A 52,181-nucleotide genomic window follows, 5' to 3' on the forward strand; every position below is an offset into this window, starting at 1 on the left:
TGACTCCGACAGATCATTTCGTATAAAAACTTTGGTTGCAAAACACCAATGCAAGAATGCTTTCTGACGAGTTAGCCTTGCTTTCTCAGACATTGGCATAGGAATACCAGCTTGAATGTTGGTAGGAATATCAGCTTAGACGCTGAGGATTCATCTGTTGTTTAAAAACGACTTTCTTTTAGCAAAACTTGACTACTTTTGACAAATAAACTTGTTTAGTTACATATTCAGTTCGTTAGAGGGCCCGAAGCTTTAACTTTTGATGTCATATTGAAGTATACAGTATTCGGCTTGTCAGCTCAGCCTGTCCCACATTTTCATCGTTGACAAGTGAATCCTGGTCCGGACTTCTATTCAAACGTAAACAATAACATAACAATGCATTTTGCATGAGCAGACACAGTGTCGACACGTGTTTCAACCTTTTTTTCGAAAGTAGAATAAGAAACCCTGGTTGAAATTAGGAACAAAAATACAGAACAGCAAGAACAATTGTAAAGAAATTTTCGATGCATGCAACAGCAAGGAGGAGATGGCGGAGGCTTCCTTTCTGGACAACGCCCTCTCGAGTTTCAATGAAGAACGTTCTGTGCATTGGCATGGCAAACTCAAGCTGCACCATCTCACGGAACTCTCGGTGTTCACGATGTTTTTTATTTGGGAGGGGGGTTGACAAATAAATAGAGTAAATAACAACATAGCTGAAACGTTAAGATGTGTTTAAATAGATAAAACATGAAATGCAAAGTGAAAGTCGTGCACACTCTGCCCAGACAAATACATTCAAGTATGTACGAATATTTTGAATTTCAAATATTGGTTATCAAGTGATTACTCCTCTAGTACCAAAAGTTGCACAGTGACCCATGATTTTGATTTCTTGATTTGGTAAGAATATGGATTCTCCTGAGGAAAGTTTGAGCTAAAAATGATAAAATATTTCATTTTTGAGGCTTATATTACCTTAATTTGTTCAGTGCAATCAAGTTTACTCAAATATTTAGTTCGCTACTGAAAGTCCAGTATAAAATCAAAACACAATCATGTATTTCCAATTAATTCTATTGGCACATTATAAAAATTATTCAAAACAATACTGAAATTGGGGTGGGATGGGGTGGGGTAGGGTGGGGTCGGAGGTGTATTGACACCTTCTTTCTCTTGCTCACAGAAATATACACACTGAAGAATTAGACTAGCATTCAAGAGACTATAACATTTTTACAACATGATATCATGAAGGAAGCAATTATTCATCAAGATTCAAATAATCTTTGAGTTTGCATGTATTTTATTTCTGCTCCATTAAAATACTGAATGTCGCCAACAAGAAACATTGGGAACTGTCATCGTTGGAAAGTTTGTCCAAATGCAGCAATGCTACAATAGATATATTCACAATAAAAGGTCTTACAGAGCTGTGTAGCATGCATAAGATTTCGTTGATACAAAGCTCTAAAACTGTCAATAATAAAATGTATTCACAAAAGCATTTCAATTATATAAAGTGAGACTATAATTATCTTATATCTATTATATTTATTCTCTTATTTACAAACATAAATGTACAAACAAAGATACCAATATAGCAAAATAGTTTCTCAACAAATCTTCGAGTCATACAAATATTACATAGAAAATGTCAATTTACACAAAATTATAGTGTTCCAAAGATCTTTAAATTCAGATCTGAATGATATATGGAAGACATCATTAAGTGTGTAGAAATCACATTATTCAAAATTTTCATACAGTCATGTCTAAAGGGCAAGTACTAACTTTTGATATTTTTCACTACTTTTGTTTTAAATGTCAACCATAATTTCTAATGTGCAGCGTCTGGGAAACTGTTATCCAATTGGTGGGCTGAATCTTACCCTTATAATTGAATAAATCAAAAAGACTCCTTAAGTTGCTGTGAATAGTGACAATCAACCAATCACAAATAACCTTTCGACCCTACTGCATATCAGCAGTAATTTCTTGTTCTACTCCCAAAAACATGTTGATGTACATAGTATTCAGCTATTAGACTTAACCTGTGTATGTGTTGACTGCGTTGTTATCGTTGACATAAAAATAAAAATAATGTAGCTAGATGCCTTAGAACTACATTCTTATGGGGCCTTCCTATAGCTTTGTAAAACAACTGGATACACTGGAATTGCATGCTTACGGGGCCCTCAAATGGTTTTGAAAAGCCTTGGAACTTAGGGGGCCCTTTCACAGTTTTGTAGAGCAATGGGATGCCTTGCCAGTTTCTTAGGGGGCCTCCAATAGTTTTATAAAACCTTGGAGCTACTTTCCTAACAGGCTCTCCCATAGCTTCGTATGGTAATTGGATGCCTTGGAACTACTTTCTTGGGGGGGGGGGGGGGGGGGGGGGCTCTCCCATAGCTTTGTAAAGCAAGAGGATGCCTTGGAACTACTTTCTTGGGGGGAGGGGGCGGCTCTCCCATAGCTTTGTACAGCAATTGGATGCCTTGGAACTACTTTCTTGGGGGGGGGGGGACGGCTCTCCCATAGCTTTGTAAAGCAATTCCAAGAGGATGCCTGGAACTACTTTCATAGGGGGCTCTCCCATGGTTTTGGAGAACAATGAGGTGCCTTGGAACCACTTTCTTTTGGGACTCTTCCGAACGTTTGTCAACTGCAACCAGACCCCTATGATCGTGTTGATTTATTAAAATTAGTTGATTTGAACCCAGTATTCTCCAGTCTTGCCATAATGACTATGAAGATCAACAGATTAATCATGACTAATGAGATGAACAGATTAAGATAGATCTTCAATTGTTTTTCGCTAAATCATTCCATATTGCATAAGAGTTACAGTTAACTGCCACCTCTTGAACTTTCATGAGGGCTAAATTTGAATGATTTTGAATGAAATGAGTTGAAAGTTGAAAATCTCTTGAAATTACAGAAATAGATTATCAATGCAACAGTGTAATTAATTTTAATAAAGTATTTAGTTACTTGATAAATTCTGGGATATTAATATTTTATTTTTCTCAAAAAACACTGATTTTGTCTTGCACAACAGTAAACATCAGTTTTTGGTTGCATAATTTATCACATCATGATCTGTTCACAAAATAAATCCAACAAATGGAAACAATTCACCTGAAATCAGTCTGCCAATAATTCATCATCCAAATTAATATCAACATCTGAAATATCATCTACGTTGAGATTCTCTAGCTCTAAATCCAGAGAGTCCTCAAAATCGTATGTCTTTGTAGTTGCTATGGTATCTTCCTCTTCCCTTTCCCTGACTTTCTCTAAATGTGACTGTTGACTGTCTTCTTGTACCTCATTCCTGACCACCTTCTCATTTTCTCTGTTCAGTACCTCACTCCTCAACTCAAAATCATTTTCTGTCTTCTTTACCTCTTTCCCAGATGCCAAATCACTTTCCATGTCTTTTACCTCATTCCTGAACACCACATCACCACATTCTGTGTCCTGTTACACACAACAAAGGTTAAAATCAAATGAATGCTTGGAGATCATATTTTGTCAACATATTAAATTTTGGGTACTTTTATCAATATGAAATATGTATGACAAAGCAAATTCCTATTTATAAATACAATATATCTGATTATGTTTTGTCATGTGACATACCATTTAAAATAAAAAATTTCTTAAAATCTGCAGGTATTTGATCGTCATTTGACAAAAACATGGAAAGATGTTGAGAAAAAATAGCTTACAATTGTGGCGGTCCCATCTTGGATAGCAGCTTCAAGTTCCTGCAGAACATTGCGTTCACAGATTCTCTGTTAAAAGGAAATAAAATCACATTTTTTTTCTACTTTGTATTTAGGGATTGATTGTAACAACAAGGTCACACAATTGGCTGTTATAATGCTCAGTAAACTTGATTCATAATCTTCATTCATAACATCAGGTTTGGGCCAAACCATTGTGGTGAAAGGGGTAACAGAATGATATTCACATGTACCATCTTCTTTATTAAAGGATCAAAAGACAATGAAATTTCACTTCCAAAAGAACTTGACACAATCTTGCGGGATTGAGTAACTCAATGTAACATACTGTTAATGTTTCAAGGATGTGCAAATTTTGAACAGTTCTGTGATTGCTCCTACTTTACATCACATAAATAAGACAAATCCTGACCAGAAAATAAACTGTGTAAGAATTCTTGAATTGATATCTTTCCTACAGAGAGATCTGCTTAGTAAAGATCCATCAGTCGTAACTTTTGATGGATTTCCCAGTAATTTTTGTTCTGTTTGTCAAATTTAGTTTCTTGTGCTACTAACAAAGTTATGTCACAATGTCTGGTGTTAAACTTGTCAACAACAGTTTTTGTTTTTTGTTCTCAACTGAATTCTATTCGAAACTAGACTGCCTTTGTCAACAATGAGGTTGCCATGGACACAAGGAATTGTGTTTGCAAAGATAATTCTTTGTCTCTGTACATACTTTAGGAACAAGAAGAAGAAAGTGCATTTGTTTTCAAAAGTACAATGGAAACATTTATCAAAAATTACAGCCATTTTCTTTTCATAATCATATTTACCGGTTGTTGCAGATATGTGGATGCTGGATACGTCTTCTGTGTTTCATATAAATACTTCTCACCATAATATGCTTCTTTCAAGCCAACAAATAAATTTTCATACTGCACTGGATCAGCCAAAGCATTGGCTTTCTTCTTGTCTGTCCTGCCCAGACACTCTTTCCACAACTCAACTATTCTAATAGCATCAGAATTGAAAATCACATATCAGTTTCAATAGTGCTGGGCTTCAGATCTTCAAATGCAAAATATTTATATGGTTGTGTGACTTGATTCAAAATTAATATATATGAACTACAGGCAGCAGAATTCTGACAGACTTGATTCAAAATTAATATTTATGAACTACAGGCAGCAGAATTCTGACAGACTTGATTCAAAATTAATATTTATGAACTACAGCAGAATTCTGACAAAGTTAAGAATAACATCATAATGCGGGTGACACTTTAAGTTCATTTTAGAAGGAATTAAGGCCAAAAAAAAGAAATGTTTCTGGTCAGGCCTTTCTTTACAAAATGGTGCTGCGATGTGAATTTTAAAATTTTTTTTTCCCTCAAGGGAGGGAGGAGGGTTTGTTTTACAGTTTTATCAATATAGTCACATATATACTGTTCATGCAGTCACTGATCATGCGCCTCAAAGAATTTTTTTTCTCTTCAGCCGTTTTGGTTTGGTATCATAGCAATCAGTACGTAGTTTGCCGGGGCCACCGGCCACAAAACAGGAAAAAAAAGGGTGATGCGCTGTTGTTCAAGTGACGCGCACGCTGACCAGAAACATTTCTTTTTTTTTTGGCCTAAGGTTGAGTAAGTTAAAGGGAAAGACTGAGTATAGGTAATGACAGGACACAAAACTTACTGAGCCATTTTACTGGGCATGAAACTCCTAGCAAAGAAGGCAGCCTCTGGAATCCGATTTGTTTTGATCAAAAGCTCTATGCATTCTTCAACTCTGTAATATTTAGAAATACACAACTCAACGGGTATAGTTCAAAAATTTCACACCCTGACAGTAGAAAGAGTGTAGTTAATATCAGTTTTCATACACACACAAATTCATAAAACACTTATGTTGTTACACAAAGATACATGATCAGAATTAGGTTTACAAACTAAAATAGGAACATGTTGCATAAACTGATATGCTGCACTGTCTTAATTGTAATACCTACCTTCCTAAAAGGAAATTGGAAACGAATGCAACATTGCTTTGTTTTCCTGTGTCTGCTGTCTTTGCAACTTTTTCCACCATTTTGGCATCACCAGAGCATGTTGCCAATAGCAACAAGGCACCATAGTCTTGTGCATTATGTAGACATTCAGAAGCTAGTTTGAATTCACACTTTGAAGTGGCCAGTTCTGCCAACTGCTTCCATTTCTCTTCACTCTATCAAACAATAAAACAAATCCTTTATCTTTAATGCTGCTATACACAGTCAGCATGTGATAGTGCTATCAAATGTTCACACAGAGCATTTGTAAAACACTACATTTTCCAATTTTTCATGTAGACTTTTAAAGATACATAATAATAAGTTTATTTAAAGTATGGGGATTTATGTCCCAGTATATCTTACAATTAAATGTTGTGCTTGTCCTTACGACTACCACAAGTACCAGTCTATGAAGCACTCAAATCCTGGTATTATACAAATGACCCTGTATTATAAAACAACTGCTCCCTGAAAGTATTTAACCCATTCCCCCCAAAGTCCCAGTAACAAGGTCTACATTAACCATTGATAACAATAGGTTTGGGTCAAACCATTGTAGTGAAAGGGTGAAAGGTTAACAATAGGTTTGGGTCAAACCATTGATAACAATAGGTTTGGGTCAAACCATTGTAGTGAAAGGGTGAAAGGATAAATTTGACAGTAAATGTATTTTGCATTAACTTTGTTTGAAATTTAGAAAGATTTAACAAAGAAAGTTTCATCTTCTCTGACACAGCACAGGAAACATTAAAAAGAATAAATGTGGTAAAGAACAAACAGATTAAAACTGTCAAATAATAAACCTTTCACCTCTGTCTCCATGGCAACTTGATGTGCTGTTTTGATGTTTCCCAACTGAATCGCCAAATCAAATTTATGATCTGCGTCGATGGTCACAGCCATGGCCTGTGGTTTGAAACCCTGTCAACAAATTAAATACAGCAATATTTCAAATTACACAGTTTGACATTCTCTGCTTATTTCTCAAAAATCTGCAGACAGTAACTTTCAGTTGTACAGCTCGATAAAACTTATTGGTGATAACATCACAGGTCCATCATTAATATGCAAAAATAAATATTTTGTCACAAAGTTTCGAAGAGACTTTCAGAAATGGCTTGTACAGGAAGGGACAATTGGTACTATCCAGTGTGATACCATGGATATTATTATTGTAACTCTAAAATTACATATCATAGGATCTGACCTGCATGCAACAATAAAGACATGTATATAGCCACAAATTTGACAGCACTTCTGTGGGCAGCAACATGTTTTGTGCACATTGCTATATTTAGTAACAAACCTATAACCATAATCAGCACTGTGTTTGGAAAGTTCGTTAAGAGAACTGGCTGTAATAAAGGTGATGGCCAAAATGATTTGCATATTGGGGCATAGCCGGTGAACACTGGGCCCAACTTTCCTTATTCTTAAGGAGCCCTCCCATACAAAGCTTTATGAAATAAGTGTACCCCTTATGATTATATAGATTTGTAATATGGTCATCATGCCCATATGGATGCTAAAACTTCACATTTTCCAAAAGTGTGAATCTTACCGGTGAAATATGTTAACTGCCATGGTGTTGATAAATTTATGCGAAATTCAAGAGAAATAAACCATACCTGTTTTTCCAGGAATTGTAATATGGTCGTCTTGCCAATATGGATGCTAAAACTTCACATTTCAAAAAAAGTGTGAACCTTACCAGTGAAGAAAAATAAGAGAAATAGACCATACCTGTTTTTCCAGGAAGTGTGCAACTCTTGTCCTCTGTTCCCTTGGAATTGTGGGTAAAACTTTATCAGCAGTTTCAAAATCTCTTCTCATAACAGCTGTTTGGTATTCTAACACTGACAGTAGCAATTCATAACTGACAACATTGAGTTCTTTGTCGCCAAGATACAGACGATTATCACGGGGTATGTAACCTAGTAAAGACATCACTCTGAAAATTGCAAATTTATTAATAAACAAGTCTTTAATTTGAAGTAACAGTAATATCAGTGATCAAAATTAAAAAGATATACAGAGTTGCAAAATTAAGACATTAACACACTGTTAGAGATCTGGCAACTTATGAAGTAGTTTCCAAAAACAGAAATTCAACAATTTATTTAAAGGAAAGATGGATTATGGGAACAAAAAAACTTGTCAGTCTTGCATTGTTCAAGTAAGTCAAATCACAAAATTGAAATATCAAATTTTAGTTCAACCCTTTGTTTCTGTGAGAAAGTTTGACCCTGACTTCTGTGGAAAAAATTGAATGCATGGGTCAATCCTGTTTTGACATTATGCGCAATTGTTCATCAAAAAGGAATGAAATGCTTTCTCTGATATTTATGAAACAATTAACTGTACATTTCTTACGCCACTTACATAACAAAATACATTTCCATGACAACAGCATATGTTTGCACCACTGTTTCAATTTCTACAAGGTTACACAAATATCAGCAGTTTGTCCAAAAATAACAAACACCTCATCGATTTCTCTGATGATAAAGAAATTGTGAAATAAACGGAAAAGTTTTCCAATCACTGAAACTTAATCTTACCTGTCAAGATGTGATATTGTGACAATTTCACCACCAACGTAATAATTCAATCTGTTGACAGAATTTGTATAAATGAAGCAATCTCCAACCCAGAGACCAGTTTTCACACATTCTTGAATTTCACCAACAACCTGAAAATAGTTCATGACAATTTAATAAATAGCACATATTCAGTGATGACACATTTTTACAATGCCTTCATGAATGTATCTGAAGTATAAATAAAGGTCTATGATCTACAATTTTCTGATTCAAAGGATATGGATGAAAGTATGTATATTATCAGAGTCTATACTTACATCAAAAGCATCTTCAATGCCATCTTCAGTGACACCTTCCTTTGTTTCTTGTGCTTTGCTAACAGCTTCAGTACTGTATTTCAGAATGAAAAATGAATCCTCCGTGGTGATACACACCAACTCTCCACTATCAGACCAGAATATCTGATGACAAAGTTAAAGACAATTTAATGAATCAGGATTACTCAAGGAATTTTACAATGGTCAAGATGATCAGTGTTCAGAAAAGAATTATTGGGATCTAATGATAAAGTATAACTTTATTCAGAATTTATTTAAATAATGCAATACTCACAGCTTTTGGAGTTATTTCAATTCTTCTAATTAAGTCATCTGTATTGGTCCACTCATAGAAAGCCAAGCCTTCTGAAGTACTAACACCAAGTAACGGTCCACCGTAAATACCTATTGAGGGAACACATAGTAAATAAGTATGGAGGGAAAACACTGTAAATACCTATGGAGGGAAAATTATTGATTGCAAAATGTACTTATCATAAGATCAGATTTCTCTTTTCTTATGAATATAAGAAAATATAAGAAATGCTGACAGGTAAAATTCAATGGTAATGATTGAAATATAATGTGCTTATTTACTGTATGTTGTGCAATATTTTACGGGTAAATAAAAAAAATTTTCTGCAGATAATTATTCTTATCATGTTGTTCGCAAAAAGTAAATACAGTACTCCAATGTGACAGTGTCATGACACAACATGACTTGACATGACATGACTTGACATGACATGACTTGATGACATGTAATTGACATGAAAAGACTTGACTGGACATGATATGACTTTACTTGACATGTCATGACACAACATGACATGACACAGCATCACTTGACTTGATGAATTGACTTGACTAGACATGACATGACATGACATGACTTGACATGACATGACATGACATGTCATGACACAACATGACATGACACAGCATCACTTGACTTGATGAATTGACTTGACTAGACATGACATGACATGACATGACTTGACATGACATGACATGACATGATTTGACATAATATGAATTCACCTAAGGTAGCGATAAGGCTATTTTTGCATCAATTCTTTTCTCAGAGTTAATGTCAAGTTTCAAGTGTTAGAATCAAGATATTTAGTTCAAATTTTCAGGATAACTCCCTTAGTTAATACTTTCTCCAAAAAATATAAAAATTGTATATTTGTAGCCATGATTTTGAAATATGACACCAATCAATATTAAAATTTAATTTTTCATATTTTTTTACATATTTGAATTTAATAATAATTGGATAGTATTAATATTACCAAATTAGTTATAAATATGTTGACACTATTAATTGTAGATTTGTACGGCAGGATTTGTAAATAAAATTTTTTTTATGATTTTACATGGGTTTATCATATCAAAAAATTATTAAAAATTCTTTCAAATTTCAAAATGTGATTTTTCAAAAAGTACTTCAAATACAGAAAAATGTGCCGTGCAAATCTTATCTGTAAACTTGTTAATAGGCTGTAAAAATTCCATGTCCATATCTCATTTCAAAGGTTGGATTAAATTGGTATAAATTATGTAGGAAAACTGTTATTCTGTCAAAATGTTGAAAACAAGCCATATTTGCATCCCTCTTTTGAAGTCACAGAGCAGTTTTTTTGGTTAATCTCACTTTTGACACCTCTTTGACACTCAAAGAATCTAAAAATGCATTTACAATAGCAGTCACGCATTCTGAATGCAAGCACGGTCTTGTCAAACTTTCCTGAAAAACAGTAAAAAATGACTTTCCCTTTTCAAACATTTTTTTAAAAGCTAGGGGACCTCTACCATAGTTAATACACTAAGGACTCCCCAACTTCCTCTTATTTGGTCAGTTTTTCAGAAGTTTCAACGGGCTATAACTCTGCAATGCCTATGACCCCAAATGTCTAGTTTTTTTTATTCCACAGAGAATGTTGACTACTTTCATGTTTTAATAGTTTTATTGAAGTTTATAACTGACGCTCTAGCCTTTACCGCTACCTTAACATGAACTGACATGACCTGAACTGACTTAATGACATGACATGAATTGACTTGACATGATATATCATGAATTGACATGACATGACCTAATATGACATGACCTGACATATCATGAAAGATTAACTTACTATCAGCACGGAATGTTGGTTTGAAACTCTTCACTTCTTTAAAGTTTCTGTAGATTTTGACTTCGTACTTTGTTCTGGTTGCATAGCTACAATGAAAATTTGGCCAATGAGTAGAATACTGGTAATTCATACAGCTACTTAACATCAGTGAAATGGATACTTCGATAGTGTACATAATCATGGACAGAAAAGTTGACAGGGAATGGCAGTTTTACACCATTTAATCATGCTTCATAAAATATCTTGCATACAACACTCAAACATTTTTAATTATTTGTTCTTGATCCAATCAGATCATAAATAGAAAGTTAACTATGCATTTGCAATTACCTCTCCATACTGAATTGTACATGGAGGAGCAAAGTCAAACTGCATGCCCAGGAAAATGAAATGTTTGTATCAACGGCTGGCAATAAATCTCTGGCTTGCTAGAATGCTATTCTGTCCATTTTGATTTGGAGATACAAGATGAACACCCATCTTTTTCTGTTTTATAATTCAGATCAGCCAAACTTGAAGTCTGGTCTGTGATGAACAAAGATATTGGTACTGATACAAACTCTTAAATAAAATATCCCACAATTAGATCCGACAAAATCTCCAGGACAGAGTTTAGATTTTTAGTCCCCACGGACACCGTCCGGGGGGACTTATAGGTTTGGTCATGTCCGTGCGTCCGTCCGTCCGTCCGTGCGTGCGTCCTCGTGCGTCCGTGCGTCCGTCCGTCCGTTCACGCAGATATCTCAGAGACGCCTGGAGCGATTTCGTTCAAACTTGGTACAAGGATAGTACCCTACCTCATACAGATGCACGTCGATTTGTTTCACAATGCGATCAAATTTGGCGGTGTTAGAGGACTTTTTAGTTTTCACCTCCATAGACTCCCATGTATAAGGCAGTCAGTCCATAGACTCCCATGTATAAGGCCGTCCATAGACTCCCATGTATAAGGCCGTCCATAGACTCCCATGTATAAGGCCGTCCATAGACTCCCATGTATAAGGCAGTCCATAGACTCCCATGTATAAGGAAGTCCATAGACTCCCATGTATAAGGCAGTCCATAGACTCCCATGTATAAGGCAGTCCATAGACTCCCATGTATAAGGCAGTCTATAGACTCCCATGTATAAGGCAGTCCATAGACTCCCATGTATAAGGAAGTCCATAGACTCCCATGTATAAGGCAGTCCATAGACTCCCATGTATAAGGCCGTCCATAGACTCCCATGTATAAGGCCGTCCATAGACTCCCATGTATAAGGCAGTCCATAGACTCCCATGTATAAGGCAGTCCATAGACTCCCATGTATAAGGAAGTCCATAGACTCCCATGTATAAGGCAGTCCATAGACTCCCATGTATAAGGCAGTCCATAGACTCCCATGTATAAGGCGGTCTATAGACTCCCATGTATAAGGAAGTCCATAGACTCCCATGTATAAGGAAGTCCATAGACTCCCATGTACAAGGCAGTCCATAGACTCCCATGTATAAGGCAGATCTCCATAGACTCCCATGTATAAGGCCAAGAAAAATAACAATTTAGTTTCTCATAGTATTCATATTGCAAAAAGGATGCAGTGACACAGTTTTTAGTCCCCACAGATAAAGTCCAGGGGGCTCATAGATTGGGTCATGTCAGTCCGTGAGTCCATCCATGTGAGTCCATCCGTTCACGCAGATATCTCAGACACTTTGACAAATGTCACGTGACCTTGGTGACCTTTGACCTCGAATATACATATTTGTCCATAACTCAGTAACCACAAGTGCTAAAACTTTCATATATGGTATGATGGGACACCCTATGACGCCACATATTGTACCTCATTAATTATGTGCATATCTAATTTTGAGAGAGCCAATAGAGCTAGAGGTCTGATTTTTGGTATATATGGATAACTTAGCAATACAATTTTTTTTTAAAAATGTCACGTGATCTTGGTGACCTTTGACCTCAAATATACATATTTGTCCATAACTCAGTAATCACTAATGCTACACCCTTCATATTTGGTATGATGGGACAGCTTATGACGCCACATATTGTTCCTCATTAATTATGTGCATATCTAATTTTGAGCGAGCCAATAGAGCCAGAGGTCTGATTTTTGGTTTGTAGGGATAACTTAGCAATACAATTTTTTTGACAAAATGTCACGTGACCTCAATGACCCTTGACCTCAAATATACATATTTGTGCATAACTCAGTAACCACAAGTGCTACACTCTTCATATTTGGTATGAAGGGACACCTTATGACGCCACATATTGTACCTCATTAATTATGTTCATATCTAATTTTGAGCGAGCCGATAGAGCTAGAGGTCTGATTTTTGGTATATGGATAACTTAGCAATACAATTTTTTTGACAAAATGTCATGTGACCTTGGTGACCTTTGACCTCAAATATACATATTTGTCCATAACTCAGTAACCACAAGTGCTAGACCCTTCATATTTGGTATGATGGGACAGCTTATGACGCCACATATTGTTCCTCATTAATTATGCGCATATCTAACTTTGAGCGAGCCAATAGAGCTAGAGGTATGATTTTTGGTATGTAGGGATAACTTAGCAATACAATTTTTTGACAAAATGTCATGTGACCTCGGTGACCTTTGACCTCAAATATACATATTTGTCCATAACTCAGGAACCATTAATGCTACACCCTTCATATTTGGTATGATGGGACACCTTATGACGCCACATATTGTACCTCATTAATTATGTGCATATCTAATTTTGAGCAAGCCAATAGAGGTAAAGTACGATTTTTAGTATATAGGGATAGACTATAGGATAGAAATTTTTTGACAAAATGTCATGTGACCTCTATAACCTTTTACCTACAATACACGATAATGTCAATAAATAAGTAACCACAAGTGCTATGTCCTTTATATTGAGTAGGATGGAAGACCTTATGACAACACATGCTTAACCTCGTTAATTATGCCCATATATAATTGTGGCCAAGCCAATAGAGCTGGAGGTCTGAATTTTGGCATATATGGATTAATTAGCAATACAATGTTTTTTTTCAAAATGTCACGTGACCTTGATGACCTTTGACCTTCAATATGCATATATATGCATATCTCAGTAACCACAAGTTCTTTACGCTTTGATTTTGATAGGATAATAGACCTTAAGATGTCACATCTTGTACCTCATTTATTATGCACATATGTATTTCTTGGCTGGCCAATACAACTAGAGGTCTGATCTTTTTTCCTGATTTAGAACCATAACTTATACATGCCTCTTGTTTCAAATTGGGAACAATGACATAGACGTATGTGTCCATAGATCTGAACATATACACTCCAGTGATACTTCTAATGACCTCATTTCCCTGCCCATCAAGACTAATACTCCTATTACAAGTGGGGACTATGTCATTGACAATGACTTGTTGTATAAAGCTTCATCTCACACAATACTTAACAATACACAACAGAAGGATATACCTGTAATCAAAAGATGTAACTTAATCATTAGAATCCTGTGCCCAGACAAATTCATTATAAAAATGTAGACATTCTATGATAAAAATCTTGAGGTATGACTTACTCATTAGAATCCTGTGCCCAGACAAATTCTTGTGCTGATCCAAATGCTTTATTTCTAAGTGCCATGGCTGTGTAGATAATGTACTCACCATCACCACAGACAACAACAAACCTGAAAAACAATATTTTCATCTAATAAATTTGATGAGATACCTTGATGATCCACAACTTTGGTTATAATGTAAACTAGTAAGAATTGCCATGAATTTGTGTGAAAATAAACTATTCTAGAAAATCATGGGTGATATACTCACCTTCCATTGGGATTATGTGCAATTGTTTGTGGATAGATTTCACAGCTTCCCATGTCTTTCACAGCTAATGGCAAACGTTCTCCATCTTTGGTCTCAAGACCTGTCAACGTGTAAAATACTCTTACATTACGTATGACAGAAGCAGCAATGTTGATGTTATATGCAGTAAATTGTATAATTATCAGGTAATAGTTATAATCAAGTAGAAATGAGAGTTTCATACTATAACTTAAAAAATACAAATAAATATAATAAATAAATAAATCAATAAGTAAATAAATAAATGAATAAATAAAATTTCGCATCAAGAATAGACACATACCTTGGATAGATTTGAGGTTAGCCTGCTGTATTTCAGAGTGTTTGGCCCAGATAATTTTACCACTGCTATCCATGGACATTGGCAACTCTTCTGAACCAAGCTGTGATAGTGATAGTGATAGTGATTTCTGACTCAGCTCAAGTACACTGGAAACAAACTCTTAATTATTATCAAATATCAATGCATGTCAAAATTTCCATTCAACCCAAATCAAATTTGCTGATATTTTTACTCATTTTCCCAGAATAAAACAACCAAATGAACTTATCATTATCCTTTAATAGACCTAGTCAGTAATTAGGCAGTAACAGACCTAATCAATAATTTAGCAGTAAATGGACAAAAGTGTGTTCTTTTATTCCATGAATAAAGATTTAAATGTGGAAAGTGATAGTCTACACAGTTAGCAATACTTCTTATTTGACCTGCACACCCCCGATTTCCTGTAAAGAGGTCCACACTCAACATTGATAACAATGGCTTTTGGACCAATTCATGGTGGAGAAAGGGTTAATAATGTTTACCGTTTCATTTTTACAGGTTCAGTAATCTACTACAGGTAGGCATATTGACTTGTCACCAGGGATTTTGAAATTAACAATTACAATCACTGCCTGCATTGTTTAAATAATGGTAAATACCTGTTTTATAGTATATTACTAACTATTGTGGATACTGACTTTTAATATAACAAGTCATCGTTGACGACACAGTCCCCACTTGTTAATGGGTACTTTGATTACAGGTCCTCAGAGAGGGTAGAGTCCTCTTCATTAGGTCTGTGATAAAAATACTTTGATACAGATGGCGCTCAATGGCCAAGAATGAGTTGCTTGGTGATGAAAACATAAAACCAATGTAGACCACTATCCTAAAGGTCATTAAATGAGTCAACTAGGAATTAATCGTCAGGATGTTGCCAAACATTGTTGCACACTATCCTAACACTAACAGATTATCACCGGTACCATATTTCATAAAGTTTGATGCAGTATTTACAACACTATGAGATCAACATCTGTATCAAGTTTCATCAAATTTGACGTTGTATTTGTGGATATATCACTCTAATTAGGAAAGTTCATTACATATGCAATTACAAATTAATTAAAATGACACTGATAAATGTCTTTTTCACTGTTAAAGCAATGTGAGCTTAACATCTGTACAAAGTTTCATGAAATTTGATGCAGTATTTCTTGACATATCAGCCTAATTACAAAATCTCAATAATTGACATGATACTGCTACATGACATGAAACAAATTGACGAGCATATGTATGAAATAGGTCAATGTCCTTGTACCAACTTTGAATGATACTGGTGGAAATATGTCTGAGTTATGGCTCTGTACATGAGAAAATTGTAACAAAATTGCCGCCACGCAGCGATATTTGATCTTACTGTTTAAAAAATCAACACGTATATGTATGACATATAAGTCAATGTCCATGTACCAACTTTGAATAAATTCAGGTGAGACTTGCCAAAGTTATGGCTCTCAGCATGAAAAAAACCATGACAAAATTGCCACCATGGGGCCATAGCGGACCATATCGTGAAACAAATCGACGTACATATATATAATATAAGTCAATGTCCTTGTACCAACTTTGAATAAATTCGCTTGATACATTGGTCAACGTCCTACTTTGAATAAAATTGGTTGAAACATGTCTGAGTTATTGTGTTGTACATGAAAAAATCGTAACAAAATGGCGGCCTGGCAGCCATATTGGATCGTATCACAAAACAAATCCACGTGCATATGTATGGCATAGGTGCAGTCCTTGTACCAACTTGAATAAAATCGGTTGAGATATGCTTGAGTTATGGCTCTGTACATGAAAAAATCGTAACAAAATGGCTGCCTGGCGGCCATATTGGATTGTATCACAAAACAAATCGATGTGCATATGTATGACAAAGGTCAATGTCCTTGTACCAACTTTGAATAAAATCGGTTGAGATATGCCTGTTTTATGGCTTTGTACATGAAAAAATCAAAACAAAATGGCCGCACAGCAGCCATATTGGATTGTGTCACAAAACAAATTGACGTGCATATGTATGACATTAGTCAATGTCCTTGTACCAACTTTGAATAAATTCGCTTGATACATGCCTGAGTTATGGTTCAGGACATGAGTAAAAAAATGGCCACACAGCGGCCATATTGGATCGTATCACAAAACAAATCAATACGCATATGTATGACATAGGTCAATGTCCTTGTACCAATTTTGAATAAAATCGGTTGAGATATGCCTGTTTTATGGCTTTGTACATGAAAAAATCAAAACAAAATGGCCAGACAGCAGCCATATTGGATTGTATCACAAAACAAATTGACGTGCATATGTATGACATTAGTCAATGTCCTTGTACCAACTTTGAAAAAATTCGCTTGATACATGTCTGAGTTATGGTTCCGCACATGGAAAAAACCGTAACAAAATGGCCACATGGAGGCCATATTTGATCGTATCACAAAACAAATCAATGTCCTTGTACCAACTTTGAATAAAATTGGTTGAAACATGTCTGAGTTATGGCTCTGTACATGAAAAAATCGTAATAAAATGGCTGCCTGGCAGCCATATTGGATCGTATCACAAAACAAATTGACGTGCATCTGTATGAAGTAATCCTTGTACCAAGTTTGAATGAAATCGCTCCAGGCATCTCTGAGATATCTGCGTGAACGGGTGAACGGATGGACGGACTGACAGACGCACGCACGCACAGACATGACCAAACCTATAAGTCCCCCTTGACGGTGTCTGTGGGGACTAACAAAATATAACATAGCATAACATAGCATAACACGACATAAAATATAACAATATCATTGTTGACTTTGGACTTTGTAAACTGATCTTTCTTTTAAACCTTGTTAAGTCAGATTCTATATCAGAGTTCATGATAGAGTAAGAGTTGGAAATTTAACATTGGATGAAGAGTCTGATATGTTTTACAATAGAGGATGAATATGAAATTTTACATTGGACGAAGTGTCTGATATGTTTTACAATAGAGGATGAATATGAGATTTTACATTGGACGAAGTGTCTGATATGTTTTACAATCGAGGATGAATATGCAATTTTACATAGGACGAAGAGTCTGATATGTTTTACAATAGAGGATGAATATGAGATTTTACATTGGACGAAGTGTCTGATATGTTTTACAATCGAGGATGAATATGCAATTTTACATAGGACGAAGAGTCTGATATGTTTTACAATAGAGGATGAATATGAAATTTTACATGGGACAAAGAGTCTGATATGTTTTACAATAGAGGATGAATATGAAATTTTACACTGGATGAAGAGTCTGATATGTTTTACAATAGAGGATGAATATGAAATTTTACATTGGATGAAGAGTCTGATATGTTTTACAATAGAGGATGAATATGAAATTTTACATTGGATGAAGAGTCTGATATGTTTTACAATAGAGGATGAATATGAATTTTACATTGGACGAAGAGTCTGATGTTTTACAATAGAGGATGAATATGAAATTTTACATTGGACGAAGAGTCTGATATGTTTTACAATAGAGGACGAATATGAAATTTTACATTGGATGAAGAGTCTGATATGTTTTACAATAGAGGATGAATATGAAATTTACATTGGACGAAGAGTCTGATATGTTTTACAATAGAGGATGAATATGAAATTTTACATTGGATGAAGAGTCTGATATGTTTTACAATAGAGGATGAATATGAAATTTTACACTGGATGAAGAGTCTGATATGTTTTACAATAGAGGATGAATATGATATTTTGAAATTTATACTTTCAACATGACAGATCCTTCGTCAAATCCCATGGCAACCATATTAGTTCCTTGTAAGACGGCTATGTACCACGCCCTTGCCAATCCATAGTTCAGTGTCTTCTCATGACGATAAGTATTTGCATGCCACACACGAACATTATCTATGGGTTAAAGGTCAAACATGTGCCATGGAAACAATGTAAAATTTTATCAAACACAACTTTTTATATTAAATCTTTGGTAACATATCATTTAAAAAATATTTACGTATTTATGAAGCCACGCTAGCATATATTCTTTACCAACTTAAAGTCACCAACTTAAAGTCATTACAAATGTCCATAAATCCATACATAGATAAAACTAGTGTGTGAATCATGTTTACTTATTGAATGTCAGAGGCACTGTGTTACTAGTTGTTTTTAGCACTCACTTCAAGTCCATATGAAAAGCAACAAACCAACAAGTGATGTAAGATTTGTTCAAAAGAGAATGCCATTTACTTCATGACAGATGTCATGTTAAAATCTGTAATTGTAGAATACAGTTGTCATGCCAGTATGTCATACAGGTCAATTATCTCACAAAGTTATACTCTTACCATCTTCTCCACCGCTAAGAATTATGGGTATATCTGGATGGAAGCACACTGCAGTTACATTGTGAGTGTGCCCTCGCAGAGTTTGAACACAGGTTTTGTTTTGATAATCCCAAATTTTAACCAGATTGTCATCACCACCAGATATCAGATATGGCTTTTCACCGCCTTTGTAATAATCCACAGCATTCACACCACTCTCATGGCCATTCAAACTAAAATTAGCCGTGGGAGAACCAAGCTGCCACACCTACAGAAAACACATTGAAATTCATCTTAAATTCAGAAAAACTATTTGTTGACAAGCTTTTGTTTCATATGGCATTGCCATCAACAATTAAATTTCACTGGATAATGATGATGTCATATAATGGTAACCATGGCAACACTCCAGCAGCAAGATTCACTTTTATACTGGTATTTAGGGATCCACTTGCATTTATGTCACTTTTGAAACAAGTATTACCTGAATTTAGTTGCCATGGAATGAGTGAAACGACAGACTGACCTTAATACTGGTATCCAGGGATCCACTGGCAAACGTGTTATTGTCTTTTGGATTGATTACAATCTGCATAATGTAGTGAAAGTGACCTTCACAGACTTGTTCACATCGCCACATCTTTTCCCAATTCCATAGTTTGATCAACATATCATCTGGGAATAAAAAAAACACGTAAAAACATCTATCAGGGAATGATGTGAAGTTCAACCTATGCCTGGCACATTTATCCACACAGAAGACAACATCATATTGTATGGCATCTCATCTGTACATCAATATATACAAATATCAAACTTTGGAAAAGATTTCAGAACAAAATTTATGAACCCTAGGTATAAAATATTGTTGTTTAATATTTTCATGAATTCATATAAACTATCTGATCATAATTTATGTTGACATGATCTTCCCTTATTTACATCTAGAAATACTTGCTTACCACTGCTGGATATGATGAAAGGTTGCGTTGGATGAACAACAATAGAACGAATGAAATCAGAGTGTGCTTCAAATGACTTGATGAGTTCCTTTGTGTTGTAATTGTAAACCCTGAGTCCCATGTCATCCTGTAAACATATGTATACAGATGAAAATAAATAAATAAATAAATACAGAAAGAAATATTAACCCTTTAAGTGCTAAAGTCAATTTTTGTTGCCTTTACAAAATATAACCCAGTCAATTTTTTTACATTTGCCAACACCAAACAAGCAAAAACATTCCAACTCACAAATGAATAAAACAACCAATTAAATTAATACATATCAGTAACAAATAAAAAGCAGCCAATTGAAAACCAACAAATAAATAGATAAAACTGAAGGTATAAATAACAAATATTGAGTGGTTTTCAATATGATAAATAATGTACGTCTCAAAGTTTAATTAGAGTAAGTTTCCGACTTTATTTACTTTTTTCTTTTAATGTTGGCAATATGACAAGATGAACTGTGGTTACAAGAACAGTGATTGCAAATACTGTGTACAAATAGTACAACATGAAAATCAGAAGTGTGTAAATATCTTGTACAAATAAGACAGTGTGAAAGTAAAAGTTGAAAGTAAATAAAAATGCTTTATTGGTTTGCTGATAACAGTGATAAATAATGGTACAGTAGTATAGCTGAAAACTTTAATTAGTGACAGCATTTCCTGGAAATACTTTCTAGTTACTGCAAAAAGATATTCTGGAATTTCACATTGTCAAAAAGTAACATTCATTAGATTTGTTCAGTTTGGGCTTTTATTTCAAGGCAAAAAATCTTCCTTCAGGCCTTTCTAGCCCAGAATAATTTCTTTACAATGCCATGTTTATCTATCTGTTTATGTATTCCGAGAAAATATCAAACTAATTGGTTTGTATGAAGTTGGAAACATATAAACTTTTGTATTATGCTGCAATACACTCAAAAGAGTTATTGCAGTGCTCCATTCTTTACACTGCTTCACCCTTTCACCACCATGGTTTGGCCCAAGTTAATTGTTACCAATGGTGAGAGAGGACCTGTCTATATCTACAGGGAGGGATGAACAGGTTGTATCTCCTGCTTGACAATCATGGTACATGGTTATCTCCCTGCAACACCAGTAAAATAGAATGACCAAAACGATCATCCACTCATTATGATAGCTTTATACTGTATGATCATTTATAAAAGTTTCTTTCATGATTCTGAAAAATCTAGCATTCTAGAAATCAGCAGATACTTACAGATCCACACACAAACCAGTTTTTCCTGGCGATGAATTTAGCTGCCCTTACAGGTAAGTCAATAACTTCAAAATTATTGATCAAAGTCTGTTCAGAAAGGAAAAAGATACTATTTGTCAAAAGTTTCCTTTGTTTTCTCATGCATATTATTTATTTTTTTCACTTTATAAGATATACATGTCAATGATTAAAATTAATTAATTGATGAAATGTACCTGGAGGAATGAGAACTCAGAGCTCAAAATGATGCTTGTTTGGCTGTCCCTAACAAGTTGAACTGACTGTGAAATATTCCAAGAACATGTATTTTCATGTTGGGAGAAGTACAAGACAAAAACTGTCTAAGAGAAAAATAAAAAAAAATTCAAACCCTGGATATATTTTTAAAAGTTTGCTTTTCGCTGCATTCATGAACAGTGTAGCATCATTGAACATCCAGTTATACACTAAATATACCTCTACACACTTTTGGAAAATTTGATTTTTGAATTTTGGTGAAACCAATACTTGAGTGTTTGTTTATCATTAAAATCAGATTACAATCTGCTGACAGAGGATTCCACTCCTCATACTGGAAAAATGTTCTGGCAACCATGGATATCACCATGGCTACATGAATACATCTAAACTAGAGATATACCTTTGTTTCGTAGTTCCATATCTGTACAACACCAGAGAATAGACCGGCCAATATCCATGGTTCCTTGGGATGAAGATCTATGCACTTCACCCGGTTGGATCTTGTTAAAAAAGTACGCTAGAAAAAATATAAAAAGATGTAATGATGAAAATAATATTTTTCCAACTTTTTTCTAGAATACAGTAACACAAAAAGTGAGTTTTAGAGAGAATTTGAGACTGCATCTCGGTTGCTATGGTTGCAGTAAAAGGTGCTAACATCACAACAGCAATATTACTGTCAAAATTCTAATGCCCGTTTCAAAAATCTGAGGACAAATCTAGTAATATGTCTCACGTATTCTTTTTAAACAGAACCATCCGTCCGTATTCTCTTGCACAAAAATAGACTATTTTGTAATACTGATAGTTTTTATATAATTTGTAAAGAGAAAACCAGGGATGAAAACCAGGGCAGTTGTTCGTATTAATTACAAGAAGGAAGAATATTTTGGTATAATTTTGTCTATCTGAAATCTAACTTCCTTTACCAAAAATGTACCCTCCAAAACCAATTTAACAACATTTTCATATCGGATGCTATGTTTTTATACCTAAAACTTTATCAATTATTGATTCAAAATAGAACAATATTGGTGCCGAGGAATTTTTGAAACATTTTTGGAGTAAGAAGCCAAAAGCTGGTGCACAAATCAAATCACGGTGAAAGCATGGGAAAGTATACTAACTACACAGAAATGTCAAACAGAAAGTTGGTATCATGACCTCAACATTTCAAAACCTAATCAAGGCCATTGAAACACTTACCTTGATATTAATTTTCAAAGGCTAGAGAAAGAAAAAATATGCAAAAATTATTCAGTAAATCTTAATAAATGTACACTAATCTGATTAAAATCCGATGTGGAGATGGGTTGGTCTTTTATGCTGTCTTGGTACGGTCTTTATTTTTCTGCGGTCCTCTGCAGGGAGGACCGCAGAAAAACAAAGATCGTAATACAGGGCTCGAAATTAACTTTTTTCCCTGGTAGTCCACTTGGGCTACCATTTTCTGAAGTTGGTAGTCCAGTAACAATGGTTGGTAGCCCATGCATATTTTAGTTCAGGGATATCATTTTTTCATGAACTAGACAAGAAAAGGCTATTTTTCAAGATTCTGCCCGTGAAGTGAATTTTCTAGTCATTTGATGTAAATATTGCACAACTTTAATACCCAGGGAAACAGATACATGGACGATAGTGATACTCAAAAGTTTGGTGACCTATTGACAACCCTTTTCACTCTCAGAGTTGTATGCAAACTTTGATAGTCATCATGGCAACGACACATTCTTCTCCGTACTGAGACATACTGTAGCAGGGCTAAAAATACACCATGGGCTTTGTGTAGGAGGAGGCATAATTTTCGTGTAATTGTGATTGATACATTATGATCAAAGTCACCGTCCCTGTCAAAATGCAATGAAAATGCGTTTCCATTGACCACCATTTCCCGTGCCTGTCATTCAAGTACGTCAGAGTTCAAATATTGAAACTTTACTGCAAAGTTCAACTGCACGGTGGTCTTCGTAATTTGCATAACGAAGTCAACTCTCTCTGTGTCCATCTGGGTTTGACTGCATTTAGTCCGGCATTTAGCTCTTCCAAAAATAACGGACCGGACATTGCATGCCAAGTACCGACTGAATTTCAAGTCCCAGGCTTTGGTAGTCCGTGTGGACTACCATTTTACGGATTTGGGTAGTCCCTGAGAGAAGTTGGTAGTCTGTGGACGCGGGACTACCGCTAATTTCGAGCCCTGTAATACAATAGCGTAAAAGGCTGCCCCAGCTCTACATCGCATTTTAATCAGATTGTGTACCGGGTATATACACACACTGCCTTCTCTTGATGGAACTTACAAAAACAGTATGCTTTGAGCAATAACCAACATATTACATACCTAGAACGTTTATTCTCATTTCAGTAAAAGCTAAGCTTGGTGGATTTTTCAAGGGGTGGACCATTTGGTTTCTGGGTAAGGGGGGGGGGGGAGCTGGAGGAAATAGGTATAGCAGATTAATTAGCAGCTTGATTATCAACCAATCTATGAAAGCTTGGCCGTAATTAACGGCCGTAAGCTGCAGCTCCAGATACGATTGAAGACAGTCTACTGTCACAGGGTACACGCATGGATACAAGTTTTTGTACAGCCTTTAAGCAAGTTTTTTTCCATGTTCGCCAGGCAGACAATTATTTTATATCCTATAAATGGCCAGCGGCAATTTATGCAGCAGTCAATGTAATCCCCGAGGGACCCCACCTCGGGCGATACGGGACAAATGTGAGGGATTAGACTGTGTTTGCCATGAAAGTATGACTGAGGGGGTGGGGCAATTGCCTCATTTTGATCCCCCTACTCACTTTCACGGACAAGTGCAGAATTTAAGGATGTCCCACCTATTGGGGTGGGGGATTTACTCGTTTTAGGAGGGATTTTCCGGATTGTCTTGCCCTAGGGGGTGGGGCATTTGACAAATTTCATAAGATTAATTTCCAAATCCCCCATTATGCCCGAGGTGGGGAGGGTGGGGGTTGACATTGACTGCGCATTACTTTTCGAAAATCCTCTTGCCCTAGCTGCAATAATTGTAGCCTTGGTTGTTGGTGGGGATTGGGCTTCTGTCGTGCGGCTCGCGCCTTGCCTTGGTTGGGGCAAGGTGCGAGCCGCACGACAGAAGCCCAATCCCCACCAACAACTAAGGCTACAATTATTGCAGCTACTCTTGCCCCACCCCCAGAAATCAAATGGTCCACCCCTAGGCTAAGCACATCTGATTGCAATGCTCGCGGCCTGCTTGCACGACCGTGTCCAGTCTAGATCTTGTACACCTTGCTGAAGATGAATCTCGCAAATAATCTAACATTTCATCGTCGTAGAAAACGGAAGGGCGGCCCTTCTACCAAATATATGGTCGATCGCCGCAACTGATATTGTTGAACTTTTAACAGGATAACTGCTACGATTCCCGTTAAGCCATACACTGTTACACACGATAATTTATTAATAAAGTACAAGACTTGTCCCTATCTCAAACGCTGTATTCCAAAGACCCACGGACAACTTACCATAGCGATAACATATGATTAATTCACACTTGTGTAGCCGGTTTGAAGTTGAAATCAATGTTCTTGAGCTAGTGATGGTTCATCAACTCGCACTGGTGGCAAATGTCGTCCAACCTTTGCTCGAGAGTGTGCTGTGGAAAGGTGTTCTCTGAGATCAAAGTCCGTGTACGACGTCCATGTACCGCGAGGGGTCTATATATATATACATCACCATTATCTCAGGTATTTACCGGACCATTGTGTGATATGTGTAGACTCTGGAGTGAGCGCTGCCACTCAATTTTACCACGTTGGATCTGAACACGTCAGAGAATGACCTTTGACCTCATCGTCCAGATTGCGATACAATTTGTACCTGCTGCGTGGTGATGCTTTTCAGTTGTGTCCGCAGAGCTGAGGATCATCATCATCGTGGGACTACGCATGGACGTTATGGTTGTAAAAATATACTTTATATATATATATATATATATATATATATATATATATATATATATATATATATAATATATAAATATATATATATATATATATATAAACAAATTACTTCAAGTACAAAGAAGTGAAATCTATTACTTAAGTTTCATGCATCCTGCAATCCTCATATATATATATATATATATATATATATATATATATATATATATATATATATAGATATATAGATATGTACACTTCAGGGAGGTTTGTTGGACAAATTAATTCTTTAATAACTTGCATTACATCATTCGTATTGGCATCAGTGACAGTAATTGGTATTTGTAACCCAGGTTTCAGCCATAAAATATGCACCATGCCCTGCCCGTCACATCTTGATTGGTCGAGCTGAACCACGTGACTGACCAACAAATACACAGTAATGGTTTGTTTATATGCCTGTGATATAATAAGATTAACAACTCAAAGTATTGTAACTTTACAGCTCAAACGTAAATCATAATCAATCAAAACATAAAATGGAGCACTTGTAGGTCAAGTTGAGATACTGCTTTTTTGAAAACATCTCCGGATTTGCCAATTTTTACAGCGCACGTGACAGTGCGTTGCGTGTTGCTCAGTTTCTTGGGCCCAGTTGACATTCGCTCCTGAAATTTCCGGAAATTTTGACGGTTTTCTTGGGTTTGCTGATAATATAATGGAAATAACAGACTCCGCTCTGACCATTAACATTTATTTGTGGGCGCGGGCTCCAGGAAAGCCAAATTAACGGGCAAGGCTTGCCTCGCCCGTTAATTTTTGGCTTTCCTCTCGCCCTTGCCCTCAAATAAACGTTAATGGTCAGCGCATCGTCCGTTATTTCTGCAATATTACAGAATTCTGGTATTGGGCCCTCCAACAGCTTTGTAACTTGACCCTTTAGGATTATGTTGATTTGTAAAATTGTGAAGTGCATACCTGAGTCTTGTCCATGACCTTATGAAGGCAGATAAACTTGTCAACTCTTGAGTCCACTTCCTAGGGACTCTTTGTGGACTGTGTTGCGAATTTGCAAAAAAAACAAACTTGATCACCCAGGTCAGTAATGTCCTTCTCTATGTGTGGGACAAGTTGATTTTGTAATGGACCTTATCAACAAACTTTGACAGACTTCCAGTGTATGGGACAAGTGGATCTTGTATTGGACCGTATCAACAAATCTAATAAACCTTGACAGACTTCTGTGCCAGTTTAGTTTTGGCCTTATCAACAACCTTGACAGACTTCCAGTGTGTAGGACAAGTGGGTCTTGTATTGGACCGTATCAACAAACCTTGACAGACTTCCGATGTGTGGGACAAGTGGGTTTTGTATTGGACCTTATCGATAACCATTGACAGACTTCCAATGTGTGGGACAAGTGGGTCTTGTATTGGACCGTATCGATAACCCTTGACAGACTTCTGTGGGGGTTTTGTATTATATATTATTGCCTGAATAAATGGTTTTATGTGCCCGAGAGCAGGTGACAATTTGCCCAATGCCAGGAGGGCAAATTGTCTCCTGCTGCGAGGGCACATAAACCCATGTATTCAGGCAATATTTTCATTACATGCCTCTTCAAATTAATGCTATATGACTTTTAGTTACATGCAGGGGATTTTCAAACAATTTTACCATTTATTGACCAGCATCAAACAGATTTTAACGAAAGTCAAAATAGCAGTGTCTGCACGGATATTTTACATCTAGCGTTAAGTGTCTACTTTGATGTCAAAAATGTTGAAGTCTTGACCGGGTAACCATGGAAACCGGTCAGTATATTGTTCACTGGCCCACTAACTCCCCGACAGACTTCCAATGTGTGGGACAAGTGGGTTTTGTATTGAACATTATCAACAAACTTTGACAGACTTCAAATGTATGGACTGGTTTATTACATATTTTAAAATTCAACATTTTGATAATTATGCTATAACATTGCAAGCTTTGGTTCCCTTGAATACATGAAAAGAAAATTTAGAAATTAACAGCTAATGTCAGATAATGATTCTGAGAAATTTCCAGACATTTGGATTGGATAAAACTACTGATTTAATTTTAATACCACGCACCATGGTGAGCTCTTAACCTGATTACGTTCTCATGGTAACATACTGTAGTTGCCATGGCAACCACTGAAGTACTGTACCATCGTCTCTGTAAATTATTCACTGATTTATCTTTAAAAAGAAAGACTTCCCAAAAAATAAATATTCAAAATGTTCTTTTTCGAAAAAAAGACTTCAAAAGTCTGTAGACTATCAGCCACCAAAGTACGCTTAACGTACCATCCAGGCATTCTCAGCTGGCATTTTACTTTGCAATGTTAAAGATGGCCAAGTTATTGGATTTTAGAGTTGTTGGTATCTCCGTGGCTTCGGCATTTCTTCACAAACTTAAAGTGACTAAATTACGAAATATCCAGAAGTATGTCTGTAAAATATTGGCTTGGTCTTGGTGTTTCAAAAGGCAATGTCACATAACTGCCTGTATTTAGCACAGCACACATCTAAGGTTAACAGATATCAACCTGGATTGGCAGAGGAATGTCAGTAAACAGTGAAATATTCAGAAACTACAGACAAAAAGACTGTATGTACATACATTTCCCAAAAGACACTACTACATAAAGCTTAATGCTGCTGAAGAAACACTTCACATAGCTTACAGTTTTTCCAATCCAAAGTTTTCAATTTACAGTCACCTGGGTATGGTTCTTTGACATCCATTTGAACTTCACCTTGGCTTTGGTGACATTGGTCTACCTGATGACAAAGGCTCAATGACAGTGGATATACTACCTACTGCACTTGACAGACATACAGAACAAGATTTCCAAATTTATTCCTGTCTGGAAAGCTCATCTTTTGTAACTAAACAACTTTTTGCAAAACACCATCATTCAGACACAGAATTAATCTAAGGTATCAAACAACACTAAATGAACACCTCAAATTTTCAGATCTTGGTTTACTTCTGACATTTCATTTGTGACACGGTCTTCAATTTAAAGTTTATTACTTATTCTATGTACACGGTGCGCTGGCTTAACACTACAGTATTAAAAATTCTGTGTCTTGCAGTAAATTTAGCATTTACTGCATCTAAAAAGCAAACAGAAAAAAAAAAAGATAGATACAGTAAATCTTGTGTTACGATGTCATTTAAATTTCATTGGTCACTGTAAATTTGCATATATCCATATACGGTATGGTAAAAGGTGTGTGCAAGCCATGCTTACATACAGCATGTCAGTATGCTGTAGGACTGTACAGTATTGGTGGCAGCATTGTATGGCATTCCAAGTGAAAATCAGTGACTGGATCCCATGGATGCAGGTGACTAAACTCCTCTAACATGAATTTTACAAGAGATCTGGTGTTTTGCAAATGGTTGTTTTTATGAGACTGTCATAGAAGTGGCCAAGTAGGGTGGTGTTGTACAAATTGTTGTATAATACAAACTATCTGGAAAACACAAAGGAAACAAATATCTTCTAATCTTCAAGAAGATCTTCATCCAGATTCACATCACTGGTGTCAATAGTTTCATCTAACTTTAAGTTCTCAATATCTTTGTCTAAATCAAAATCAAAATCTTTATTATCTAAATTTTCTTCTAATCTTTCTATTGCTGGTTGTTCCTTTGTTTCTGTTGGTACTTCTGGCTCAGGCTCCGGCTTTTCATCAACAACGCCGACTTCTTCTTCCTACAAAGATCAAAGGTCAAAAGGCCAATGACTTGCAAGTTTCAGCAAAAATTACATATGCAGAAATGGAAAGACCTTTGACAATACACTCTAGTTCAAGTAGGAGCATCTGATATGATTTGGTGGCGTGAAAAACAAGAGTATTGTACACTGACAATTTCATGTAGACACGCTCTATGTCCTGTCAGCCTATTAAAGGGGAAGTAGCTGTAACTTTTGAGGTATTTTCACAGCTTTGTTTTGAATGTCAACCACAATATTTTGTTTTATTTTGCTATAGCATGTTGAGGTATATAGTATTCTGCTTGTCAACTCAGTCTGTACATGTGTAGACAGAATTGTTATTGTTGACGAGTCAATTCTGGTCTGGACAAGATGTTGTGAACAGTAACAGTGCTTTTTAAATGCAGAGACGTAGATGTTGGCAAACTAAATAGTGAGTGTTTCACACTGGTTATTGAATTATTTAATCTTCTTGGAAACCAAGTTTGAGAAGGTTACATACAGTTCACAGTATACAGAACTTACACTACAATGAACATACAACTGATCATTGTAATACTTACATCATTCAGATCAAGGCTAGCTGTAGCTTCATTCATTTCTTCAAGCACATTTCTGTCATATGTACTCTGTGTAAAACAAAATCATTATGTTATCATTGGGTGCAATAATTCTGTCATATGTACTCTGTGTATGCACAACTGCAGGGTAATGTTGATAACTACTGTACACTGGGACACAATGTATAATGTTGATAACTACTGTACACTGGGACACAATGTATAATGCTGCAAGAAGTTCTATATACCATTGACACAGACTTACAGGAACATGTGGATACGCTGATGCTGGGAGGAGTTTTTGTGTTTTCTTCAGGTACTTTTCAGCTAGAAATCCTTCTTTCAGACCAACAAATAAATTCTCATACTCTGTTGGATCCGCTAGGGAATCAGCTGCTTTCTTGTTTGTCTTGGCAAGGTTTTCCCTCCAAAGTTGTACAATTCTGTCAAGATATGAAACAAACATTGCACGAAATCAGACAGCATGGCAATGATATGAAATTTGACAATGTACAAAATCACAGAAATGCAGCACAGAACTTAATTTTCCATTACAATGTAAAACAAATGATGCATTATCAATACAGATAACAAGGGTACATTAATTAATAATCCTTTCGCAACCACGGTTATTCCCAAACCAATTATTATCATGGCGTTTGTAGACTGATTTACAGAAAATTTTGGATAAACAGGTTAAATTAACTTGATAACTAAAATTTGTTATTTTATTTTCATCACCAAACTTCTATTGAATAGCCACTATGGTTACTTAAAGCCGCACTTTTCAATCCCTGGTTCTCGCATTAGTGGAGTTCTCCTCCCAGTCAAACACATGGCCAGTACGATGTTTGATTTCTATAACATTAATTACACAAACTGATTTCAATCTTTTGTCACCTTTTGCTAATCCTACAAACAGAGCTTATATAACCGTTTGATTGACGGTCCGGTTCAAATTGCCAACAGTCATTTATTCCCCAGCACCACACTCAAATTTCCTTAAAAAACATCTTCCAGTCACGTTAGAATTTGAATATAACCACTGAGTTCGATTGGCAGCAGCTTTGTGCTGACTGCTTGGCAGTCTGTCAGCGTTTTTGCGGTCGGAAAAAACTAAAAAAGTAGCATTTTCTGGAGCGTGTGCCCTAGTGTTACCTGCTTGGTGTCCACTTACACAATGAACGCCGCCATAGGTTGGCGCCCTTTTAAAGGGAGGCTCCGCCTTTAACATGTGGATGTGTATTCGCCTGCTTTGATTACAAAGACTGGCCAAACAGTGGATTCTCTTGCGCATCCTAATTTGCTAAGCAGCTCTTAAAGGGAGGGGACAGTGGGGTCATCCTGTCTGCAACTGTGCATATGGGATCCATACAATGGGTCTGCTGCTATGCACAACATATCCCAACATCCTTTGCCTGTATCCAAAATTTTAAAATGGCAGCTGTACCGAAAATGGTGACTGTGTGAGAAGCAGCTTCATATAAAACTTCATATAAATAGGATGTTGAGAATCCAATATGAAACCAACAGTAAAAATTTGTGTGTTTTCAAAGTCAGCACTTGTCTCATTTTCGCACCATATTCTAGTAAAATTACACTAGAAATGCAAGGAAGGATGTATTCCATTGACTGTATCTGTGAAAAGTTTGGGATGCTTAGCAATAGATGCTAGTGATACTCCCTCCTGGAAATGTTCCTTATATGGAGCAGTGTGTAGCTAGTGATGTGTCCAGCCACTAGAAATGGAGGGGTAATCAAACAGACAGCCAATCATAGAAAGCTTCTCATACCCATACCAAAGTGGAGCCAATAAAGTGAGCTGTAAGATGGTACCAGTCAAACAAACATTTTTGAACTCTGACCCCTTTTTTGATTCTCAAATTTACATGCCATTACTTAATGTAGTTTAGGAAATGAACATTTTGACATAATTCATCAATGACAATGGCAGATTAATGAAATAAACTTGCGTTCTGGGTCTTTGAAAATGTCCATTTTCCTGGTATCTTTGCACATTTTCTGGCAAACTTTCATAGAAATGCAGTATTTTAGCAACATTAAATTAGCATATTTCCAAACAACTCACCGGATTTGGAATAGTTATTTTTGGTTTTGTTTCTCTGAAAAAGGGGAAATGAAGGTGTATTTTACACTGAACTCCCTAATCAAAGGGACACAGCCAAAGTTTATTTGGCAAAGTCTTGCAGTGATTAGAAAGCTACAAAACTGGTGAACTATGAACATGTATCAAACGTTGAAAATGCTTTACATTTGTTTGACATTCATCACAAATTTCTGGGAAGAGGCAATGTTTATCAACAAGAAAATTGCTCAGTCGCCAACAGGACGACCCACCTCCATTTAATATCAGCCTTACACTGGTCCATCCTGAAAGAGGCCCACAGGTCTGCCCTGAATGATGTGGCTGAGAAAGGCCAACAGATCTGCCCTGAATAATTTGGCAGACAGAAGCCAACAGGTCTGCCCTGAATGATGTGGCATAGAAAAAAGAAAAACTGTGGCCTGTGCTAAGCTTAGATTAATAATACATAATGCAGCCACATCGTATCATGAGCACAGAACTGTGAGACAGCCTGGCAAAACAGTAAGTCTCATTGTATGACTACAGAAGACAAAGGAAAAGTAGTCACGTACTCTGATATTTTACTTGGCATGTGTGTCCTGGCTAAGAATGCTGCCTCTGGAAGTCGGCCACTCTGACATAAAAGATCCAGACACTTCTCTGTCCTGGAAAAAATCAATGAATGAATCTATTATTGTAATAGAAATTGGGGAGACATTAAAACTTCTATCATCACAGAAAGTCTGATGTGTTCTTTATAGGCAGTTATACTTGGCCAGTAAGTATTTCTGTACTGTGTTCAAGAGTCATGGTCAATGATACATGAACAAGGAAACCCATGTTAGAAAATCTTGGCAAAATGCTTATAGAAACAGGCTATCATATATATGTGATAAGAAGAGTGTGAAAATAAAGAAAGTATCAATGGCTGTCGCTGAAAGAATTGAAAGACATAATATCCACACTGTCAGTCTGGCAGTTACTTCGAATTTATGCATGCTAGCCAAATACCAACAATAATCAACACAAAAGTATTACTTACTGGCCTAACAAGAAGTAGGATAAAAATGCAACATTATTTTTGTCTTCATTCTGAGATGCAGCTCCAAGTTTTTCCACCATTTTGGCATCACCAGAGCATGTTGCCAATAGCAACAAGGCACCATAGTCTTGTGCATTATGTAGACATTCAGAAGCTAGTTTGAATTCACACTTTGAAGTGGCCAGTTCTGCCAACTGCTTCCATTTCTCTTCACTCTGTGGGTTAAAACAATAACATCAAAGATTTGCAGTATATCCAAAACCTGCTATAGCTCTGGTATATGAAGGAACAGTGGAAAATCAACACATGCACATGTCATATTAAACCCATTGAGTTTGCATTAAAACCCCTACCACCCCCTTTCCTGAGAAGAAAGTATCAAAGAAGGAAACCAAACTAATAAATTATGATTTGAACTTCCCTCAACACAATCCTTTGCTGAAGAAAGGTTGTTGGACGTTAAAACTGCTGACAACTTTTTTTGGATGATAAACATATCAAAACAAAATCTAAAAGCCTATTCCAGGATCAGACATTTCAAGGTTTTTATAGAGTAAGCATGGCTTTGGCAGTTACTTTGAATTTATGCATGCTAGCCAAATATTGAGGTAAACATCCCCTCCTACAAGAAAACAGTTTTGTTTGTCATACAGATTTACTAATTGCCCTTGAGGCGATGTTCATGAGAATATCATGATCATTGTATTCCTAACACTAATGATGGTAAGATGAAATCAATTATTTCCTGTACAGATATGCAGACATGTGTGATGTTTCCAGGTATTAACTGGACATTAATACTCTCCAGTTAGTGAAATCCTTTCATATGTAATGGACAAACTAGTGTTCCAACAACGAGAATGTGTGGCATAGAACAGCACAGTATTCAGTGAACAAAATGGAGGGATATGGAATACTATCAACATCAGTCTCACAATTGAAGTATGTAAGATATGCTGGTGTACATTCTTACCTCGGCTTCCTTTGCTATCTCATATGCTATCTTCAATTCTCCAAGTTGTAATGCTAATTCAAATCTGTGTTCTGGATCAGTTGACACCGCTAGGGCTTGTGGTTTAAATCCCTGTGAATGTACACAAACCAAACACCATCAAGTTACAGAGTTAAAAGAACAATAAGTCAAATAGTATCAACACAATAACATTCCAGACTGTTGATTTTCACAATTTTCAAATGTATCTTTCTTATCCCTTTCAAACAATTAGATGCACATTGCATTTCACCTGCTAAAGTGAAAGTCTATGTACATATCTCTTATAATTATTTTAACGTATTCAGACCCAATGCCCTGTAAACAGGTCTACAGTCACCACTGATAACAATGGCTTGGACAAACCATAGAAGAAAGAGGGTTAAAAGATGGACATCAAAGATCATCAAACTTCAAATTCTTTGAATGTAAATAATCATAAAAATAATCAGTATCAGACCTCTTCACTATCAATCATGTAAACTGAAAACATCAAATAAACCATACCTGTTTTTCCAGGAAGTGTGCAACTCTTGTCCTCTGTTCCCTTGGAATTGTGGGTAAAACTTTATCAGCAGTTTCAAAATCTCTTCTCATAACAGCTGTTTGGTATTCTAACACTGACAGTAGCAATTCATAACTGACAACATTGAGTTCTTTGTCGCCAAGATACAGACGATTATCACGGGGTATGTAACCCAGTAAATACATTACCCTGCAATTCAAAAGCATATACAACAAACATTTTTAACACATACAAAATTTTACCTAGATTGAATGATCTGCTGGCTCATGTGAATATTATACACCAACACAGACTACAGGGCATGGATGAACAGTCAGTGGTCTTAGTCTTGATGACCACTATAAATATGAATGAAGTGGTCCTAAAACCTTGTCTGGGTGCTCTACTCTTTTTGTCAAGTAGGTTGTATTGGTATGTGGTGTTTGACAAGACTGACAGAATTATTCCAAAATTGCAAGTTGCAAAGCTGTGCTTATGGACTTCTGACAACTGAAGGTGCTCACATGTATGTTGTTATGACTCTGTTGCGACAGAAAACACAAGTTACTGCCTTTGGAAAGAAATGGATATATCAAATGAACTGTTCATTTGAAATTTTGTGCATATTGTGTGCATCTTTGGTTCAAACATCAGTAACACAGAGAAGTACCTTACCTGTCCATGTGTGATATTGTGACAATTTCACCCCCAACGTAATAATTCAATCTGTTGACAGAATTTGTATAAATGAAGCAATCTCCAACCCAGAGACCTGTTTTCACACATTCTTGAATTTCACCAACAACCTGTAAATAGTTCATGACAAATTAATAAATAGCACATATTCAGTGATGACACAGTTTTACAATGCCTTCATGAATGTAACTGAAGTATAAATAAAAATCTGTGATCTACAATTTTCTGATTCAATGGATATTGATGAAAGTATGTATATTATCAGTCTATACTTACATCAAAAGCATCTTCAATGCCATCTTCAGTGACACCTTCCTTTGTTTCTTGTGCTTTGCTAACAGCTTCAGTACTGTATTTCAGAATGAAAAATGAATCCTCTGTGGTGATACACACCAACTCTCCACTATCAGACCAGAATATCTGATGACAAAGTTAAAGACATGTTCAGTTATAGAGCTTGAATGGGATCCACACATAAATGTAGGGTGTTACCCTAGCATGATTCATAACAGTCATATTGGCTGACGATGGAAATGTGAAGTCAAATGACACCTAAGCAAACACATTAAGTTAGTTTACATGCTTCTGTCATAAAACATAGCATAATGCTCTTCCTCAGATGTTACTATTCATATGTGACAACTGCCAGTATGAATTTATTTTTGAAATATCTTAATTCTTAAACTATTATAGGTGTAAATTGAACTTTAATTGTACTTATTTCGAGGTCCTGTATGAAAAAAATGAAATAAGACAAAACTGAAATGAAGTTACCTGTTTTGGTGCGATTTCAATTCTTCTAACTAATTCATTGGTTTCCCAATCATAGAATGCCAGGCCACTGGCAGATCGAACTCCCAGTAAAAACCCACCATAGATACCTATAAAGTATATAAAGCAGCTTGAAAACAGGTCAATTGAACCAAAGCAGCACTACAGACATCATCTGACATAGCAGTGATTCTGTGAAATACAAATTCACAGTTTGTATCATTTTATGAAAATTTGAGCCATAAGCTCATCGTAATGTATTCAACTTATCATCACAGATTGTACAGGTGTACTGTACATTGTTAGGGTTGGTAAGTGTGGCTAGTCCTGACTAGAACTCACTGGTCAACAATAACACTGCATGTATATAATGTACATCATGTCTTGTGCTTATATTTCAATATACTTTTGGGAGTAGAATTCCTAGAACAAAAATAATGAAACCTAGTATCAAAACATTCAGTATACTTCCATTATTGGTGTATTTATGATAATAACTTTTACAACATATCTATATCATATTGATCAACACTGTTATCCACTCACCTTCAGCACCAAAGTCTGGTTTGAAACTCTTCCGTTCTTTGAAATTCCTGAAAAGCTTTACTGTTGATGTGCCTTCCCTGACTGCATACCTATGGCGAAATAATAATATTACATTGATGAGATTCACAGTGATTTCATGAATTGATGGAATTACTGGGTTATTACACGTATATACTAACAATTTTACTGAATTTAGATTTTGCAGTTTGTCCCAATATTTTGAGATTCAAACACAAACTGTACAGATGGTTAAGCTAATCATTCTCTGTAATTCACCAAGGTTTCTGGGGAAACAAACCGATACCTATATGTTTAGAGTTAGTAAACAAATATCTATGTTACTTGGCCCAGTCAATCACTACATGTACTCTGATACAACACTCCTGGGATCAATGGAGTAACCACAGCAAAAGCATGGCAAATGAAAATTGAAAACTGTTTATCACAAAAATATTTTAACTGCACATTGCAAGTTTCGAATTGAGAAAAAGAACCATAGCTCTCACACATAATCAAAGTTAATGAGCATTATGTTTTAAGTCGTTGTTCATCATTATTTATAAAAATGTAGACATTCTATTTAAAATCTTGAGGTATGACTTACTCATTAGAATCCTGTGCCCAGACAAATTCTTGTGCTGATCCAAATGCTTTATTTCTAAGTGCCATGGCTGTGTAGATAATGTACTCACCATCACCACAGACAACAACAAACCTGAAAAACAATATTTTCATTGAATAAATTCCCTTAGAAGACAAATGTATGAATTCCATAGCAATGAAGATAACCTGTATTTGTACAGCAAAAACATCAGGAGGGCTTTATACTTATGTCAACAACTAAAATATTGTTGATTATATCATAAATGAAAGTTTTGGTGTCCCGAGACTTTGATTGTGCAAATTATGAAGAAATTTAAGAATGAGATTTCTTTCAACAAAATCACACCAAAAAAAATAATTATTACTGTCAATACCAATCTGAATTTGGTTATTAAGCTAACGTTCAAATATTTTTCAATGTCCACAAAAATCTGCAGTAACATTATATTACTAGAAAATCATCAGTGATATACTCACCTTCCATTGGGATTATGTGCAATTGTTTGTGGATAGATTTCACAGCTTCCCATGTCTTTCACAGCCAATGGCAAACGTTCTCCGTCTTTGATTTCCATATCTGCACAAAAGATGCATTGCATGGAGTGGATGAATATGTGAATTGTCAACAAAACTCCTAATGTATGGTAATACATCCATGATAACATCAAAATAAAAAATTTTGAACTATTTATCTATAGTATTGCGTGTACAATAATCAGACACTAGACTCACAGTTGATGTTGAACTCAGACCTTACTTTCCAAGAAAGACCAGTCTTACCTTGATTTTCTATTCTTTGTTATGTTGACACCTTTCAATGGGGACTTTTATATGTGACAAGCAATTATAACCTTTGTTAAAAGGAAATGTTTAGAAGTTTTGTTTCATTAGGTTAACACATTGGCTGGTAGCAATTAGAAATATCAAATAATCATCAGAAAGGGAGAGACAATTTAATTTTCTGATTCAAATGGCTGAATCAATTGAAATTGTCATTTCTCCTGATACCCCACATTTACAGTTTTCCAAAAAGTAGGGTGAAATTTTACACTGTTGGTTCTGGATTTAAAACTGTTGAAACAGATATACATGGCAATCGACACAGAACTTGAGCGCATTACCTGCCATTGTCTTCAGATTAGCTTGTTGGATTTCAGCATGTTTTGCCCAGATAATTTTACCACTTGTATCCATGGACATGGCTGGCTCCTCGCGACCAAGCTGTAACAAATAATTATGCGTATTAAATCAAAAATGTTTTTAACAGAATACAGTTTGTTACCCAAAACGAACATAGTCAAATTTTATTGCGAGTCATTTTGAGAATTTTGTTGCACAGGCCGGCTTCTCACAGACAAATTACTTACATAGAAAACTGTGCTTACCTTGACTATAATACTGCCCTCATCATAGCTTGGACTATATAATGCCCTCATTGCAGAATGAACATATAATACTGCCCTCATCATAGTCTGGACTCTAATAGTGCCTTCATCATAGCCTAGACTCTTAATACTGTCCTCCTCATAGCCTGGACTATTAAAAACTCCCCTCATCATAGCCTAGACTAAATACTGCCCTCATGCTAGCCAGGAATATCATACTGCCCTCATGCTAGCTGGACTATAATACTGCCCTCATGCTAGCTGGACTATAATACTGCCCTCATGCTAGCCTGGACTATCATACTGCCCTCATCATAGTCTGGACTGTAATACTACCCCCATGCTAGCCTGGACTATCGTACTGCCCTCATCATAGCCTAGGCTATAATACTGCTCTTATCATAGCCTGGGCTATAATACTGTCTTCACAGCCTAATATTACAATAATTTACAGAAAGAGTTGTGCTCACCTTGACCATAATACTGCCCTCATCATAGCCTAATGCTACATTGTTGGAGCCTCTGAGACATGCAATTGCCCACACTCTCTCCAATCCATAGTTCAGTGTGGTCTCCAAACGGTAAGTGTTTGCATGCCAGATTCTGACAGTACCTAAGATGAACAACAATGTTATTTTCAAATGTTAATGACAGATCTCATATATCCTTGGTTCTAGTTAACTTAAAAGTCTGAACCGTACATAAAGATTGGCAAGGAAATTTCCTTTCTGAGTAGTTATTTGCTAAGTTTCTGTCTGTGAGACACTTGTACAGTGCAAAGTGTTTTTATCAAAGGTACGATATACTTTGGGTACAGTTTTTTCGATACCTACATTTTCATAATTCTTTCTGGTCTACTGCTTTTGTTGACTTATTTTGAAGTGGTCTTGTTTTCGTGAAAATAGATCATTTAATTGGGGGGGGGGGGGTTGTGTTTGGTTAACTTTTAAGGTACACTATTTTTCCAGTACTAAAAAGAGAACGCTTAAAAGTTACTTAATTCGAGTAAAAGTTTAAAATTTTCTGCACCTAGGTGTGTATTACCTTAAACATGGTATGATGTATTCATTTTTTGAACAAGAAATATTACTACAACATGTGCTTTAAGCACTTTCATCGATTAAGCTTACACAAAGGACAAGGTTGGTTTAATGGATAGAGGGTGCAATGGTAGGAAAACAGAAATGTTCTGGTACATTACCATCTTCAGAACCTGTAAGTATAATGGGCAATTCTGGATGGAATGAAACACAGGCTACATTCTGAGCATGGCCCTCTAGTGTCTGTACACATGTCTTGTTCTGAAATAAGAAAAAGAGGTCATGAGAACAAAGAATAGTTTTACAAATCATTTCTTTGAGGGAGAAAAAAGTACGAGTTTATACATTTTGGCAAAAGCTTGTAAAGCATGTCACTTTGCATTGGTAAATCAGCTTGAAGATTTACAACTGATGGTAAAATGAGTGATGTGCAAATACAAGTGTGGTTTCAGACAGACAAACTGAAACTAAGCATCTCTTGGTATCTCTTGGCTAATGAATACCGAAAACTGACCAGATGACCACATAGTATGATATGTAATCAGCTGGATGTCTCTTGGCTAATCACATTGATGGATTGACAAAACTGAAATCAGTACTGCTTTACACGGACTATGCTGTGTGACACATACCTGATAGTCCCAGACTTTACTCAATCTGTCATCAGCACCAGATATAAGATATGGTTTATCTCCACCGCTGTAATAGTCTACACAGTTTACTCCTTTATCATGCCCTTCAAGTGTGAAATTTGGTGAGTTGGAGCCTAGTTGCCACACCTGTAAAGATACAGAGATATTAGAAATAGCAAAGACAGCTTATTTCTCTCACTTGTCTGTAGCATTTGGTGACTTTAAAGGTAGTCTTTCAAAAATCTGCCACACACATTTAGTTTCCTTGGCAAATATTTGTCCCTTACCTTGACTGTTCTATCAAGGGATGCACTGGCAAATGTGTTGTTGTCTTTGGGATTTATGACAATCTGCATCACATAGTGAGTATGGCCTTCAAATACTTGACTGCACTGCCATTTTTTGTCCCAATCCCATAGTTTTATCAACATGTCATCTGAAACAAAGAAGACAACATAATTAAACTCTATTAAACACTTTGATATTTAAAGTGTATTACAGTATCTGATACTATAAAGTGTATGCAATTAACCCATACAATTCTTTTCTCAGATCCAATACAGCTTAAAGTTATTCCTGGGATGTAGAAAATTATGGTGAACCCTTTGCTTGCCAAGTTCATATTTCACCATCAGGTCACGTTGATTAAACCTAGTGAAGCAAAACATGTCCCATATGGTGCATTTTAACAAAGAATTGAAGATTTGAAGGTCCCTGAAGACAGAGATACTGTAAACATGGTTTTTACAGACTAAAGCTGCCATAGCATACCAAACCAAGTGGGTGAAAATACATGGTTTTGGCTCAATACCGCTTTTTACTGACTTGGCAGATGTGATACTGTCTGGCAGGTAAAAGGTTAAAGGAGGCAAAAATAAAAATGTAGGCAATCACAAGTAGTGTGTGAGCTCATCGAATTTGTGCAAAATGTGTCTAATATTTCATTAATTAAAAACTTTTTTTAGCAGCTACACTTTATTGAGCTGGTTGTGTTTGCAGGCTGCTGGCTATTTTTGACATTCACGTAATGGTAACTTCAATTCTATACACTTCCCAACACTGGTCTGTAAACAAACAGTTAATGACTCTTGAAATAAAAGCCACATACCACTGCTAGTTAGGATGTATGGCTGGGTTGGATGCACAGCAATTGATCTCAAATAATCTGAATGAGCTTCAAATGCATGAACTCTTTCCAATGTGTTGTAGTTATACACACGTACTTGCATGTCATCCTGAAAAAATATTGAAAGTTTGGTAAGTAATATGAAAATATTAAAATTTGTTCAAGATACTCATGTTGTTATAATAATACTCAATGATAACAGCATTTAGATTGAAAGAGATTCAGTGAATTCACAAATTATAAAAGACATCAAATACATTGCTCAGTTAGAAAAGTTTTAGGGAAAAGCTGACGTGAAAATAGTTTACTTGAATCTAAGTATTTTGGTGGTTGTTGACGGGTTCCTCTGATTATATACTTGCAGTGACAGGGAAATGTCAACAATATTGCATGGGTGTATGACATTTAGTTTATTTCTTAGCCTTTAAATCTAGCTTAACCCTCTTTCTCCCAAGTGGTATGTATTTCTATGGTTTGTCTATGGAGCCTTGTAAAAAGAGGATTAATCTAGTCATACGTATCTGTGGTTTCTAGCATTCACTAGGAATTCAAATTACATATCTGTGTTTTCTAGCATTCACTAGGAATTCAAATTACATATCTGTGTTTTCTAGCATTCACTAGGAATTCAAATTACATATCTGTGTTTTCTAGCATTCACTAGGAATTCAAATTACATATCTGTGGTTTCTAGCATTCACTAGGAATTCAAATTACATATCTGTGGTTTCTAGCATTCACTAGGAACTCAAATTACGTACTGAACCAGTGACTATCCAGTTCTTCCTAGCCACAAATCTAGCACATCTGACTGGCAAATCACATACTTCAAATGACTTCACCAATGTCTGAAAGTGAAAAAAAATACAATAATTACACTCCTGTGAATATTTTGAATGCAAAATATTTTACTTTGAGGGACCAGTTAAACTTGCCAGTAATGCATTCAAAGTTGACTGGAAACAGTTCATCACAATATATATTTTGCCTCTGTACGGTTATCTATGGATACTCAGACCAACAATGGATATTTTGCGTCTATAAGATTACCTATTGATACTCAATCCAACAACATAACATCACTTTCAAAGTGTGGCAAGACCCCAGTATGTACAACAATTTTGAAAGACTTCAAATGTACTGGTAGTCAATTATATGGTTGAAATACAACACTAATTTTGCATCATTGTGATTTTAATATCAATCTTATAACATTGAAACGAATATTTGCGGAGTCAGCAATGAAAACAGGAAAGGCCTCAATCAGGAAAACAAAAGAAAGAGAAAAGACTACCCTGAAAGCTGGGGGCGCTGTGAACAGTGTAGTTTGATTTGCCTGTTTTTATTTACCAAAATGCATTTAAGAAATTTGCCATAAGTTAGATTATCACCTTTTAATGAAATGTGCCCAGTATTTATAAGGGGAAATCATTATTATCAGGTAAGTCACTCTTTCTTTGTATTCTTGACCAATATGTTTAAATATACCTGTGATTCATGATTCCACACATGAACATTACCATTGTATAAACTAGCCAACATCCAGGGTTCCGATGGATGCAAATCTACACTCTTCACACGGTCAGACCGTGCTGACAATTTGCGCTGTAATGAAACCAGACATAAGATCAAAGAACGACATATGAAATAAAATGAGATGTAAATATATTCTTATATGGTCGATAGAAGGCACATTTTAATCCTTTAAAACTGTATACTTGGTAAATCTTCAAACCCGTAAGTCTTTTAAATCCTTCACTTAAAATATTGTTAGATGAGTAACTCTGTTCAACTGTATCGGTTAAAACTTGTCATCTGTAGTATAGACCTATCAAACATCTACATACAAAACATCAAAGGACCCATCCAACATAGAAGAACAGGTTAGCAACAGAGAACTTAATGCAATTATTAAATCAAGACAACATTATATTTAGACTGTTTATGTCCCATCATGTCCTTGATATTAATAGAGTTTCAGCATCTTATTTTGTCAGAATTTGAGCATTTACTGACAACAGTACAATATGTCTCTCCAAAAATATTGAAAAGTGTACTGTAAGTTTCAACTTACCTTGACATCGAGTCTCAAAGGCTATATCATTGAGGGATGAAAAGTGGGAAAACCAAAGAAACAAATAATTAATACATCATTCTTAGTTGTATTGATCATGAATGGAAACCATCTTCTTCATTTCGACATTAGCGACAGTAAACCCTGTTAGTGTTACCATCTTGACAATAACATTGCGATGATGAAAAAAGTTTGTGAACTTGCTAACAAATACAATAGCAAACTCTACAGTTTTTCACTTCAAAAACACACACTCATTATGAAAGAATAACCTCAGCTATAAGTTAGTGCTTTCTTCGCCGTCTTCTCCAAAAGCTAGTTCTACACTATCATTGATTGAAACTACCGGTATTATAGGGTCTGATTTTAAACTTTCACGATACTCCAAAATTCCAAATAGTGACGGATGATGAGTTAGCAATTTGGAAAGGCTGGAGATTGGCAGATAAAAGATAGCATTCCTATTTCTGGAAAAACTTTCCATTTGAATATACAGACATGCAAATTGCAATGCATACATTGCAGCAATCACAACTTTGGGAGTTTGGATTAGGCAAATGTGTACGTCAAATTTCGGTTACCGATGACTTTAAGCTGTGTTTTAGGCTGGTTTTAGGAATAAATGACTGTCTTTCCGTGCTTTCGAACTTCTTGGCTTCAGCAGTACAATTGCAGTGTTCTTCATAACATTCTAGTCTACACTACTCGTGTAGTACACATGCAACTTGCAAGTCCATTGATCAGGACATCGACTGTCTCAGTGTTGGCACTTATAACAATAGTATGACAGTTAGCATGGGGAACGAAACCTTCTGTTGAAATACACCACTCGACTATTGTCATGAGTTACATATTATCACAGTCGTAAGCAAGAATTCTGTTTTTCCTTACCATCTTGAGCTCTTTCCGGCATCCACTGAGACGAATGGGGACGTGTACTGTGTGACGGACGCACAGACGTGGCAAAGTCTCGTGAGATCACGAGCAACTAAACACGGAAGTAAACGTCTGAACAACCGCTCGTGTCAGCAATACGCACCAAATTCACCTCACTTTTACTTTATTGTCGAACAGGTGAACTGAATTTCACATGGAGTAACTCAAGAAATCTCAAGAAGTCAAGAAATCTCGACTGTCCGGAAGTTGTTTGCGAGATTTCCGGACTGACAACTGGGATAGGTTATACCATTTTTTAATAGGTAGATCTAAATACAAAACCATTTTGTTTAGTGACTAGGCACGCTAAATTTAATTTTTTTTTAACATATGAAATATGTTTACGTATTCTCCGACATAAATACTAGCTACTACCTCTACACAAATGTCGACATGCACATCAAAATTCACTGACTTTCCAATCAAACCCCTTCCGTTTCAAACTTAGACGATCCTAACGCGGACATATTCAATTCCTGAGCGACTAACCAAAACACACGATGTTGAAGTGCCTAATTTTGCCGACTTCACCAACTTTCTAGAGTATCGCGTCATTTGCAGTGAATCAGATATTTGCGATTTCCCTTCTAGTTCACAATCTGTACTGAAGAAGTTGTTGAAACGTGAAAATGTCGTAAACACCGGTACCGCGACCGAAATACATGAACATTGGACACCAAGCTCTTGAAGTTAACTTGGCTGCGTGTAAACTGACAAGGGACAAACTCATATTTCCTGACCTGCTTTGGTGTGATCGCGAACTCAACCTGTGTAGGAATTCATTTTTAATATACCACCATGTCACAGCTGAATTCACTTTTACCGGCTCGGTTCCTAAGCCTGATCGCTCACCTTGTTATTGCAATTACTATACTATGGGCTAGGGTGAGTAACGAAAAGCAAAGATTTTGGAAGAAGCCCCTTCCAAGTTTTTGAACCTCCTTTTTTTTTGCTCTTGATCCCTTTTTAGCTCCATGATTAGACTAACAACGCCCCTACCCCGCGCAAATCGAATTGTACGTACCCCCACCATGGGATATCCCATGTTGAAAGTTTCAGATGCGGTTGGGTTTGGTGATGAAAGTCTTACCAAAGGTACACAGTAGAGGGAAATGTACTAATTCTTTATGTAAGGTAAATACTCTCTGAAGATACTTTACTGGAATATCATTTCATGGGATATTTCATAGGGGAGAGGACAGTACAATCTAACACTATGTCAGTGTTATTAAAAAATCTATGACACTGAAAAAATTCAGATAGGAGAAACATCAATGTACTGTCGTAAGTATTTTCATGGAGTTCCAGCAGTTGGTCTGTGGCCCAAAGTTTTATCAATTAATTTTTACTCAGAACTCAAACATTTCTCAGAAAACTAAGACTGCAGCAAAGGGAATTATATCCATCCTTCAGTATGATGACATTTTTTATTGATGCAGTCTGTTCAAGTGTGGAGAGTTTCTCTTTAGGATTGTGGGAAGATTCTGTGAGTTAATCGTTAATCTTCACAGTATTCTGGATACGATTCAGAAAGGCCATCTTTGCAGATACTTAACAGAGTAACTGCCTGATCATGAATCCATTGGCTTTACATATGTTAACCACATGATATCATGAAAAATTAACCATGTCATTCTTTGATATAAATTTCTACCCATGATGCTATTCGATAGTATAAAATGTAAATAAGTCAAATATGACAAAAATGATGGTGGTGATCAAAATGCAAACAAATATTATACGTGTATATTGATGGCGCAAATGCAGTGATCTGATTGGTCAAGATGTGAAAAGAACCGTGGTATATTTACAATATACCACGGCTGGTACATGGCAAGCTCTTGGCTAGAGAAACAATCCTTTTTTTACGTTCCATACCAGAATTTCAATATGCTGTTATGATATATGGTAATAGCAATAAAGCACCCACTGACGGTATACCACTCGATTTTGACCAGTTCACTCCATATATGCACTCGCTATCACTCATGCATATACCGGTATGTCATGAACTGGTCAAAATCTCGTGGTATACCATCACTGGGTGTGCTTTGTTGCGTAAGTACACAACTGTGATGTACAGCCCTCTAAAAGAGTTTATTTATCTTTTTTTCATCTTAGGATGCCAATGTTAAGGCATGTTTACCGTATGACTACACTCCAGAACAGTATTCAACTAGAGACACTGAGTAAGTATTGTAAACATTTTGAAATGCAGATTTTGATGTTATGAGTCCTATATTTATTGAACTTTAAATCCATCATAACTTTGGCAGGCAGAAATTTCAGATCCTATCTCATCACTCTGATCACAGCACTGTATATACCGTATTCCTCCGATTCTAAGACCCGGGGTCAGCAACATGAAATGGTTGTAATTATCAGGGGGGGTCTTATAATCGAGCCATCCCGCGTTTTGAACCAACACTGCTAATTTATGCTAATTTATTCACATCAATTCAGTATTACTCGAGACTTTCACACATTTTTGGCAGAACGTACTAAAGCTTACTTATATTAGCAACTTCTGACAAATTATTCTCGAGAATACACAAAGTCGAAAATACATGTAAATGGCAACTGTTCCTTCATTTTCAAAGATAAAACACAGCGATCACTTCCCAACCTAACTGACGAGTTGTTTTTTGATCGCTGTTAAAATTTAAACTGCTCAAACAATACCTGTTTGATCAAATGGTTTGTGAGGTGAAATAAAACTTTGAACAATTCTTGAAAGACCTAGACAATTCAAAACAGAAAGTCGATCATATATTCACCGGATTGGCATCATTCAGTTAACTCATGGCAATGCCATTGGCATTTGCTGCACGTAAAAATAACCAACCTTTCTTTCAATCTAAGGTCTGTGTCGAGTAAAATAATGATATGGCACTGAAATTCATGGTTGTCAACGGTAAGAATTCCTGATCCAAGGTGAAAAACTGTTAGCTACAAACAGTAAACCTGTGCATGAAATGGTAACACATACATCGTGGATCAGCTTGCAGCATGCAGCAAAACAATATGGCGGTCACTGTGGACTATTCTATTATATTGAGCAGGGGCTGCAGAAGGTTAACAACGGAATGATACAGAAAGAAAAGTATAAGGACAAAATTTAGTTTTGCCTGCCGTTCCAGTAAACAAATTTCAATGTTACATCATTTTAGCATCTTTAATGATTTTTCTAGGTCTTAAAGGAAATTTTAACCACTAAATAATTTACAACACTATGCTTATGCGTACACACCCTGCCTAACAAATAGTATCTCCATTACAGCTCTTCAATAGGCTCAAACAAAGGCCAAACGACCTTGAAAGTGTCAATGGGCAATCAGCAACATCAGCTGTCGTTTGTAAATATGCACGTTAAGGCTCTTCTAAATCATTAGATGGCCAGTCAGCAACAACTTCGTACTAGTGATCGTTGAAGTCATACTATCATCAATTTTTGAGTTGTGATTTGTTGGCTTTTTGAACTAAGAATTAGGTAGGGAGGGGTCTTATACACGGATGTATAGCATTTTTGAAAATCTTCTAAAAGTGGGGGAGGGTCTTATACTGGAGCGGGGTCTTATAATCGGAGGAATACGGTAGTCATTTCCTTGCAGTGATGGATACAGATCTACATATAATCCACTGTCACAGCTGTTTGATTTCTTTGCTGATACAGACCCTATGCCACAGGGTTGTGTCAGAGCCTGCACAGGGCCTGTCACAGGGTTGTGTCAGAGCCTGCACAGGGCCTGTCACGGGGATGTGATACATGTATTTTGTGCTGTGCACACTTTGCAAAGTCATGAGTCTGTGCAATTCTGTGAAGCTCTGCCCATTATCTTTTCTGTCATTTATAAATATTCTGTTCTCTTCACAGGTTAATTGTTGGTTTGTCATTAACCATAGCATTTCTTGGAATAGAAATCATTGGTTTTATGAGTGGTACATCAATGTTTATTCATTCCCAGAATATGATCTGTATCCTTTATTTTCACAATAATAACAAACCATAATGTCTTTGCTGCTATCTCAGGGGTGGGATCCACCTGGCTTACAATTCTGTGAGTGTTTGATAAACAATTGCATTTCAAAGATCCTAGATTTCTGCAATGGTTCAAAAAGCCAAAATTACTGGTACAAAGTTTTTCTTGCTTAATTTTAAACCCACTCAGAGTCTGTGGCCACATTTTGTCATTTCTTACCTTTTAATTTGTGTACAATCCATGAAAAAGCTGAAAGTTGGTTGTGGCTGTTACCCCATATTAAAAGCTGTAAATGTCTTTCAATCCTGAACTTTGTCAAAGTGATAACTTTACGCAAGCCATCTTTCACACCTTCTTTGAACCTCATGGTACGGTACTCAGAGCACATAAATGGCTTGCTTTATCTCAAGTCAGGTGAACCCATGCTAAATAATGTAAATTAGTACACTGTGTATGATGTCACGTCATAGCTAATTCCAATATACAAATTTTATGGATCACAACTTATCTTTACAGGCCTGAATCCAGCGTCAGATTTTCTTGCCAAGACATTTACTTACTAGATGACAATTTCAATGGAAAGCAAAAGGCTATGACACCTCCATAATTCTCTTACAGATTAGAACAAACTTGATCCCTTCAGAGAAACAAAATCCATCCAGTGAGGTGGCATATCAACATTGTGAATTCAACACGTGGATAAGTCAAGGTCATATCAGTTGTGACTGTAATCAAATTTGATTGCTCTATTTTGCTTAATCCAAAACAATCAAAATGATATAGAAAAGTTACCATGGATACAGCTAGAAAAACTGTCACAAATGTTTAGAAAAGGTGTTGTAAAGTATTGTTGGTATATGCTGAGGATTTGCATGAATTCATTCCTTAATGAATATTAATCAGCAATAGGAGCTCATGCCAGTGGAGCAATAGCATTGTCATTTTATTTATTTGAAGAATGGCCATGTTATATCTTCTGGTGGATATTTGGCTTCTGTAGGTAAGTTGAACTGATCACACTTGCAATAAGTATAAATTACAATATATTTTATTATGAGACTCAATAACATGATACTACTTACTGTTCCATCAAACCTAATGAGTTGGTGTTTGCACTTGTACACTGTCTCCAAAACAAATATTAAATTGGAAATTTTATTGCCTTAATGTCAACAATAGTAATACACTCAGTACAGGCTGTACAGTGAGCTCAACACTTTTCATATCAAAGCATAGAAGTAAATGTAGTCACCAAATAAAAAAATAGCGAATTTAATGCCACGTTTCAGGCCATATTTCTTTCCAGACTAGAAATGTGATATTGATGATTGTACTAGGCATCAGTGATGAAGATAATTCAATATTTTGGGTTAAGGCTAATTGTATACTAATGTGAAGTTCATTTGTCATTATTTGTTGATAATTTATAAGTTCATGCTAATCCAATAACATCAAGATACTCCCACACACAGTGTATATCAAATACAATTTTATATAGATGCTGGTCATGTGTTAATTTGACAATCTTGACTCAGGTCTCAGAATGTACAGATGTCATGTTCCTTTTGAAGCAAAAAATAGAACATTTTATTTCAATACATTAAGAAGACCCTGTGGTTAAATAGCAATGCATATTTTTTGTTCCAATTTGCAGTGCATTTCCTTTTGTAACTGAGATCATTGTGTTGATTGGTGTTCTTGCACTTGGAAGAACTGGCTAGATGACCTTTGAACTATGATGTTTGGTTCAGTAACTGCTGGGGTACAACAAGCAGTGCTGAGTTGAAATATCACATTCCATCCACTGAAGAATTCTTCACAAAAAGTGTTTTAAGTTATTTGTAAAATAATGCTAGTCTAAATGATAAAGCAAATTGTATTCTTCTTTTGATATTGTACTTGCAGCAATTTATAGAATCAAGGAAGAAGTTGTAAATGTAAACTGTGATGTAATATTTAAGTCACATGGTACAGCCTTGATTTGTATAATCATTATGATTCCTGTATACACGTTATCAAGCATTGCTTTTAATACAGTTTTACAAAAAGGCTGGGAGAAATTTTTCAAAGGATTACTTATTCTGATGAAGAAATAATCAGTATGCAGTACTTTACAATTTGAACCTTTGAGAATAATATCTCTTGAGTATTCCAGCTATTAACCTATTTTTTTAGCATTCCAGTCTATATTGTTGTACATGTAATATTGAAATATTCTTATGGGAGTAAAATTAACCTCAGATTGGTGCTAGCAGAAATTATAGATCAAAGTAACAGCATAGGGAAAACTATTTACTGTAATTAATTTGTTGTTTTTGTTTTTAATCTGTGTACAAATAATTGTGTAGATTTTAGTTTGTCAGTAAGTTGGTATCATACCTAATCATATGAAGTGCATTTTATTCTGAGCAAGTTTTGCCATCGTCAATGATGCTGAAATTCATGAAATAGAAAATATTGATGGCAGTCTGCCTGATGGTATTCACTCTGATCAGTGTTGTTTCAAAAATTAAATATTTTCTTTCCTGGAGTCTCAGTCTGTTTTGTTATCTACTGTGGATGTGCTTTCAATCAGTTGAGATTTTCTAACCAAGATGTATGCTTTGGACAAACATTGACAAACATTACCAAATAGATTTTATGAAAATCACAAGTCATTTGTATAGTTTCGATTAGAACATTGATGATACCTTAAAATCAATTTTACCACTTTTGCAATGTCCAAAAATGTTGGAATTGTCAAAAGATTATTTACTTTTGCATATTAATGATGGAACTCTGATGTCATTACAGAGAAGTCCAATAACAAGTTCACATTTCATCAATGCAATGTCTGTGTGTGTAGATTATCTATTTCTTGAGGGTCTATGATTTTATGAATAATCATATTTTGATGTTAATTTTGTTTTGAAACATTTAAAGCCTTCAGACCCTTTCCCTTTCACTGCAGGCCTTACAGATTTAAAACATTTCACAAAAGCACAAGAGAAAATTACATAAACATTTGTTCAGTCTTGTTTTGGTTTTGTTTGGTTTTTGAGCCAGAGGAGTATAACTATGAAACAAGGTCAGGGGATGGGTCAATGTAAATTGTCAACATGACAAGTGATAGCTTACATTCCATAGAACATTAGTGGTGGCTGGGAGTGTGGTAGACAGTTATCAACAAGCCACCACTATAGTTTGTTTTTCTCAAGCAGAGTCAAACCAGTCTTCTGGCAGGGGCAAACAAATTTTTCTTCTTGAGTTCATAGTAAATAGAGCATTCATTCATTGCTATACATGTGTATATCAACAAATCATTTCAGTACAGAAATTTTCAATAAAAAGCACAGAAATACAAGTATTTGATTTCTTTTTAATAATTTGTGGTTATTTACTTTATTGGTAATACAAGCAGCAGGTCACAGTCATTCATGGTTACAGTCATTCATGGTTACAAGATTGCTATGAAGTGACAGAAACCAATAAAAATCATATTTAATTCTGTACCAAACACACCAGTAAAATCCTGACTGGCTTTGCATCGTAATCTTATGGACTACAAGATGCCAGTATCAAAAAGGTAATGAAAGCTACTTGGCATAGAGAGAAAAAAGACATCCATAATCAAGTAAAAATAGAATCAGTCTGTAGTGGTGGAAACCCTGTATTGTGTTGACACTATTTGTGTGCATTGTTAACACTTCTAATATGAAGGCAAATCCATCGATGTAAAATTTGAATTAATCAAAACCATGA

The 52,181-nt window shown here is 35.9% G+C and overlaps 3 protein-coding genes across 4 annotated transcripts; 1 reads left to right on the forward strand and 2 right to left on the reverse strand.

Annotated features, from left to right (window-relative positions):
* Window positions 1-1,273: 1,273 nt before the first annotated feature.
* On the reverse strand, window positions 1,274-25,610 carry LOC139137728 (coatomer subunit beta'-like). 2 transcript variants are annotated; one of them, XM_070705986.1, is made up of 22 exons: window positions 25,297-25,610; window positions 22,996-23,016; window positions 22,190-22,306; window positions 21,550-21,636; window positions 20,278-20,404; window positions 19,842-19,990; window positions 19,337-19,583; window positions 18,754-18,896; window positions 14,934-15,033; window positions 14,612-14,711; window positions 14,359-14,469; window positions 10,773-10,858; window positions 8,927-9,036; window positions 8,632-8,775; window positions 8,333-8,463; window positions 7,515-7,722; window positions 6,582-6,692; window positions 5,730-5,944; window positions 5,417-5,509; window positions 4,556-4,733; window positions 3,720-3,785; window positions 1,274-3,468 (listed from the first exon to the last, which is right to left on the reverse strand). In XM_070705986.1, exons 1-22 carry the CDS (start codon window positions 25,297-25,299, stop codon window positions 3,133-3,135), a joined length of 2,883 nt encoding a protein of 960 aa, XP_070562087.1. In that variant the 5' UTR covers window positions 25,300-25,610; the 3' UTR covers window positions 1,274-3,132. The 2 variants fall into 2 exon arrangements, with proteins under 2 accessions (XP_070562087.1, XP_070562088.1); XM_070705987.1 differs by lacking the exon at window positions 22,996-23,016 and having other exon boundaries at window positions 25,297-25,428.
* Window positions 25,611-27,627: 2,017 nt separating this feature from the next.
* Window positions 27,628-44,689, reverse strand: LOC139137729 (coatomer subunit beta'-like). The gene is made up of 23 exons (XM_070705988.1): window positions 44,416-44,689; window positions 43,525-43,545; window positions 42,939-43,055; window positions 42,212-42,298; window positions 41,433-41,559; window positions 40,612-40,760; window positions 40,325-40,471; window positions 39,854-39,953; window positions 39,123-39,265; window positions 38,389-38,488; window positions 37,745-37,844; window positions 37,269-37,379; window positions 36,665-36,753; window positions 36,122-36,228; window positions 35,624-35,767; window positions 35,327-35,457; window positions 34,654-34,861; window positions 34,129-34,239; window positions 33,156-33,370; window positions 32,686-32,778; window positions 30,293-30,470; window positions 30,031-30,096; window positions 27,628-29,464 (listed from the first exon to the last, which is right to left on the reverse strand). Exons 1-23 carry the CDS (start codon window positions 44,416-44,418, stop codon window positions 29,252-29,254), a joined length of 2,760 nt encoding a protein of 919 aa, XP_070562089.1. The 5' UTR covers window positions 44,419-44,689; the 3' UTR covers window positions 27,628-29,251.
* A 218-nt stretch (window positions 44,690-44,907) lies between these two features.
* Window positions 44,908-51,786, forward strand: LOC139137731 (transmembrane protein 107-like). Its single transcript, XM_070705990.1, has 5 exons — window positions 44,908-45,345; window positions 46,582-46,649; window positions 48,335-48,435; window positions 49,344-49,440; window positions 50,095-51,786. The coding sequence occupies exons 1-5, from the start codon at window positions 45,259-45,261 to the stop codon at window positions 50,159-50,161; spliced, it is 420 nt and encodes a 139-aa protein (XP_070562091.1). The 5' UTR covers window positions 44,908-45,258; the 3' UTR covers window positions 50,162-51,786.
* Window positions 51,787-52,181: the final 395 nt, after the last annotated feature.

The sequence above is a fragment of the Ptychodera flava genome, chromosome 7 (genome assembly GCF_041260155.1).
Source record: "Ptychodera flava strain L36383 chromosome 7, AS_Pfla_20210202, whole genome shotgun sequence".
Classification (NCBI taxonomy): Eukaryota; Metazoa; Hemichordata; class Enteropneusta; family Ptychoderidae; genus Ptychodera; species Ptychodera flava.

Excerpts from the sequence above, each read along its gene's own strand:
- LOC139137731 (XM_070705990.1), top strand. The coding sequence starts at position 45,259 with ATGTCACAGCTGAATTCACTTTTACCGGCTCGGTTCCTAAGCCTGATC. Across the intron at positions 45,346-46,581 it reads TTACTATACTATGGGCTAGG|GATGCCAATGTTAAGGCATG; the intron begins GTGAGTAACGAA and ends TTTTCATCTTAG. Across the intron at positions 46,650-48,334 it reads TATTCAACTAGAGACACTGA|GTTAATTGTTGGTTTGTCAT; the intron begins GTAAGTATTGTA and ends TTCTCTTCACAG.
- LOC139137729 (XM_070705988.1), bottom strand. Across the intron at positions 38,489-39,122 it reads AGGGCAGTATTATGGTCAAG|CTTGGTCGCGAGGAGCCAGC; the intron begins GTGAGCACAACT and ends TATTTGTTACAG. Across the intron at positions 37,845-38,388 it reads TAATCTGAAGACAATGGCAG|ATATGGAAATCAAAGACGGA; the intron begins GTAATGCGCTCA and ends TCTTTTGTGCAG.
- LOC139137728 (XM_070705986.1), bottom strand. Across the intron at positions 20,405-21,549 it reads ACTGGTTTGTGTGTGGATCT|GATGACATGGGACTCAGGGT; the intron begins GTAAGTATCTGC and ends ATATGTTTACAG. Across the intron at positions 3,469-3,719 it reads AAGATGGGACCGCCACAATT|GACACAGAATGTGGTGATGT; the intron begins GTAAGCTATTTT and ends TGTGTGTAACAG.